At 42.8% G+C, this 68,735-nt stretch overlaps 6 protein-coding genes and 1 long non-coding RNA gene across 19 annotated transcripts in view; 4 read left to right on the top strand and 3 right to left on the bottom strand.

Moving 5' to 3' along the window:
- Nucleotides 1-1,838, top strand: part of wu:fi75a02 — a 19,321-nt gene extending 17,483 nt beyond the window's left edge. For 2 of the 4 annotated variants that reach the window (XM_040026740.1, XM_040026739.1), the window contains exons 8-11: nucleotides 514-605; nucleotides 688-759; nucleotides 886-1,016; nucleotides 1,139-1,838. In XM_040026740.1, the coding sequence (XP_039882674.1) occupies nucleotides 514-605; nucleotides 688-759; nucleotides 886-1,016; nucleotides 1,139-1,296 (453 nt within the window). In that variant the 3' untranslated portion in view covers nucleotides 1,297-1,838. Of the gene's footprint in view, nucleotides 1-513; nucleotides 606-687; nucleotides 760-863; nucleotides 1,017-1,138 lie in introns of those variants that run through there. The other 2 variants (XM_040026741.1, XM_040026742.1) reach the window with 2 other exon arrangements.
- Nucleotides 1,839-1,969: 131 nt separating this feature from the next.
- Nucleotides 1,970-16,549, top strand: pisd (phosphatidylserine decarboxylase). 5 transcript variants are annotated; one of them, XM_040026744.1, is made up of 10 exons: nucleotides 1,970-3,425; nucleotides 3,585-3,690; nucleotides 4,026-4,060; nucleotides 4,172-4,308; nucleotides 9,922-10,056; nucleotides 10,147-10,248; nucleotides 14,341-14,464; nucleotides 15,134-15,283; nucleotides 15,362-15,522; nucleotides 15,684-16,549. In XM_040026744.1, exons 1-10 carry the CDS (start codon nucleotides 3,359-3,361, stop codon nucleotides 15,921-15,923), a joined length of 1,257 nt encoding a protein of 418 aa, XP_039882678.1. In that variant the 5' UTR covers nucleotides 1,970-3,358; the 3' UTR covers nucleotides 15,924-16,549. The 5 variants fall into 5 exon arrangements, with proteins under 5 accessions (XP_039882678.1, XP_039882677.1, XP_039882680.1 ...); XM_040026743.1 differs by having other exon boundaries at nucleotides 1,970-3,476; XM_040026748.1 differs by lacking the exons at nucleotides 1,970-3,425; nucleotides 3,585-3,690 and adding exons at nucleotides 3,719-3,821; nucleotides 9,328-9,472.
- A 4,240-nt stretch (nucleotides 16,550-20,789) lies between these two features.
- si:ch211-202f5.2 (uncharacterized protein LOC795181 homolog) lies at nucleotides 20,790-22,502 on the bottom strand. 2 transcript variants are annotated; one of them, XM_040024915.1, is made up of 3 exons: nucleotides 22,172-22,502; nucleotides 21,713-21,926; nucleotides 20,790-20,941 (listed from the first exon to the last, which is right to left on the bottom strand). In XM_040024915.1, exons 1-3 carry the CDS (start codon nucleotides 22,442-22,444, stop codon nucleotides 20,937-20,939), a joined length of 492 nt encoding a protein of 163 aa, XP_039880849.1. In that variant the 5' UTR covers nucleotides 22,445-22,502; the 3' UTR covers nucleotides 20,790-20,936. The 2 variants fall into 2 exon arrangements, with proteins under 2 accessions (XP_039880849.1, XP_039880848.1); XM_040024914.1 differs by having other exon boundaries at nucleotides 20,790-21,926.
- Nucleotides 22,503-32,325: 9,823 nt separating this feature from the next.
- LOC120730371 lies at nucleotides 32,326-35,027 on the bottom strand. Its single transcript, XR_005695095.1, has 2 exons — nucleotides 34,902-35,027; nucleotides 32,326-34,048 (listed from the first exon to the last, which is right to left on the bottom strand). It is a non-coding gene; the product is annotated as an uncharacterized LOC120730371 (long non-coding RNA).
- A 3,978-nt stretch (nucleotides 35,028-39,005) lies between these two features.
- fer (fer (fps/fes related) tyrosine kinase) lies at nucleotides 39,006-48,816 on the top strand. 3 transcript variants are annotated; one of them, XM_040026734.1, is made up of 20 exons: nucleotides 39,006-39,307; nucleotides 40,092-40,220; nucleotides 40,939-41,070; nucleotides 41,174-41,347; nucleotides 41,612-41,711; nucleotides 41,786-41,969; nucleotides 42,076-42,213; nucleotides 42,288-42,407; nucleotides 42,665-42,787; nucleotides 42,881-43,082; nucleotides 43,259-43,357; nucleotides 44,555-44,758; nucleotides 44,886-45,008; nucleotides 45,098-45,154; nucleotides 45,235-45,353; nucleotides 46,791-46,885; nucleotides 46,960-47,083; nucleotides 47,248-47,402; nucleotides 47,536-47,658; nucleotides 47,740-48,816. In XM_040026734.1, the coding sequence occupies exons 2-20, from the start codon at nucleotides 40,152-40,154 to the stop codon at nucleotides 47,874-47,876; spliced, it is 2,478 nt and encodes an 825-aa protein (XP_039882668.1). In that variant the 5' UTR covers nucleotides 39,006-39,307; nucleotides 40,092-40,151; the 3' UTR covers nucleotides 47,877-48,816. The 3 variants fall into 3 exon arrangements, with proteins under 3 accessions (XP_039882668.1, XP_039882666.1, XP_039882667.1); XM_040026732.1 differs by having other exon boundaries at nucleotides 39,007-39,307; nucleotides 44,552-44,758; XM_040026733.1 differs by having other exon boundaries at nucleotides 39,007-39,336; nucleotides 44,552-44,758.
- On the bottom strand, nucleotides 48,520-51,945 carry cdc26 (cell division cycle 26 homolog). 2 transcript variants are annotated; one of them, XM_040026737.1, is made up of 3 exons: nucleotides 51,831-51,945; nucleotides 50,501-50,599; nucleotides 48,520-50,367 (listed from the first exon to the last, which is right to left on the bottom strand). In XM_040026737.1, exons 2-3 carry the CDS (start codon nucleotides 50,579-50,581, stop codon nucleotides 50,155-50,157), a joined length of 294 nt encoding a protein of 97 aa, XP_039882671.1. In that variant the 5' UTR covers nucleotides 50,582-50,599; nucleotides 51,831-51,945; the 3' UTR covers nucleotides 48,520-50,154. The 2 variants fall into 2 exon arrangements, with proteins under 2 accessions (XP_039882671.1, XP_039882672.1); XM_040026738.1 differs by lacking the exon at nucleotides 51,831-51,945 and adding an exon at nucleotides 51,511-51,626.
- Nucleotides 51,888-61,185, top strand: prpf4 (PRP4 pre-mRNA processing factor 4 homolog (yeast)). 2 transcript variants are annotated; one of them, XM_040026735.1, is made up of 15 exons: nucleotides 51,888-51,992; nucleotides 54,326-54,512; nucleotides 54,716-54,902; nucleotides 55,061-55,148; nucleotides 55,229-55,308; nucleotides 58,572-58,665; nucleotides 58,790-58,884; nucleotides 59,001-59,059; nucleotides 59,525-59,648; nucleotides 59,735-59,824; nucleotides 60,038-60,160; nucleotides 60,248-60,355; nucleotides 60,597-60,715; nucleotides 60,798-60,904; nucleotides 60,982-61,185. In XM_040026735.1, exons 2-15 carry the CDS (start codon nucleotides 54,341-54,343, stop codon nucleotides 61,066-61,068), a joined length of 1,533 nt encoding a protein of 510 aa, XP_039882669.1. In that variant the 5' UTR covers nucleotides 51,888-51,992; nucleotides 54,326-54,340; the 3' UTR covers nucleotides 61,069-61,185. The 2 variants fall into 2 exon arrangements, with proteins under 2 accessions (XP_039882669.1, XP_039882670.1); XM_040026736.1 differs by lacking the exon at nucleotides 51,888-51,992 and adding an exon at nucleotides 52,092-52,213.
- The last annotated feature ends 7,550 nt before the right edge of the window (nucleotides 61,186-68,735 follow it).

Here is a 68,735-nt window from a genome sequence, read left to right as displayed (position 1 = left end):
GCCGGTCTACGTAAAAAGTGTAGGGGGGCGTGTTTGCGGTCACATCCAGAGGGTGTGTGGGTGGGAGCGGGACACAGTCGCTCCACTTCCACCTCAAATCACTAGTTTGTAGACTCTGGCTCCAAAAATGCAAGATGGCAGCCTCCAGAAGTAGGATATTTTGGCTTCATTTTTGCACAATGGGAGGAAGTGCTGTCGTGTCATTTTCTACAGTCATTGGACCCACCTGAACACCTACACCAAAAGGTCAAAGGTTACTCTTTGAAGATGCTAAATTTAATATTTTGGACTAAGAGCACACATAGTTTGAGAGGGGTAAAGGATGCCATCTACGTCCACTATGAACGTCCATCACTGAACAGAGGTGGAGTCCTACAGTGAAGTCCTGGGATCCTATCCAAAGTGTTTCAAACCCCATGCACACCATAATGTTGAACCTTAATGTGACCTAGACCACTTCCAGGGTAAATATTAAATAACAGGGACTATCAGTAATTTTTTTTTTTTTTACAGCAGCATGGTAAACGGGTCTCACAGATCAGAATCCGGCGTGCGCCACCGCGCGAAATGCTGCTTACACCAATGGGACTACCAAAGGTCAAAAGGTCAGGAAAGAAACTAAAAACTTACATGTACAGTAAAAGTGCCAACATTATTTCAAATGTGGACCTACATTTGCTTTCTCAGAATAAAGAAGAAAGAGTTCAGTCTAGAGGAGATTTACACCAACAAGAACTACAGATCCCCTGCTAACAACAGGTAAGACTACAAATCCCTACTAATGAGAGGTGAAGGGTTTTTCTGTAAAGACTGTACATGCCCTTTATGTTAATATGCTTCCATATCCAAACTCCATCTCCCAGCATGGTTTGCTTGTTCCTGCAGAAGTCTGGAAACCATCTTTGAGGAGCCTCGGGAAAAGGACGGAGCACTGCTCCTAATTGGCCAGCAGAAGAGGCGCAGGCTCCTCCTCTTTCCTGATTTCACGCAGCCCAGAAAGAGGAAGAGACCACAAGGTACACTGGGAAATGTAGTTTGCATTAGGGAGGTTGTCCTAGGCACACTGAGAGTGGTTACTGATTATTGATTAGCTGTTTGTCATCAACTGTGAGATTGAAGAAAAATTCTTTGTGTTTAGGGGCGGGACTTCCTGCTGCTATGGTACCCAGGAAAAGAGCAGCTGCTCGGCGACATTGCCACAGCAATGGTGGTGAGGACATGGACTTGGACGTGATGCTGGTGGAGCGACTGAGCGCGCTTGAAGACTTCCTGACTCGGCAGGGTCTGGATGTATGAGCTCTGATATCACTTCTTATCAGCTAACAAAAGGCCAAAAAACTGAGCTGCTACTATGCCCACTGACTGAGTGTCACCATAGTAACGCCATCAGGTGATGTGGTGGGCAGGCTTTTTTGGATTTTTTTTTGTTTTGGGTTACGATGAAGATGTGAAACATAAACCTGCTTTGATCTTTTTATAGTGTGTAAGGCCACGCCCCTGCTGCTGACCATACCCTCTATAGGCTCACCTGAGAAAATATGACAAAACGTCCTTCGAGCCTTTTTAAGAGGGTGGGGCTTATTATAGACACTAAGCTGCTGATTGGATACCTGTGACTCGGACTGTAAAACCTAACTCCTTTTTTTTTTTTTTTTTTTTTTTTTTCTAAGTTTTCGTTTTTGCTAATATTAAAGATGTCCCCCTCTCCTCCCCCACCCCCAGTACTCTTATGGTACAGGGTAGAGTTATGTGCAGTACTATTTGTACTGCAGGCCTGCAGTGTGTATGTTGTGTGCTGAGTCTATTTTTGAATCAATAAAGTTTTTCTGGTCTCGGAACGTCTTTGGTTTGATTTTTCTGAATTCAGAGGTCATTGAGGAACACCACCTGTGTATGTGCTTGGTGACTTGCTAACATAATAATGATATTTGATTATCAGTAAAGTTCCCCTTTGTTCCTGTTTAAAGAGACTGATTACCTGGAGGACTCACTTTCTTGCCTGAGCTCGTTAGTGTGCACCTGGATCAGAGGACATTAATGTTTGCTCATACTGGATCAACACTCCTGAACAACGCTGGATCACAGAGGAGTGTCAGAGTTTGTGGTTCCTGATCAATCAACCGTGGCTGTGAAGGATCAGTTACTGCAATCATTAATTTTTGGACTGATCTGATTGGCTCCTTTAACGGAGAGATGGGAAATGACCTTATGCTGCAGATCGGTACTGCCATGCAGCTCAGAGGCAAACAGAAACTGAACTGATGAAACAGATGGGAGGTCAGACAGTTTGTTACCATGACAAAATAGGAAATCCTAAAATTTACACATTATCTGTAATCTGTCAGAGGTCTCTCCGGCATGTCTGGGGTGAGTGTGGGTACGTATCTACCTGTGTGCTCACATGGCACCACGCCCATGCTCTGGTCCCACCTCCATCACTCATGAAAACAACCTGCTTTACCGCCTCCATCTAAAACAGGCTCAACACCCTTTTCCTGCGGAGTACGTCGGCTTTCACTGAGCTGCAGGTCACCACCTGATGAATCCAGCAAAACTACCTCAGAGACCACAACATCATCAAACCTCCATCCTCCTCCACTCCAGGCTTCTGTCCATAAGAGTCATGATTGGAGTCGCTCGGCAGCTCTGAGTGCAGCTCAGAGACGGCGTAATCCTGAAGCGCCCCTGCAGGATCCCTAGGAACGCAGCTGTCCACAAACACACGGACTGAAGATTAATCTTTGTGTCATCAATCTGAGGCTTGACAGACGACTGATGTGATGGGCCGCAGCCAGAGAGGGAGAAGGTCTTCGCGGCTTCTGACCTGCTCTACGAAGTTCACATCCTGCTGGCCGATCCTGGTACCCAGGCCGTATGTTTGATACCACTGTTTCCTTCTTTGTATCTACTCAGATTTTCACAAAAAGTAATTAAAATTTACAGTTTTCATAAACTCTCAAGGTCTCACACCAAATAATAACCAGATAATCAATAATCCTCAGTCTGTTTACACTGATTATGTTGTTGGCTGGTTGCTATTTAAGATTTTCACTGATTTCACACCAATAATAAACTACACCATCACACCACGTGACTCACACCATGTCACTTCGATAAGACACCAGCAGGCTGAGGGTTAACGTGACTGATCCGCCGATTGTCTTCACATTAAAGCCCCTCAGAGGTTTCTGGCTTACTTCCTGTCTATGGATGAACCGCAGCAGTGTGAATCTGAATCCACTGTGGTGCTGCTAGAGTGAGCAGGCGTGGAGCTGTGGGCTCAGTTTGACCTTCTGTGGGCGGTCGGTCAGTACGAGCAGGTGGAGAGGGGGGCGTTTTGAAGGCAGAGCTGTAGTGGATGAAGAGCCCGCCGACATATCTGTCCCAGCTGTTCCAGGTGATCGGGAGACCCGTTTGCTCTTTAGGTGAAGTAGTGTGGTCCAGAGTGGGAGCATGTTTGGCTATCAGGATGTTACGTAATTGAACAATAATTATATCTTAAAATCAATAAATCGTCTATGATCGTTTAAGCTTTTTAATCAAGAATAAACCGAAATACTTGTGTTTCCTCACGTGGGACAAAGGGGGAGCGGGGCTTCGTTCCAGTAGTGCTCTTACGCACGACGTCATACGTCACGTCCGGAAACGCAAGATGGCGGCGGCCTTTCGGAGGGTATGGAGCAGCGGCAGGTATTTATCTGTTCTTCATCTCACCTGTTTATAAAGGAAGAGCCGAAGAAGCTTTTTGGACTACGATGACCTGGATGTCCGAGAACCTTCACACACATACATTCTTTTTAAGCTTTTCAGTGTCGCTTTCGGTAATGAGTCATTAACCATTTAGCATCTTTGTTTTCTGAAACTCAGAGAAACCAGAATTTTAAGTGTCTCGTTCATTTAAAGCCACTGAACGTGTCAGGTGTCCACTAGGGGCGATACCCTGTGCTCTCTGACGCTGAACGTCTCAGGTATTGATCACTGATGTGATCTGATTGATCAGTTTGAGTGTCCTTCCTGTTTTTCAGAGTTTTCTCTCAGAGCTGCAGACGCTTCAGCACAGGTGAGCCCCCCACCCCCACCCCAAAACTGGAGAAGACAGAGCTCTTCAGCTGTTGTTTGTTTGTGGATGATGTAATCTCTGTAGTCCAATCGGCTCTCGTTGTCTCTTCAGGACGTGGGCTTCTACCAGGCCCCCGGCCCCTGCCCTTCCTATTGGTGACTGGTGGTGGTTACCTTGGTTACAAGCAGTACCAGAAGTGGGGCCAGGGGGAGGATGGAGCCCCGCCCCCTGTGGCTACACCCACACAGGTAAAGTGAAAACTTTCTCTGATGTCTCCTCACTTGCCTTGTAACACTGAGCACGTGCAGTCGGACTAACAATGAACGCGGCGTCAGTGCCTTTCGTTTACCTGCGACGTGTTTGTAGCTCTCGTTTCTGTGATTGGTCGGTGGCAGCATGGGAAAAATTGTCTCTGCGAAGTAAAATCGAGACGTTCGGCTGTCAGGTGGAAGATGCTGATTCTCGTCATCAGAAACAAAACGCTTGAAATGTTTTGAGTTTCTCCCCAAATAAATCGACTCAATAAAATCTGTTCGCCTCATTTCAAAGAAAAAACTCAGAAACACTTCAGGACGACCTACTCGCGCAACGTTTAAACAACAACTCCACAGATATTTAAACATTTCTGTGACAGCGGCGACAGGAAGCATTGGGCTCATATTGATTGAGCTCCTCGATGATTGAAACACTTTTTTAAAAAAATTTAAATTCACAGAAAAATGAAAATCTTGAACAGGAAACAAACCAAATGTACAGGAAGCAGTTCCTCGGGCCTTCGGTTTGTTCCAAACTTTATTTACAGTCAGAGCGTCGGTTCATTGATTATGTTTACAGAAGAAAGAAGCCTTTTATTTTTACAGTAACTGAAGAAGATAAAATTAGTTTTTTGATTATTTACGTGATTTTAAACACAAACGTATAGATTCATGGGCCTGAGGGGGGCGCTGTGGGTCCATGGTTTGATTTCCTGCTCTCCTGGTCTGCATGGCAGAGTCCTCAGGTCAAAACTGAGCCCCAAATTTCCCCTACGGTGAATCAGAGTGAACCTGTAAATGGACTCATTCTTACACATTCTTATACTCTCTCTCTCAGTTTTTATTGCCACTAGTCATTTTAAAGCTCTTAAAAAAACCTTACGTTGTAACTACAGTGTCTGTGTGTGTGAGACTGTGTTTAGATTGTCTCTCTGTTTAAAATCATATCCGGAGGATTACAGCATAGTGGTGATCACATCATCAGCGGTGCTTGTGAAGGTTTTGATGCTCTGAGGCCTCTGGAAGTGTTTTGCAGCCGCTGGCGTTGGTGCCATGGGCTCGTGGGCTCTCACTGACGACAGGAGGACTTACAGTGGCTCAGTAAGAATTCATGCTTTTATTTTGAAAGAGATGCGGGGGGTTTGTGGAGCCGTGACAGAAATGATTAAACACTGAAATGTGTCAGTCAGAAGGCCAGCTGTGTCAGCAGCTGAGGATAGGTCAAAGGTTGCTGTGAGATGAAACGTGGTGTGATGGCGGTCAGCGTTACACAACAGTCAGTTATCAGTTATTACAGGGAATCAATCAGAGGACACAAACAGCCCATAAACCCTTCCTCCTCCTCCCACTCTGAGCTTAAACTGGACTGTCACCTGTTCGACTGACTCCTCCCCCTCTGAACCGCTGACATTATGCCCTCCGCCTCCTATTCATCACTGTAGTTACCGAGTTGAAATAATGAAATACTAGTTTTGATCTCACGTGTCAGTAACACCTCACCTGTGTGCTTGAAGGCTCAGGGTGATGATGTAATGATGATGCGATTCTGCTGAGTTTCTTTAAAAGTTACTCTGTGATGACAGAAGGCAGACGAGCTATTGATTATTGACAGTTGATCTATAAGTTTGTGCTTTAACTAACCATTGGCTGATAGAACAGGACACCTCACTTCCTGTTAAGATCAGCTAACCCACAGGTGTCGAACTTCAGGCCTCAAAGGTCTGTGTCCTGCAGGTTTTAGTTGTCCTTGATCCATCGCAGCTGATTTAAATGGCTAAATTACCTCCTTTCTTGAAGTTCTCCAGAGGCCTGGTAATGAACTAATCATTTGATTCAGGTGTGTTGACCCAGGGTGATATCTAAAACATGCAGGACACCGACCCTTGAGGCCTGTAGTTCGACACCCCTGAGCTAACCTGTCACGCCTGCCTCACCTGGAAGCTGCCACATTCACCTTTTAAAAAACAAAAAATAAAACAACAACCTCAACATATGGTGACATCACAGCAGGTCAGCTGGTTGGTTGGTTATCTGGGTGAAAGGTGATGTTATGTCACACAGCTCGGTCACTCAGGCTGGCCCCGCCCCTCTCCTCACGGTTGTCTTGCTCTGATTGGTTGGCCTGTGACTGGCACAAAAGTCTTTATTTGCAGGTTTAATGATCAGGCTTTTTTCACTTCTGCTTTAAAAAGAAAAACACAATAATTTTAATACTTTTTATCAGAGAATAAAAATAATTAAATAATACTGACAAAATACATTTTAATAATAATAATAATAATAATAATAATAATAATAATAATAATAATAATAATAATAATGGATTGCATCTATAAAGCACTTTTCTAGACCCTCAAAGCGCTTTACAATTCCATTATTCATTCACTCTCACATTCACACACTGGTGGAGGCAGCTACAGTTGTAGCCACAGCTGCCCTGGGGCAGACTGACAGAAGCGAGGCTGCCATATCGCGCCATTGGTAGGTGGTAGGTGAAGTGTCTTGCCCAAGGACACAAAGACCAAGACAGACAGAGCAGGGGATCGAACCGGTAACCTTCCGGTTACAAGATGAGCTTTATTTATAAACTCTTCATAAAGTGTTGAAATATAAATTTATTTCAGTTATTTTATTTGTTTTGGTGCAGATTTGTAATTTAAAAACAAAAAAAAAATAATTGAAATAATAGTTTTAATAGTTAAATAATAATTTCATTCTAAACACTCATTTAAAATAATAAAAACTGTCACAATTTGATCAATAATTTAACAATGGCTGTTTCTTTTTTTTTTTTAAATTGTAATCTTTAATTAATTTAAATTTTATCCTCAACGAAAGTATTTTAACCATTTTTCTGTTTTAATTCCTCAAACATGGAAAAATTACAGGGAGGAGAAATAAAACAAAACAAACTTTTAATTTTTGAGTGTTTATAATCTGCATGAGTGTTTTCCAAAATAAAAATGATTTTAACCCTGAGAATAAAAAATGAAGCTTTTATTTAAGGTTCAGTGTGAATGGATGATCAGTGATTAATGATTGACAGTTTCTTCCTCCTTCATGCTATTAATAAACAGAGGAGGAGCTGTTCAGCGTTATGCCCTCCTCTTCCTCCTCCTCCTCCTCCATGCGTTCCTCCGTCTCTCTCTCATTTCTCCGTCTGCTCTCCACGGACACTCCTCTTTCTCTCTCACCTCTTTAACTCTTCGTCATCCTGATGTGTCGTCGGCCGGTTCGCTCTCCTGCGACGGCGTCTTCGCCCAACGCTCGTTCATGGTGAGGTTTTTCTCTGGTCGCCGTGGCGACAGGCGGCGTGGTGAGAGTGCCCTGCTGCGGCAGGTGAGGCGGCAGAGGCGAACTCCCAAAGGAGAGAGCGAAAAAGATGGAGGAGGGCGAGGAGTGAGGAGGAGAACGACAGCACGATTCAGGTGGGAGAGGAAGGAGAGAAAAACTTTATTTACACAAACAGTGAGTACAGTTTCATTTAGAAGCACAACAGGAAGGGACAGAGGTGGGATGCCGCTCAAAGTTTAAAATTTAACGAATCAGATCCACAGATCAGGAAGTGCAGGTAATACTCGGGCCACCGTCTTCACAGGATCAGAAGTAATCCGACGGTTGATGTTATTCCAGGACTCGCGAAGCAGAGTTGATCTCTGAATTTTTATGGTTTTCATGTTCAAAATATGAGGCCCAAAGAGACGTTAGTGCAGGTGAGAGAGGCCATCATTGATCTGAAACACCAAAATATAGCAGTCACAGAGCAGAATCTTTTTATCAGTGTCCCAATCAATAAACTCGATCACTGTTAAAAAGAATGAATCACTGATCAGATCAGCAACAGACCTGAGAGAGCAGAGAGGGCACTGAAGGTGATGACAAAATTATTTCCATGTTCAGAAAAACAGCTTCACAACATCAGAAGTCTCTGTGAGGAGAAGATCTGTGATCAAGAGACGCCGTCATGGAGGGAAACGCAGCGCTTACTAACCTCACTCAGGAAGATCTGACTTTAAAACATCTGAAAAATGATCTTTAGACAGACAAACAAGATGAAGCTGAACCAGAATGATGGGAGAGAAAAGTCCAAGAGCTGATCTCAGGCCAGCGTTTCAGTAATTAAAACTGAAGGCAGAGAGAAGAAGCCAGCTGAAGGAGGAGACACAGCAGTCTGTGGGTTCTTCAGCAGTCAAACCGTTCTTACATTTAAATGTTGTTGACATGTCCAAATACTTTTGACCCTCTGAAAACAAAGGACTCTCAAGAGTCTCAGGCGTGAAAGGTGTGTGTGTGTGTGTGTGTGTGTGTGTGTGTGTGTGTGTGTGTTAAAGAGGATTTGTGTGTGTGTGTGTGTGTGTGTGTGTGTGTGTGTTGCAGCAGGATTAGCATCAGTGGTTATCTCTAACTGGGTTTGCAGGTTAGCACAGGATCAAATGGAAAGAGGCTAACACACTAAGCTAGGCTAAAGCTAAAATAGCTGACCTGCTAAGCAAGCAGTCACCGTAGAAACCCCCCTTCCTAAACGCTCTCACGCACATTCATTGCTTACTTTCTCTCACACACTCGCTCATTCACTAACTCTCTCACACATACATTCGCTCACTCGCTCTCACTCTCTCTCTCTCACACACACACACACACACACACACACACACACACACACACACACACACACACACTCTCTGTCAGACTCATGTATCCAGGTGAGCACCTTGAATCTTATTGGCTGAAGAATATAAACATAAATGGCATCACTCCAGCTGCTGAGAGTTTATTTTGGGGGAGTTAATGACATCATGACATCAGTCTCCATCCCTGTTAGCATTCTTTTAGTGTTCTTATCTTTTAGCGTCTGCTCCTCCTCCGCCTCTCCCCACGCACAAGCCCCGCCTTCTCCTCACCTGCCTACACCCGCCTGTTTACATGACTTGGACTCATCAGCTGTTCTGGTTTATTTTTTTCTTGTATTTGAAAAATATTCATGTTCACGTTAAATCTCGTTATTATAATCAGGCTTCAGGTCCCTCGTTTGGCTTTCTGTCGCCGTCTGAGCGCGCTCAAGGGTGGCGTGAGTCGCCCCGCCGCATGGCGCCACCGGCCAATCTCCTTCCTGTGCTATATCCTGTCTGTGAGCACTCTGCAGCCACTGGCCTGCCGGGTAAGAAGCCTCTGATTGGTTGAAGTGCAAGGCGGGCAGCAGCCATATTCGTACATCCTGCTTCACCTCCTTTCCTGTCTCCTCTGATCAATATCTGATCAATCGACCAGTTAATGCAGTGACGCAACATTTCTAGTCTGCATTTTGAAAATGAAAGCGTGAAACAATCAGAAGCAGAAACACAAACAGAACACCTTATTGATCACTGATAACAAACTTATTGATCTGTCCCATCGATTGGATTCAATTACCCTAAAAAACTGTTGGACATCTAAACTCCCTTTAGTCCCCTACCCCTATTTATCCATTCTCTTCTTACCCACGACTCCCCCAAAACTCCTCCTTTACTTTCTCTCTTTTTACTCCAGTCTATAGAATGACTCTTCATTTGTCATTTTATCCACTCATGTAAATAAATTCAAAGGTGTAGCTGCTGTTTCCTCCTACAGGTGGCATTGTACCGTTCCTTCCCTACTCGACTCCTCTCTCGGGCGTGGGGTCGTCTGAATGGGGTAGAGCTCCCCACCTGGCTTCGGAAACCCATCTACTCCCTGTATATCTGGACCTTTGGCGTGAACATGCAGGTCAGGACATGCTCAGTTTGTTTATTTGGCCATCTTGTTTTCTTTATTACTATTAAATAAAGTTTGTTTGTTCCTCTGTTTGTCCACCAGGAGGCAGCGGTGGAGGATTTACATCATTACAGAAATCTAGGAGAATTTTTCAGGCGACGCCTTAAACCTGCAGTCCGACCACTCTGCGCCTCCTCCTGCCTGGTAACCTGCTCCTCCTCCTGCTTAGACAGGGTCTAAACTGGGAGATAAACATGGTTAAACTGAGAGATAACGTTGCTGTGCCTCAGGAAAGTATCAAGAGAGCTTCAGTTGTTGCGCATGTTGTCATGTTACAGCCCTATTCTGAAATTCATTTTACATATATTACCCCAGAATGACGAAGTGAAAACAGTTGGCTTAAAATTATTGCAAATTTATTAAAAATAAAACAAAACAAAAATGTAACATATACATAAGTATTCACAGCCTTTTCCACGAGATGCAAAATTGAATTCAGGTGCTTCCTGTTTCCACTGATCATCGGTCACATGTTTCTACAGCTTGACTGGAGTCCACCTGTGGTAAATTCAGTAGAGCGGACATGATTTGGAAAGGCACACACCTGTCTATAAGGTACCATAGCTGAGTACTGTGAGTACATGTCAGAGCACAATCCAAGCCAGGAAGTCTAAGGAACTGTCTGTAGGATTGCATGGAGACACAGATCTACTGAAGGGTACAGGAAAGGTCTCCATGAGCACACAGGCCTCCATCATCTGTAATTGGAAGAAGTTTGACACCAACAGAGCTCTTCCTAGAACTGGGCGCCGAGCCAATCTGAGCGATCAGGGTAGAAGGGCCTCAGAGGTGACCGAGAGCATTGCTCTGTGGAAAGAGAAGAACATTCCAGAAGGACAACCATTTCTGCAGCACTCCACCAATCAGGCCTGTATGCTAGAGCAGGCAGACTGAAGCCACTCCTCAGTAAAAAGCACATGACAGCCTGCATGGTGTTTGCCAAAAGGCACTTGAAGGACTTTCAGACCATGGAACCAAAATTATCTGATCTGATGACACAAAGATGGAACTCGTTGGCCTGATTGTGAAGTGTCATGTCTGGAGGAAACCAGGCATCGCTCATCACCTGACCAGTACCATCCCTATAGAGAAGCAAGGTGGTGGCAGCATCATGCTGTGGAGATGTACTTTTGCAGCAGTAACTGGGAGACTAGTCAGGATAGAGGGCAAGATGAATGCAGCAATGCACAGAGTCAACCTCAATGATGACCTGCTCCAGAGTGCTCTGGACCTTGGACTCGGGGGGTGGGGGGCAAATCTTCATCTAACACCAACAGGACAACGACCTTCAACACACAGCTGAGATAGCAAAGGATAGGCTTCTGCAGGACCATGCTGTGAATGTCCTCAAGAGGCCCAGACAGAGACCAGCCTTGAACCCGATTAAACATCTCTGGAGAAATCTGAAGATTTCTATGCGCTGATGTTCCTCATCCAGCCTGATGGAGCTCGAGAGGTTCTTCAAAGAAGAATGGGAGAAACTGCCAGATATACAGTATCTGTATCGCTCCGATCCTGACCTAAATTACTGGATCGGTTATCGGGGTAGAAATAAAAAAAAATGTAATCTGATCCATTAAATATCACAGAAGCACCTCACAAAACTTGTAACATGGCGTAACCCAGGTAGTGACCTTAGCACATCGGAGCAGTATGCGTCATGTGATAGTGTGGCTCTGTTGTGTGCGAGACCTGTTGGCGGTCTGGAGTTCACACTGAAAGCATTCGGAGCCTCGCTACGTGCTGCCAAACCAGATGTTGTGCCAAGGTAGGTATCCCCGACAAAATTTGTTCCCCCTGTGTTGCGAGGATTCGCTGGGCACAGAGTGCAGATCTAGTTTACTCCACCTTCATTACAGACAATTAGACGTGGAAGTAGTGATGTTTTAGTTTTGTGAAAAAGTGAAAAATGAGTGTCGTTAGATTACCGTTTAGTATGAGGGTTATAATATATTTATTATTCTCACGTGGTATCAGACAGGATTATTTTAACTAATGAAGGACATTTTGCCTGATAATTATTTTTATCGTCCTATAACTTTACTGTATAAAGAGCTAAAACGTGCAAAGTATCAGGAGTCATTATAAGAAGTGTTTGTGAACTAAAAATCAAGAATCTTAAAGTCAGCAAAGAGGCAGAGAAAAGAAGACCAGACACCAGTGAGGGAGGATAAGAAGGACAGACGCAACAACATTGTCATCCCCTATGTAGCCGGTGTATCAGAGAAACTCAGGAGAGTTTTCTCCAAGCATGACATCCCAGTGTATTTCAGACCCAGCAACACGCTCGGACATAAACTGGTTCACCCGAAAGACAAAACGCCAAGACACAGACTTAACAATGTGGTGTATGCTGTACAGTGCAGCGAGGAATGCTCAGACCTCTACATTGGAGAGACCAAACAGCCACTTCACAAGCGCATGGCACAACACAGAAGAGCCACCTCCACAGGACAAGACTCAGCAGTCCATCTGCATCTTAAGGATAAAGGTCACTCTTTCGAGGATGCCAATGTTCACATTTTGGACAGAGAGGACAGATGGTTTGAAAGAGGAGTGAAAGAAGCCATCTATGTCCACTGTGAGCGACCATCTTTGAACAGAGGCGGGGGTTTACGACACCAACTCTCTGCCATCTATAATCCAGTTTTGAGAGCCCTTCCCAGACGCCGTAACGCCCACTCACATCCTGGGCCATCTGACCTCAGGAAATCACATGATAAGGTGGGGCCAGGTTTCACAATGAACACACCCGAAACTCTGGCTGATTTGGACCCACGCCCAGTTTCACACCTTGGCTCAGGCGATTAGAGGATCATCAGGGGGTCCTTTTGTCCCCCTGTGGGGGGTTACTCCCACTAGGTTTATATCTGGGACTCTCCACCATTTGACTCTTAGAACTGAAGAAGCTTCTCGGATGAGAGGTGAAACGTCTTCAAGCAACTTAAAGAAGTCCAGACACTTTTCTTTGCAAGCTCCTTTGACTACGATGACCTGGATGACTGAGAACCTTCACAGACAATGTGAGATACTGTTTGTGATTTGGAGAGCCCAGCGTGATGCAGGGGAAACTAATTCTGTCAGAGATACCTACCTTGGGACGACACATGGCTAAACAGTTTCGTGGTTCGGAGAAAAAAAAACAACTATGAAAAACACATTTTTTTTCATACTTGTTTTAAGTTTTTTTGTAGAATTTGCACAAATTTCAGTCTCAGGTTAAATGTCAGACAAACAGCTTACACTGACTTGATAAAAGATGAGTGTTGTGAGAGGCCGTGTTTGCATTTTTTTGCACTGCTTTCCACTCTGGATGTCTATTTATTGTTAAGCTTTAAGTATAAAAGGGTCCATTCTACAACCTGAAGTTGTTGAGTATAAACATTATTTTGTGCTGATATTGCACTTCTTTTTTTCAGAAACAAAGAGTTTTTGAAATCTGCATAAAATTGCATTTTAAATTACTATTTGAATGTTACTTTAAATACTTTGATTTAAAAAGATCAGTATTGCTAAACTGAAATATTTTTGGGTGCAGTGTATTTTTTGCAGACAAGTGTAATAGTGGTTTTTTTTGTTTTGTTTTTTTTTGTTTTTGTTTTTTTAAATTTTGGTATGAACTTATGCAAAATGCAGCAAGACATTTAAAAACAAAAAGTTTTATTTCTTATAAAATAGACTATCGGATTCGTATCGGTAGATATCCAAATTTGTGGTATTGGTATCAGACATAAAAAAGTAGTGTTGTGCCATCTCTATATTATTGTAGCGTCTAACTTACAATATGGAGCGCCTTTAGATGACCTTTGTTGTGATTTGGCGCTGTATAAATAAAAGTGAATTGAATTAATAAATAAATGCTGTTGATGCTTGATACTTGTTATATTTGTGTTTTTTACTTTTTAATAATAAAAATAATTTCAGCAAACATTTGCCTTTGTCAATGTGGGCTATTGTGTATAGAATTTTTAGGTGAAAAATTAATTTTGGAATAGAGCTGTAACATGACAACATGTGCAACTAGTGAAACTCTGTGAATCATTAAAGATCAATACATTTTGTGATGGAAGATAAAATCAATTCTATCGCCCAGTTTAACTGAAGCTAATCTGAAAGATACTGGGAGACGAAGTTAAACTTGGAGCTAGACCAGGGGTTAACCTGTGAGATAACATTAAACTAGGCAATTAAACTTGGGGGTTAACCTGGTTGTTTGGGGTCTCCGGCCTCTTCCAGACCTCTCCGGCTGATGGAAGGATCCTCCACTTTGGTCGCGTAAAGAACTCAGAGGTGGAGCAGGTGAAGGGGGTCACCTACAGTCTGGAACATTTCCTCGGACCACAGAAGAGGCGATGCAAAGGTAAGACCAGACTGCCTCCATGTAACGGTGACCATATGTACAACTCACGTAGTGTAGTTTTGTAACGCTAACGTCAGATATATTTTATGTCATGTAATATACCCAATAAAACACTGCATCAAAATATATTAATGTGCAAGGAATACATGGCAAATGAAAGTACTTATTTTCCCCTCCACAAAGTCTAATAAAATGAAAAGCGGGATCATGTGGGACCCTATAAAGGCTCAAAAACTAGTGGAAAAAATAAGGAATCATTAATAAATAATAATAAATAAAATAATGGAACTGGGAACTTCTTCGGCCCACCCGTCCACACAACTCTCCAGGTCCAGGCATCACTGAAAAAAAGGAAGAACACCCTGCCACAATGACCAGCTGACTTCAAAGTTTTTATGATTTCTCTTGGAAATGACATTTGTTCACCATGCAGGTGAAAATCCCCTGAGGTGTTGTAGGTTTGAAAACCTGCTGAGTTTTATATTAAGCAGGTTTGATAGAACTAAGATACAGCGACTCTCTGTGAACTTCACCTGAATGCACGTGTGTGACTCCTCGTCTCCTGACTTCAGTTTGACACTTTGCAGTCACACCTGTTGAATCCCTGTGGGCATCTTTGAGGTTTGTTTGTTGTTTACCTGTTTAACCCTGGCTTCTCTTTGTCCTCAGACTCCTCCTCGTCCTCCTCCTTCAGGGACGACCTCCTCTCGTCTCCCGACAGCGACCTTTTCCACGTTGTCATTTACCTGGCTCCAGGTGACTACCACTGCTTCCATTCGCCCACAGACTGGAGGGTGGAGCTTCGGCGTCACTTTCCAGGTGAGAGTGTGTTCACCTGTGCAGCCATGTGGTCTTTGCGCCCCCACCCTGACCCGCCTGTGTGTCCTTCCTCGTTAGGCTCGTTAATGTCGGTGAACCCAGGCGTTGCTCGTTGGATCAAAGAGCTCTTTTGCCTTAACGAGCGTGTGGTTCTCACCGGCCAATGGCAGCAAGGCTTCTTCTCATTAACGGCGGTCGGTGCCACGAACGTCGGTTCAATCAGAATTTACTTTGACCAGGTGACGTTACTTTGTGTTCCTGTGGATTTTCTGAACGTTTTGTTTTGATCAGTTGTTGTTGGTCTTTCTTATCTCGTTCACTCTGTATAGTGAAATATTGATTAACTGATTGACTGATCGATTGATGGTTGGTTTTAACACTTCCTGTTTTAATTGCTCAGGAGCTTCAGACCAACACACCTCGTTACAGTAAAGGCTCCTTTCATGATCACAGCTACATTGCTGACCAGACGGTGAAGTTTGCTGGTGAAGGGGGCGTGGCCTTACAGAAGGGAGAGTCGGTCGGGGAGTTTAACCTGGGCTCCACCATCGTTCTGCTTTTCGAGGCCCCCAAAGACTTCAGCTTCAACCTGCAGCCTGGCCAACGAATCAGAGTGGGAGAAGGCCTCGGCAGCCTCTAATTGGATGACTTACAGGCTCAGGGGGCAGGGCCGGATCAGAGACAGATTTTAAGAGAGGAGTTTTAGGAATTCTGGGTATTTTTCTCTGCGGAGGACTCGAAATGGATGCTTATCACAACAAGCACTCAGACTCCCAGAATGCCTTGTGCCCGTGAGCGGGAAATGCCAAACCCCTCCCTCTCTGTCCCTCTCACTCAGAGACTCGACCAGCAGCTGAACACATTTCTGTTTGAATGTTTCAAACTTTATTGCTCACAGGTTTTTGTTAGCATCAGCTAGCTCACATCTGATTGGAGGCCAGTGATTGGTTGAAGGGTTATTATTACTAATTTGTCTCATTAATCTTGTTTTTTTTTTTTGTTTTTTTTGTGGGATTTAAATGTGACACCTCCTCCATTTTCTCTGCTTTTGTAAAAGATCTAATTATGAATAAAGTTTTTTTTCTTTTTAAATAGACTGCACGCACATTCCTCTTTCTAACCTTCCAGTGGTCGCAGTGGCAGAGTTGTGTGAGAGTGTGGCAGCAATTGGATGGTGTCCCTTCAGTCAACGGAGAGCCTGCCGAGCTGTGGCGGCGAAGTCAAACTAAAAATTTATCTTTATTAAATAAAAATGTACAGAATTTATTTACTCAATTTTTATTTTCATCTGAAAGGTTAAAAAAAATGAAGGCAGCAGAAATGTTTTGGGAACGTTTGTCGCACCTTATCTTACAGCTCAGGTAAAACATGTTCACAGTTGGTCCTAATTCGTGATCAGTGGCAGAAGTCAGCAGCAACAGTGTGGTATTAATGGAAGGTGTGTCTGTAATATCAGAGTGATGTTGATGTTAAGAGACAGAAATAAAGAGAGATGATGAGTTTTAGGCTAACATATATTTGGGGGTGGGGGTAGATATGTTTAAAAAAAATCACAGTGCACTGGTCAATTTAGAAATATACAGCTTTTTTAAATACCAATTTTCATACCAGATTCCATTTATTTTCTTTTACTTTACTTTGTCATTGTCGAATTGGAAGATGAAGCTTTGCCCCAGTCCAAGGTGCAAAGAACTCTGGAGCAGGTTGTCATCAGGGATGACTCGCTGTATTTATCTTTCCCTCCATCCTGACTAGTCTTCTAGTTCCTGCTGCTGAAAAACATTTCCACAGCATGATGCTGGCACCACCGCTTGGTTTGTACTCATAGTGACACTATCAACCATGGGACAATAGTCAAGTCAAGTTGAGTTTTATTGTCAACCCAATAATATACACTCAAACATACAGTGGGATAAAATATCGTCCTCCTGGATCGAAGGTGCAAAGTGTAAAAAATCTGAAAAAATTTGAATATACATATACATACATATACAACTATACAGAAATAAGATAAACTAAGAGTACAACACTATTGTACTTAAGTAGAAAAGAACAGGAATAAATAAATACAATACACAGAGTCGAACAGTGCAATACCGAATAGTGCAACTATTGGAAGTGAGAGGAGAGTGTTATGCAAAGTGTTATGTAGTCCAAGAAGTGTGTGGAGAAGAGAGTCCAGTGTGGAGGAGCCGGAACGCTATTGGACAATCTTGCCGACCTGCTCCTGATAGTTCAGAGTCCACTTCCGGATGATGGGGTGATGCAGGTCAGCCATGATGCTGATAAGAATCATCAGCCAATAAGAATTAAGGAAGCAGTTACATTACTGTGCAATATTCTAAAACCAGACTGGGAAGGAGATGTAGTATTTTCATCCAGGTAACTCTTAAGCTGATTATATACCAGCCTTTCAAGAACCTCAGCTGAGACACAGAGTTTAAAAATTGGTCTGTAATTATTGACCATTGAAGAATCATTACTTTTCAGTAGTGGGAGTACGAAGGCGCAATTCCACATCTCCAGTAATGTATTCTGTTGTATGGAAAATTAAAAAAATAAAAATCTGGCTTAGCTATGATACTTGCAGCCAGGCCCAAGAAGAAAGGAGACAGACTGTCCGGACAGGTTGACTTTTTAGTGTTGAGGTTCTTCAAAGCCTTGCATGCTTCTTCTCCCATAAAAGGTTTAAAGGAAAAAGTATTAGTTATCAGGGCACTGCTAGAAAAGTTGTATGCAAGAATTTTCCCATCTGATACTGTGCTAAACAAAGAACAAGAAGCAACAAAGTGTTTGTTAAAACAATTGAACATTTCAGTTTTGTCTGACACAGGAGTGGAGTCAATAATGAAGTGAGGAGGTAGCTCAGAGGAATGAGAGCTGGCAGAGACTTTATAGTTTGCCAAAAATCTCCGGTCATTAGTGGTTAAGGTCAAAAAATAGTCACATTTGGCCATCCCGATGGAGGGAGTAAACCGATTACCCAACTGATGAGTCAGACTTTATCGTCCAGGCCAGGTTTCTCTGGTTCTCCTATCATGTGTCATGTGACCTGAAAGTCAGCTGACACAAGTTGCGTGTGGGTTTTGAAGCGCTTGGGAAGGGATCTCAAAACTGTGTTGTAGGTGGTTGACAGTTGTTGTTCAATGTCGGCTGTTCCCTCTGTTCAATATCGGCCATTCACATCAGCTTCTTTCACGCCTCATCAATTTCTTTTTCTTTCTTTCTTTCTTTCTTTCTTTCTTTCTTTCTTTCTTTCTTTCTTTCTTTAATGCTTTGCTCTATCATCCTGCATTTTTACTGATTTGGTTCACACCATGCTTGACAAAAACATGGATGGTGTATTAGTTGCTCCATTTAAACACAAGCAGGTGTCTGAGAAAAAAAACACTTTATTAATAAAAGATATGTTGGTGTACAGCTGTCGTGCACTTTCATCACTTTGTAGGAGATGTTCAATAGCACACTTTCCTGTACAATCAGACTCCCATCAGAATATACACTACTGTTCGAAAGTTTGGACACACCTTCTCATTCAATGCTTTTTCTTTATTTTACTACTTTCTACATTATAGATACAAACTGAAAAAATCTAATATCTGAAGATATATGGAATTATGTAGCAAAGAAAACATTGATAAATAACTCTAAATATGTTTTATATTTTAGATTCCTGAAAGTAGCCACCCCCTGCTTTGTTGACAGCACTGCAAACCCTTGGCCTTCTCTCAATGAGCTTCATGATGGAGTCACCTGAAATGGTTTTCATGACACAGGTGTCTTGTCAGGGTTCATCTGTGCCTTCTTGTCCCAACCCCATTACCCCGTTGTTGTGCAGAAGTGAGGTTGCTACACAGCTGACAGCCCTATTTAACAACTGTTAGAATTCATATTATAACAAGAACTAATCAGCAAAGTAAAGAGAAATGGCAGTCCATCATTACTTGAAGAACTGAAGGTCAGTCAGTCTGGAAAATTGCTAAATCTTTCAATGTGTCCCCAAGTGCAGTCGCAAAAACCATTAAGCTGTATAATGAAACTGGCTCACACGAGGACCGCCCCAGGGAAAGGAAGACCAAGAGTCACCCCTGCTGCTGAGGATAAATTCCTCTGAGTCACTGGCCTCAGAAATCACAAGTTAACAGCACCTCAGATAAGAGCCCAGATAAATCCAGATAAATGCCACACAGAGTTCCAGTAGCAGACTCATCTCTACATCAACTGTTCAGAGGAGACTGCAGGAACCACTACTAAGGAAAAGCAACAAGCAGAAGAGATTTGTTTGGGTCAAGAAACACAAAGAAAGGACATTAGACCAGTGGAAATCTGTGCTTTGATCTGATGAGTCCAAATTTGAGATCTTTGGTTCCATCCACTGTGTCTTTGTGCGACACAGCAAAGCTGAATGGATGCGCTCTACATGCACGGTTCCCACGATGAAGCATGGAGAAGGTGTGATGGTGCTTTGCTGGTGACAATGTTGGTGGATTTATTCAAAATTGAACGCACATTGAACCAGCGTGGCTACAGCAGAATCCTGCAGTGACATACCATCCAGTTTGCCTTTAGTTATACCATCATTTATTTTTCAACACGACGATGAACATAAACACACCTCAGGCACCTCTCACTGAATGCCTTCAGTTAGTATCTACAATGTAAATAGTTGTGAAAATAAAGAAAAAACATTAAATGAGAAGGTGTGTCCAAACTGCAAGTGTACATGAATGTGTAAAATAGATTAAGTAAAGTGTAGTTAATCCAGTCAGGTGTGTGTGTGTGTGTGTGTGTGTGTGTGTGTGTGTGTGTGTGTGTGTGTGTGTGTGTGTGTGTGTGTGTGTGTGTGTGCTTTCCTTTCTTGTTTAGGAATACAGTCTCTCAGACAGCTGCTCACTTTCACCTCACAAGTTTCTTTCTTAGGAGTTGATCAGCTGATAGGTTTGCAGCACCATTACAGCCCCACCCAGTGGAAGAACACAGCCATTACCACCAATCAGAAGACTTTAAATATGCCTGTGTAGGTCTCAGTCATCCAGGTCATCGTAGTCTAAGGAACTTGGAAACAAAGTAACTGGACAGGAAGGGAAGGCTCCTTAGAAGACCCTGTGAAACATCGTGGGTCAGCTATTAATTATCTGCAGCTGTATATCAGGCAATCCTTACAGATGCATACAATCAGAAATCTTCATTTCTTCATTTCTTCAGTGAGTTCTAAACTTTTTTTTAAACCTCAGAAACTCTAACCTTCTCTGGGAAGATCTTTTTTACCCCAATCACGGATTATTATCATTAGATGGCAGATGTTAATTTGCTGTTTTACTAAAACGTCTGAGGTTGTTTATAGCTTATCTAACTTTTTTGAAATATGCTGACATCAAATTCTAAAAAAACAACAGATATCTTTTCACATGTTTCATGTGTTCTCAGTAAAATAAAAGCATTCGATGATTGGCAGATCATTGCATTCTGCTTTTATTTACATTTTACAGAGCTCCCTTATTTTTAGTAACTACCAGGTCAAACAGCAGAGACAGGTCTATACTTTCATAGTCACTATCCATCCATCAATCCATCATCATCCATCATCCTCTCAGCCATTCTCTATCCATACTTTTACTGCTTGTCTAGTTTGGGGTCCTGGGTAAGCTGGAGTCTAAGCTATCAAGGGGTGAGGGAAGATCACAGGTTAGTGATTCATGCATTTCAATTCAATCCAGTTCAATTCAATGTAACTTTTTTTCAAGGTGCTTTATATTGTAAGGTAAAGACTCTACAATACTACAGAGAAAACAAAGAAAAGCCAACAATTATATGACCTGCTATAAGCGATCAGAAACTGTAACAGGTGATTTCCAGCCTTAAACATAAGGTTTAAGGAGCTCTTCATGCACCAACTTGCATCAGTAAACTTTTACATCCATAGGTACCCAGGATGTCCCTGAGGTCATCTAATCAGGGCCTACTGGCTGTGCATCATACAAGGCTGAGTCAGAGCTTTTGCAATAGTGGCCCCCAGACTCTGGAACGCTCTCCCCCCGAGGTTCAGATCTGTAGACTCAAAGTCACTTTTAAAACACAGCTAAAAAGTCATTTCTTAGGTTTGTGTTTCTGGTTAACTCTTTTTCATGTTCGGGTATTTTGTTGTGAAGCACTTGTTGCCTAGTTACCATGGTAATTAAATTATCTTTAGTTCTTGTTTACCTCTTCACTGGAAACGGTCAAAATATCCTGATTAAATTGCATTAAGGAGGAACTCAGGGACCAATAAAGAGTGAACTAAACTTTCATCATTGAGCCCTTCTAGCCCCACCCATTGTTGTTAGCCCCGCCCTGGGCAACAGAACCAGCAGCACAACCAATAGGAAAGTGGTGGACAGCAGTTGCCATAGTGATGGAAGCGGGGCTCAGCCAGCCCTCCGTGCGACCAACCATCATCCACAGCCTCCTTCCCCAGCCACAGCTTCCCGTCCTGGGCTGCGTCTGCTGCTGACAGGCCCTCTCTGCGACCGGAGCTCCAGGAGGAGGAGGAGGAGGAGGTGCAGGCCTTCACTCCCAGGAAGGTGGCCAGGTCCAGGTCCAGAGCTGCGGCGCCTCCTCTGGGTGAAGGTGTGTTCTGCCGGCACTGAGGACACGGGATCCACACCTGTGGAGCACAGGGGAGTGACTACAGACACACAACTTCTGTACCTGACCCCTCAACTTTAGGTCTGTCTGATTAACCCCTCATCTGCTCATCCCTGACCTCTCAAGTGTGTCAGACATCACCTGTGGACACAGCTCTAATTCAGTCTTTAACTGCTGCTGCTCACATTTGCATGCCTGTTACTCTTAATCCACGTCCTTCGCTTCTCACAGACTCAGATAAGTGTCTGTGATGTCATCAGTCACCTGTTCGTTGATGACTGTGTTCAGTCTCTTCAGACACGCCTGGCAGAAGGTGTGGCCACAGTGTAGTCGCCTAGGCAGCCGCTTTGCCAGGTCGTAGCTTCCGAAACACACAATGCACACCAGATCCTGCCTCCTCAGTGACATCATTGTCTCCAAGGCAACAGAGGCTGGAGGAGGGGGAAGAGGCTGACAGGTGACTTCTTCCTCCTCATCTTCTTCTTTTCTGTCATCAGACATTTTGATCTGATTGAACGAGAAGAAAAGGCCATCCATATTAAACCAATCACAGAATCCACCTGAGCCTCCAGTGTTGGGAAGGTTACTTTTGAAATGTATTCCACTACAGATTACAGAATACATGCCCCAAAATATATTTTGTAACATATTCCGTTACGTTACTCAATGAGTGTAAAGTATTCTGAATACTTTGGATTACTTAATATATTATCATGCTTTTTACAACTACATGAATGTACTATTGCTGTGTGATTTATTACTTTTACTGAAGGTTACTCGCCATACCAATACCAACTAGATTTTTAAATCTTAATATAAATGAGTAACAGTAGGTGGACATTAGGCAAGGCTGCACTTTTTGCAGCGATCTCATATAGAAAACTATTCCGCGCATATATAAAACAGGTCCGCGGCTCCGAATCGTAAAGGCATAAAACCGTAAAGAGATCTCTGGCTAATACGTTGGGTTCCGTGTTGGGCTCGTAGCCGAAAACTGGATTTACTTTGTTGTCAGGGTCAACTTTGTATATATATATATATATATATTATATATTTACATGCTTCCATCTCCTGTTTCTGGTCGGTGACATCTCTTACTTTTCGACTCTTTCTCCTTCCCTCGCGCTCACAGACTCATCACGGATATGGCAGTCCATTCTCCCTGCAGCACAGACTACACTGCCCATGAGGCTACTTTCTTTAGGGCAATGCCTGTAACACTCTGCCTATTGCCTTCATATTAAATCATTTTTGTAAATAATTTTTTAAAATATTTCTTCACGTCATTATGCGGGCCGCAAGTAGAGGTGACATGGGCCACAGGCATTAGAGCCTCGTAATGCGTGTTTTGTTTGGGTTTCCACCGGCGTGGACACCAAAAATATAGAGTTCATAGCCTTATGAAACAGGAAAATACCGCCGTGTAATCCATTCATTTCAACAAAGTAACTGTATTCTGAATACCATCGTTTAAAACGGTAACTGTAAGGGAGTACAGTTACTCGTATTTTGTATTTTAAATAGGTAGCGGCAGTACACGTATTCCGTTACTCCCCAACACTGTGAGCCTAAGAAACACCTGATTTACACCAAAACTTTAGTTTATTTAATGAAGTGTTTGATCTTTCACATACCCTGAATGTTTTCTGATAACTCACTGAAAGAAGCTAACAGTGCATTCTGGGTACTTTAAAGTTTGAATCACTGTTATGCCCTCTGACCTCTGGTTGTTCCAGGTGTGCAACAACTGAACCGTATTCTGCTTGTGTTTTGTTGTCTGAGATGTGTCCATTTGGTTCCTATATGATGATGAAGTGTTAATGTTTAGTTACAATTATCTGTCATGGCCCTAGGTATGGGACCCAGGGTTTATATGGTTTCTGAATATTCATTTATTTAGCATTGTTCATGGTGTAGTCTTTGTATTTCTAGTTTCTTGGCTATTTTCTGTAGTTTCTAGGATTTTGATTTTCTTCAGTACCTCTTCTGGGTTCCACGTGTCATGTCTAGTCCCCCATATCTCTATGTTCATGCATCTCCTGTGTCCAGACAGCGTTCCCGTTCTGTCTCCCTAGTCAGTTATGTTCTCATGTCTGTTTCTTCCCCAGTCATAGCATCAAGTCTGTGTCTTAGTGTGTGTCTCACATTTCCTGTTTTATTTTGACAGTTCCAAGTCCTGCATTCAGTTTTGCTTCCTCCCTGTCTGCTTATGTTAGCTCTCTCCCAGCTGTGTTCCCCATGTGGTTCTACTTCCCTCGCTACCCCTCTGTGTATTTAAGCCCTTTGTCTTCCTCTGCTTGTTGTTGTGTTGTCCCACTAGCTGTGTGTTTCTCGGCTCCCTAGTTTATTCCCAGTTGTTTATTTCTGAGTATTTGGTTATTAGTGCTTCTATGTTTAAATATCGTTATTTCAGCAATATAGCTGTCTCCCTTAGTTCACTCTTTTGTTTTGAGTCCTGCGTTTGGGTCCTGAACTTGCCTGCCATGCAGCACTCATGGTGACTTTATCTGTTCTGTTATCAGGTTTCTCTTAGTCTCCAGGGTCAGTGAACCAATAAAGATAAAGCAATATAGGAGAAATACGCTCTCTTTCTCGTCCCTGTCAGTACCCTTGCTGCAGCATTTTGGATCAACTGAAGGCTTGTCAGGGAGTTTTTAGGACATCCTGATAATAATGAATTACAGTAGTCCAGCCTAGAAGTAATAAATGCATGAACTACTTTTTCAGTGTCACTCTGAGACAGAATATGTCTATCTTTAGTGATATTGTGCAAATCGAAGAAAGCAGTCCCACATATTTGTTTAATATGTGCATTGAAGGACATATAGTGGGCAAAAACCATGATACAGTATGTCACAGGTTACTACTGGCAACAGTAATGCCATGCAGAATAAGTATCTGGTTAGATACTGTATTTCTATTCTATTTAGGACCGAGTACAGTAACCTCAGTTTTATCTGAATTTAGAAGCATAAAATTTGAAGATGATCCCATGGTGGTTGGGCTCATCTCTGATGGAGATGAGACAGTGTACAGGGTGGAGGCAGAGAATTTGTCCTGCTGGTGCTCACAAAATAACCTGAAGCTGAACGTCCTTAAAACCAATGAACTCATAATGGACTTCAGGAGGCACAGACAGGTCCACTCCCCTCTCAATATAAATGGTGAACTGGTGGGATCGGTCCCCCCGTTCAAGTTTCTGGGCACGCACATCTCCACTGTACTCTCCTGGACCCACAACACCATCACCCTTGTGGTAAAGGCCCAGCAGCGGCTGAACGTCCTCCATGTCCTGAGAAAGAATAACCTGGACCCGAAGCTGCTGCTGGTCTTCTACCACTCCTCAGTGGAGAGCATGCTCTCCTCATGCCTCGGTGTTTGGTACGCAGGGGCCACGACTGAGAACAGGAAGGCTGCACAAAGGGTAATTAACACCGCCCAAAAAAACAAAACAAAACAAAACACACACACACCCAAACAAAACCTCCTGTTCACAACTGTCAGTCAGAAAACTGACACTGTGCCTCTTTGTAACATCCTCAGGCTCCTTTTTCCAGTTATTGATTCTGCTCTGAATATTTCTCCATCTTCTTGTATTAATAGTTCTTCAGAAAGATTTTTGCAGTTTTTTTTAATCAATAAGATAAAATGGCTTTGATCTATGATGGCCCTGCCTTCACCTGCTCTTCTGTCTTTGATAAGTTTGAGCCCGTGTTTTGATCAGGTGGAGAAACTACGAAAATGGCCTGATGATCTTGTCTAAATGATGTTGTTTCAGCTCTTTAAAACACTGAAACTGCACATTTAAAAGTGGTGACTCAGCTGTTCTTTTGCTTTTGGATCTGACAGTTTGATACTGTTGACTACAGCATGTTGCTGTCACGAGTGGAGCATTGCGCCATTAAGGGCATTCTACTAGAGTGGTTCAGGTCCAGTGTTGGGAAGGTTACTTTTAAAATGTATTCCATTACAGAATACAGAATACATGCCCCAAAATGTATTCTGTAACGTATTCCGTTACATTACTCAATGACAGTAATGTATTCTGAATACTTTGGATTACTTACTATATTATCATGCTTTTTACAACAATGTGAATGTACTATTGCTGTGTGATTTATTACTATTACTGAAGGTCCGCGACTCCCAACTGTAGTAAAGGGACCTCTGGCTAATACGGCGGGGTCCCTGTTGGCTCGTAGCCGAAAAATAGCTTTACTTTGTTGTGTGGATCAACTTTTCTTGCGAGAGACAGAGAGAGGCGTTGAAAGACTGCTCCAACGGAACTTATTGTTTTCGGAGGAAAACACGAACACGGTGTACAGTCGAGTCTTAATAGCTTACTTACAACTGGGCTCGTCAGGCTCTCTTCTTGGCTGCAGTGGTTATTATTATATTTACATGCTTCCAGCTTCCGTTTTTCCTCGATGACAACTCGTACCTTTCCACTCCCCTTTTTCTCCCTCCTCGCGCTCACAGACACATAACGTGTATGGCAGTCCATTCTCCCTGCAGCACGGACTACACTACCCATGATGCTACATTCTTTAGAGCTATGCTTGTAGCATTCTGCCTGTTAGCTTAGCACAACAACAACAACGAAAAGGCGCTCTTTCACCTAGGAAACACAGTCGCAGAGAGAGAGAGAGAGCGCGTCGCCCTGTAACCATGGCAACCGTAACGCTGCCGCCTGGAACAAAAGAACGTAGCTGTCAAACAAAACCCAAACAGTCCTGACCCGTGACAAAAAGCAACAGGAAAGTACCGCAGTGTAATCCATTTATTTCAACAAAGTAACTGTATTCTGAATACCACCTTTTTAAACGGTAACTGTAACGGAATACAGTTACTCATATTTTGTATTTTAAATACGTAACGGCGGTACATGTATTCTGTTACTCCCCAACACTGATTACTTCTAGGCGGGACTACTGTAATTCTTTATTATCAGGATTTCCTAACAACTCCCTGAAAAGCCTTCAGTTAATCCAAAATGCTGCAGCAAGAGTACTGAGAGGGACTAGAGAGAGCGTATATTACTCCCATACTGGCTTCCCTTCATCTGTTAAATCTAGAATCAAATTTAAAATTCTGCTCTTCAAATAGAGGGTCTTAAATAATCAGACCCCATCTTATCTTAATGACCTTATAGTACCATATCACCCCAAATCAGCTTGCTTTAGACTGCTCAAGTTAAACTCTTTAAATTATATTCCCATCTGCACTGACTGTGTCACAGTCTGGCTGAGGCAGACTGTAAGGAGTGAAGAAGGTGGACCCAAGTGCAGACACGCAAAATAACAAAACATTATTAACTGAAAAACGAGCCGTTTATTAAAGGCTGGACTTAGTTTTGCCCTTTGCTTTGCATTTCTAAATCATAATCTAAACTGACTGAGCGAAACATAACAAAACCCTGGAACACGGACATAGACATACAGACCTGGCATGAATGCATAATCATGGAGACTAGGTAGAATAACAGAGGCTCAAACAAAAAAATGAATGAACACACACAGACTAAAAGCACACAGGAGCTGATCATGGGAAGTGGAAACACATGGGAAAACAGCTGACACAAATGAACATAACGATGTCACAGAGGAAGAGTAAAACTAAACACAATGAACATAGAAACACAAGACCTCTTCAAAGTAAAACAGGAAACATGAGACGCAGACGTGACAATACAATCTTGACAACCTGAAATCACAGACAAGAAATACATTAGACTAACCAGAAGACGTAAGTGTAACATAACTAGATTAAACTTGAGGCAACTAAATAATTAACCTCGAACTTAACATTATCTTCAAAATATAAGAGATCAAAACCAAATGAGAGCACTGGGTCACAGACCAGACCCTGACAGACTGCGTGAAAGTTAAACTTCAAGCGCTCACAATGACCACGTGTGATAACTGTATTTCATCACATCATGATTATCAAGACTGAGTGTATAACTCATACCTCCAGCAAAAGGTCAAAGTTGCAAACCACACCTGAGTACACCACACGCTCTCTGCATCATCATCACAGTTTTAATTCTAGACATCAGGGTACCAACGCTGGCTACTGCTCCTCTACAGATCTATCACACCGATGCTTTCAGCCACTCACAGAAACCAGGTTCAGTCTTAGACTGTGAATGTTGCTTTAAAACTAAAACTGAGCAGACCTGAAAAATACATTTGCATATCATCTGTACTTACTATAAGGGCTCAAAAATCAAAACCCTATTTTTGGGTTTATTTGCATTTCACCTCCTACGTTCTGATTGATTGGAACAGAAACCCACCTGGTTTTACCTTTTCCAGATTTTGTCCTTCACATCTTCTCCTTTTCCTCTTTTATTTTTTTGTCTTTATCTCTTTAATCCTCTTATTTTCTCTCTGGTGTTGTTCTTCAGTTCTTCTGTTGTCTCATTGGTTTTTATCTTCCTCGTGTTGTTTTATTTATTTTATTCCTGTTTCTTAAGCTTTCTCTTGTTGTTCTCTCTGCTCCTTTATTTGGTCTTTGTGTCAATTTTACTCCTGCCTCAGAGAGAGACTCGTCTTTATCAATAATTCATCCTGTTTGGTGTCGACTCGCAGCTCTCTCAGAGTCAAATAACACACCAATCTTAAAAGCATAAAACATGAAGACTGCACAGCTGTTTAAATCAGTATTCATTAGTTACACAGTGAAAATAAACACATAGAAAATATAACAGGTCAAATCTAAAAACTCATCAGTAAGTACTGACAGTGAAAATAAAAACTAGTTTCAGGAAAGAGACAAACTGAAACTTCTTACATGAAAAAACCCAACAATTTCACCTGTAACCTGATCAGCCAATAGAAAGTACAACTATTTTCTGGTTTCTGTGTCAACCTATCAGGTTACAGCTCAGTATAAACTAAGGTCGCCTGGCAACAGAGAGAGTGAGCAAGAGAGAGAGAGTTGGAGATGAGAGGAGGAGCCACATAAGAAGGATGAGCCTGAGGAGGAGGAGGCAGCTGGTGTACAGAGGAGTGTTTATGTTTCACCTGCAGTTTTTTGTTCTGATCCACTGTCTGCAAACCTTTAGGGCCACATGAATTTTTCTCTGAGTGAGAAAAACGCTGCACACACACACACAGAGATACTTGTAACTTCAGCCAGACAGAAAAAAACATACGACCAGAGTTCTTTTCAGAGCAACCTGTTTCCTGTGAGCAGGTTTGGAGTGCCCCCTGCAGGTCTTTCTGGATTTGACCATCTCATCAGTCACATTCTGATGTTACAGGAAACAATACCACTGTCTCAACTCAGCAGCTCATTCAGAGGTTCAGAGAGAAACTGGAACTGTGTGAGTGTGTGAGTAAATCTAGTGAAGGTGAGGAGCTCACCTGACTGATCACCGGACTCCTTCTTTCACTGTTTCCTCTTCTTTGTTCATCTCAGAGAGAAACTAAAGTGACTTTTCTATATATATCTGATGCTCAGACTGGACTTCCTGTTTTAGCATTAGCCCTGAGGTGACTCTGAGAGACCTCAGGATCATAGCCCAGCATTTCAGACCCTCACTTGCAGATCGATAGAAAAGATGCGATTCTAACAGGGGATTGTGGCTACAGGTTTAGAGTAGATTAAATCCACCTGGGTGTCACCTGAATGCTGCTTCAAATAAACAAGGCAGGAAACTCCTTACGGACTCTGATTAGGCCTAACTATTTCACGTCAGATTTAAATGAGTTTCATGAATGTTTTAAACTCTTAAATTTGGGGTTAAATTCAAACTTAAACTCAGACTGGGCCCTCATTGAACTTTGACTCCTTTGGTCCAACTGTCCTTTTTTGTGTGTTTTTCTAACACTTCTACTGTCTTTGGTGAACATATAAAGCTCTGTGAATAGCACGTTGTTTTTAATAGGAAAACACCGTACAGGAAAGTGTGACTGCAATACAGAAGAAGAAACAATAGAACATGTTTTAATGCATTGTCAGAAATATGATGCTGAAAGAAGACAATTGATCAAAAAGCTTGGTGATATGAAAAGTGAAACTGGACTTATTTACTTTTGCAAATATGTGATGTCTTGATAAACCGAGAAGATATTTGAAGTTTACATTGAAGCTAGATATTGAAGCTACATTCTCACCTGAAAATATGTTAAAAGTTTATTTTGTGACCCAGAAAGAGAAATATTTCAAACTCTTAAGCCGTGCTCCTCCGCCATTGCCACGTTTGAAAAGTATTTTGATGTTTGTATAAAAATATTATAAATAATAATTTAATTAATAAAGTATTGACAAGACTAATAAGAGTAATATTACAACTAAGTAGCTGCCATCATTGTTGGAAACTGGAATTGGTTGGGCTGTGCTATGAATTCTGGGATAGGTTGGGCCACGAAGGATACACCCGACCCATCCTTCAAATTCGGGGAAATGAAGGACGCATTTGTCAGCTGCATTTGGAGCAGCCTTTGAATTGGGACAGGCTTCGTCGTGTCGCTGTGACGTAACCGGCCTTCAAATGCGGCCTCCGATGGATGCAGCCCCTGAGTTGAGACACAGCCGTAGGCAACGTGACAGACTTAACTTGGAATACACTAAGGTAAGAAACACAAAGATGAGACTAAGGGAACAGGATGTAAACTAATAATCCTAAAGTCTTTTATGACTAAATTAAAAATCTCAAATAATATAGTAGGGAACAAAAAAGAAATTGAAAGACTTCTAAACACAAGGAAATCAATTGTAATTAAATTAGAATCAATAGAAACAAGCCCACTTCTTCAAATCAAAATAATAATGAATTAACAAGATTCAAAACATGAAACACTGGGTAAGAGACTCAGAACCATGAAAAAAAATACATTTTTGAGTTATGGTATTAATTAAACAAGAAAACTATTCAATACCTATGTCTGGCAGGTCTGAAAATATTGAGGCCTGGGTGTGGAAGTGAAACCTATCTCGGTTTTCCAAAAAATATGTTTAATTGCCATAAATGTATGATTTATCAAGAGGGGCAATCACTTTTTAGACTGTTCTTTCTCCTTTTTCCCCTTAATAGCTGAAATCATTATTTAAAAACTGTATTTTGTTTTTACTCAGGACAATCTGAAGGTGAAGCTTCAGTGAAAATAACTGTGGAGAGAATTCAGTGGATAACCTGCCTGCTCCTCTGCAAATGTCACTCTGAAAATTCTGCCTTACAATACTACCTGTTTATCCTCTTTGCCTGCAATAAAACCTAATATTTCATCCCAACGTCCTGTTTGAGTCCAGGTCAGAGTCAGGTTTAACAAATGTCTTCCATTACCTGAAAAGTAACAACAATTATCAATTTTCTTCCTCTTACCCAGGGCTGGGCTGCAGGGGCAGCAGAGGCCCTCCCTCTCCCCAGCCACATCCTCCAGCTTATCTGGGGGAACACTGGGGCATTCCCAGGCCAGTTGAGAGATATAATATCTCCAGCTTGTCCTAGGTCTGCCTTGGTCCAGGAATGTCTAGCTCCTTTCAGTGCGGAGGACTCGTGGCTCTACTCTGAGCCCCTTCCGGATGGCTGAGCTCTACACCTTACCACACTGAGGGTCCAAACCACATCATCTGCAAAAAGCAGAAATTAGACTCTGAGGCCACCAAAGTGGAAGCCTTTATCCACCTGGCAATGCCTAGAAATTCTGTCCACAAAACTATGAACAGAATCTGCGACAAAGGGCAGCTCTGAGTCCAACACCCACCGGAAATGAGTCCGACTTACTGCCTGTGATGCGGACTAAGCTCCTGCACTCCTGCAACAGTTGTACATGGATCGAATGGCCCATAGCATGAGGGCATTCGCCCATACTTTTGAAGCATCCCCCACAGGACACTCCAAGGGACACAGTCGAATGACCCGTTTCCCAACCTGAAGGCATGCTCTCATTCCCTTTCATAGAGAATTCGTTTATTACATCTTCTCCTTGAAATTCATGAAAGGGTCCAAAGGTGCAATTTTCAGCGACACTTTTGAAAAATATAAACTAAATGTTAATCCCTAGCACATTTCATCTCATTTTATTTGATAATTTATTTTTATTATTATGATTTTTTAATATATCTAATTTGATTATTGTCAGTATATACTGTTGTATCTTTCTTTCTGCTTTGTTTCATCTGCACTTGTCTGCTTGTAACACTGATTATGAATGATGTACTGTACTGTGCCATGTTTTTGTTATTCAATAAATGCATTACAAACCCCCCCAAAACTCACTGCACACATGCAGCATGATCCGTGCACATCTGCCAATTCATGCACCCATGCTTGATGATGTAAGTGAACGAAAAGAAAGCCAAGTATTTTTAGAGATTTGTACCAACAGGAAGCTCTGAAAGTGAAAAAGATGTTTGTAAGTCAAATGATTGCTATTTACTCAGGTTTAGATTCAGACATTTTAAAATAATTTACATCTTCAAATAATTTTTTTTATTTGTGTTTATGTTTTGTGTTGGTGCACACATTTGTGACACAAGCCATTGTACAGATTTATACATCTTAGTTTATGCTTGTGGATCAAATCAAAGGTCGCAGATCCAAATTGGGCAGGGTTCTGCCTCCTATCAGCTCCGATCACAATATATGATCAACTACATCATCAATAATTGTTTCATTGTTAACAGTAAAATAATTAAATGGTGACTTTATATTTTAACAATAATTAATGATGATTATCATAAAATCTGTAATGATTGATTCTAAAAATCAGAGAAATGTTTGGCTCGCTGTTACTGAGACTTTAATGTTGTGCGAGCAGCAACAGAGATGAAGTTTTAAATTTAAAATTTTATTCCACATGATGACCTGTGCTCTGATTGCTTCATTTGATTTGCATAGTCACTGTGATGAAAACAGAAAAAAACAAGAATAATGCCAATTATGTGTCAAATATAAAACAACAAATAACAACAAAAAAAAACACAAACACAAATGTTCATCATCATCATCATCAAGAAAAACAAACAGTATAATTTACAGCTGCTTTGTTACAACCTGATAAAAAATATTTTTAGATCAGTTCATTTGGAGTTCGTAATGATCAAGAACTTTTGTAATAATCAATAAAGTTTCAATCATTGAATTGAACATTTTAAAGATTTTTCAGCTGAATTCTGAATGTCTACAAAATTCAAACATCACTATATAACCATGTAGAACATCGGAGAACAATCCTCTGTCTGATATTAGATATAATCAGTTATAATCCAACATATTGATTATATCCAGTAACACTATAAAATCATACCTAATGTTGTTTACAGGAAAAACATCAAAACTATAGGTTTCTTGACAAAGGCACAGAAGTGAAACTGCGGTTCAGTGGTGGCCATTTTGTGTCTAAAAATCATCTCCCCAATATTTTTTATATGTATTGATATAAAACTGCCAGTAAAAAAATAAAAATACCATCAAGGGCAAAAAAAAACCCAGGACCCCATAAAGACCCCGAGTCCCAAAAGTCCCTGTGATCCCCGAAGTCCGCAGGGCACCACAAAGACGCCATGACCCCTCAAGTGCTTGTAACCACACAAGTCCCCATGGCCTCTGAAATCCCAGTTCTGGGTAGGGATGGTGGTGAGGGGTGGAGGTTTGAGCTTCACAAACATGTAAGTGAAGTATTTGAGACACAAAATGGCCGCAGCGAGAAAACATCCTCCAGTTCATGAAATTTCCTTCCCTCCTTCCTTCATTGTTTCCTCATTTCTTTCCATCCTTGTTTCCTCTAGAAGAGCAAATAAATAAATCTGAGCCAGTCACAATCCTTCTACTGTTATGACATCACGCTCTGCAGCGATGATGTCACTTCTTTCTCCTGCAACGGTAGCAGCAGGCACGGCAGCTCCCCCCTTCATCATCCCCCCCTCCATCCTCCTTCACCGTGTATGGTGGGGGGGCGGAGCTCGACACTTGGTACGGGTTCTCATTGCTGGTAATAACCATCGGATTGGCTATCACTGTGGAGTCACTGGAAGAGTGGAGCTTAGCCCGTGGAATAGTTACCTGACCGTAGGGGTTCTCCAGAGAGACGTTGATATTTGAGGACATGCTGACACGTCACAAGACGGTGAGGCTAAAATTATGTCCAATCAGGCAGCTGGCCAATCAGTTAATGCAGTGCAGGAAGAGACCTATGTGAAAGGAAACAGATCAATGAGTACACTTACTGCAGAACTGATGTTCCGATCAGAGTGACTGATCAGATCTGACCAATAAGAGGAGTGGTTGATTACTCAATGAATGATAAAAGTAACTGAGTACTTTCACTGATTGAGTACATTCACAGAGTAAAACAAAGTTAAGGATCTGAGTACTTTGTCCTCTGCTTTATACTTTTACTTGTGACCCTTGAAGTATGTGATAGTACTCAGTGATGCTGCAAAAGCCCCACGCCCAGACATCTGCCCATTAATTTGGTTGATTGATTGGAGTAACACTGAAGTTAGATTAATTCACTGAGGCCCAGATTTCCTGCTTTAAGTGAAGGCACCATTTGATGACACTCCTGGACCAACAGGTGAGGCATGTTACCTGGATGAATGTGGCTGTGAGGTGTACACACTCTGAGTCATCACATGAAGTCAGCAGTGAAGTACTCAAAACTTTAACTGAAGTAAAAAGTACCACAGGTTACAAGTTAAAGTACTGCAAATCTTAGTATTTAGACACATTCAGAGGTCTGATTCCTTATATGGTGGGGTAAAGAGCAGGTAAACACAGTACTGTAGTGTATTTTACTTTGATTTACTGTACTACAGTACACTGTAGTGTACGGCACAGAGTACTGCATTATACTGAGGTTTCAGTCACATTTTAAAGTCCTCTCGAGTGAATCAAAGTATTTATAAACTAGAGGTACTGCAGTAACCAAGTACAGAGTTACTTCTACTGCGTCTATAACATGACGTACTCCAGTGTTTAGCTGAAGTAGATGTATTGTAGTATTTGTACTACAGAGGATTTAAAGGGGTTTCAGGGACTCACCTGTATGTTTGTCGGTCGCCGCCGCCGTGTTCTTCTTCTTCTCTGAAATGGAAACAAATCTGACTCTGCTCTCTCTCATTCTGGCTCACTATGTGTGTGAAGCTCGCTTGACCGCCTCGCCCAAACCTGTTCTACCGGCCGACACGCCCTCTCTCTCCCTCTGTTCATTTTCTATGTAACTCGACCACTGTCACTGCAAACCCGACACCACCTCCATGCTGTGGTTTCGGTGCCCCCCCCGCCAACAAACGCAAAATATAAGTTGGTCTCTATTTGAATTTGACTTCATTTAATGTCATTTTTTGCTGTGCATGTGTTTTCTGTGTGTGTGTTTTCCTGTCTAGCTGTCTTTGTGAGGACCGAAATCTGCATTCTATTATACTTGGGAGAACCAACAGTCACTGTGAGGGCGCACAAACCGGTCCTCACAAATTTGACGGCGTTAGGGTCATTTTTAATGTTTAGGGTAAGGGGCCAGGGAAAGCATCATGTCAATGAAGGTCCTCACTAAGATAGCTGAACGGGCTTGTGTGTGTGTGTCTGTGTGTGAGATCGAGAGCGCGCGTGCCAGATGATCAATATGTGTGATCACATGCAGGAAGTCGTGCATTTAATTTCTGGTAAACTTTTAAAAACCAAACAGGAAACTGTGTTTAACAGAAGTCAGTAAACTCAGCAGACGTGTGCGCCTTGACCGGTTGAACAGAAACCACTTCATTCCTTCAGTTTCCTGCTGAAAGCCCCGCCCACACTCTGCTCCTAATGGCTGGATTTGACATTTTTCTCATTCCTCTTATGACGCCCTGTGTTTTCAGTGCTGACGAAGACTCTCAGCTCCTGCGAGACGTTTTAAATGTCCAAACTGTGACAATGTGTTTGATGCAGTTTAAAATCAAAGAATCAACAAATAATTCAATAAATCAGTGAATGTCTTCTGACCCTCCAAAACCTTATTAGGCATTCAAAGCTGATCATCAATATTACTGAGCCAAAAAATAAGCTGAGGTAATTCATCTTATTTTCATTTATTCCTGATACAGCAAGCAAATAGTGAACACCAGAACATTTACATTTACAGTAATGGATTACACAGCAGTGAGGAATAGATGTCATCACAGTAGATGTTTTTCTGAAAGAGCTGTAACTAAATTTAAGAATATAATCCACCCACTGTTATCTTCTTCAATGACCTATATCAACACAGAGCAGAGCAGCTACCTGAACGCTACACCAATAGAGGTCGATTATCTTGTTAATAATGTTACCTCTTCACAACGTATGACTCTGGATACTGTAGCTCCTGTGAAAAAGAGCCTCAAATCAGAAGTGCTTGACTCCCTGGTATAACTTTAAAATGCGCACCATGAAGCAGATAACCTGTAAGCTGGAGAGGGAAAGGCGTATCACTAATTTAGAAGATCATCATGTAGCCTGGAAAAATAGTGTGCTGCTTAATAAGAAAGCCATCAGTAAAGCTAGAACATCTTACTATTCATCACTGATTAAAGAAAATAAGAACAACACTAGGTTTCTCTTCAGCACTGTAGCCAGGCTGTTAAACTATTATTTAAAAAGCCATCACTTGATCTCCAACCTTCCTTTCATATCAAAAATCCTTGAAAGAGTAGTTGTCAAACAGCTAACAGATCATCTGCAGAGAAATGGCTTATTGGAAGAGTTTCGGTCAGGTTTCAGAGCTCATCACAGCACAGAAACAGCTTTAGTGAAGGGTTACAAATGATCTTTTCAGAGGGCATAGTATACATTTTCACTGCTATGCAGATGACACCTAACTTTATCTGTCCATGAAGCCAGATAAAACACACCAATTAGTTAAACTGCGGGAATGGCTTAAAGACATAAAGACCTGGATGGCCGCTAACTTTTTGCTTCTAAATTCCGGTAAACTGAGGCTGTACTCAGCCCTGAAAATCTTACAAATAGGTATTTTACCATATACTTACTCTTAATTGCATTATCTTGGCCTCCAGTGACACTGTGAGGAATTCAATTCAATTCAGTTCAATTTTATTTATACAGTGCTAAATCACAACAACAGTCGCCTCAAGGCACTTTAGGAATCTTGGAGTCTTCTTACATTTGCACTATATCTCTAAAATTAGATCCTCAGCATCACATCCTGTCTCATAGTGATGTTGAAAAACTCGTTTATGTATTTATGACTACTGTAATTTGTTATTATAACCTCCCTGAAAAGCTTTCAGTTGATCCAAAATACTGCAGCATGAGTACTGACAGGCAGAGACTGATTAGAAAGAGGGAGCATAGTTCTCCTATATTGGCTTATCCTGATTGGCTCCCTGTTAAATCCAGAATTTAAAATCCTGCTCCTCACATATAAGGTCTTAGCTTAATGACCTTATAGTACTTCAGTATCACCCCATGAAAGCTAGAGTATTAAGTAGAATGGGAGGCCGAGCCTTGAGCTTTCAAGGCCCCTCTTCTATGTAACCAGTGTCCAGTTTGGATTCAGGAGACAGACACTATCCCCATTTTTAAGATTAGGTTTAAAACTTTCCTTTTGATAAAGTATATAGTTAGGGCTGAATCAGGTGACCCTGAATCCTCCCTTAGTTATGCTGCAATAGGTGTAGGCTGCCGGGGGATACCCATGATGCACTGAGTGAGTTTCTTCTTCACTCACATATGTTTGTACACCTCTCTGCATTTAAATATTAATTATTATTCATCTCTGGCTCTCTTCTACAGCATGTCCTTCTCCTGTCTTTATCTGCTCACACCCAACCAGTCACGGCAGATGGCCGCCCCTCCCTGAGCCTGGTTCTGCTAAAGGTTTCTTCATGTTAAATGGGAACTACTGTCACCAAAGCGTTTGCTCACAGGAGGTTATATGATTTTTTTTTTTTTTTTGGGGGGGTGTCTCTGTTTTCTATGTATCATTGTAGGGTATTTACCTTATGATATAAAGTGCCTTGAGGCAACTGTTGTTGTAATTTGGTGCTATTTCAAAAAATGAATTGAACTGAACTAGTATTCCAGTGTAACTGTGAGACAGGGTGTGTTTCTAATTTTAGAGGTATTGCACAAATTGAGAAAAGCAGTCCTACATATGTTTTTAATCTGGCATTGAGAAGCAACTGGTTAAAAACAACATAAAAACAACTAGTTCGATACAATAGTTCTACGATTTTTAGGGCTTAATAATAATAACCCCAGTTTTACCCGAATTTAGAAGCAGAAAGTTAAAGGTTATCCAGGTCTTTATGTCTTTAAGACATTCCTGCAGTTTAACTAATCGGTGTGTTATCTGGCTTCATGGATATATAGAGTTGGGTGTCATCTGCATAGCAGTGAAAATGTATGTTATGCCTTCTAATGATACTCCCCAAGGGATTATAATGTAAACAGAATTGGTTCTAGCATTGGGCCCTATATAACTTTATAATTAACCTTAGTGTGTGAAGAGGACTCCCCATTTACATGAGGAATATAACAGAAAATAAAAACATGTACTCAATAAATTCACAGATACAAGCTGTCCCATGCCACAGTAGTCATATTTTCAGGTGTGTTCTTCATAGAGCTCTATTACCTGCGCTCTGGTAACACCTCTGATTGGAGGAGGAGGTGCTTTGATATGAGCATGCATGAGTCTGAAGCAGAAAGTTTAAGTGTTTTTCTGTGCGCTGGAAATTACCTTAATCTGAGCGCTTTGATAATGTCAGAGAGAAAAATGTTTGGTATTTTTCATAACAAGTATGTGGGGAGTGACGAAGGGCTAATACCTGCTACAGTGAGAGGTAACAGTACAGGTAAGGCTCCCTGCTGCTCTGGATATTTCTGATACTATCAAAACAAGCTGAATGGGTTTTATTGCAAGGTTTAGTTTGGCGGGTCACCAAGATGCTTACCTGGCTCAGATACAGGTGTGCACATTCTCAGGTTTATTTTTATAGTTTCTACCACAGCGATAAGAAATGATGCCCAGGTGTGTTTAATTCAGGTGTGTGAAAGCGGAGTGTTTGATCCAGATGTTCTGTGTCCTACGGCTCCTCTGTCCAACGTATATCCCATGCATGTTACACATTCACGTCTTCAGCCACACAATAAGACCCCCTCCTCCCCCCTTCCTTCCGTTTCCCACGGAAGCCCCTCCCTGTTAGCCGTTAGCTCGGTAGCCGGACAGCAGCTGGAGAAGCCGGGAAACGGAGCAGAGAATCCAGAAGAACCGGAGGACATGATACCGGCCAAGGACGACAGAGGACCGCGGTGACCGGACAGCGAGCCTCCTGCCGCATTAACCCACTTCCTGGTGCGTTAAAGCGGCAGAAAGCGTCCGAGGAGCGCAGGAAAAACTGGGAACCCCCTGCGAGTATCCCGGCGCTCCTCCGCCGCTCCATCGGAGCTTCGTACCCGGAGAAAAGGTTCGGAGAAGCGGACAGGGGGTCTCTGAGTGCGTTCGACTTCAGTTTTAAAGACTTCTGAACAAAGTTTAACAGCAGCTGTTAGTATGTTAATAAGTCAGTTTTCCTGCAATTCCAAAGGAAGCTGCCGTTATCTTTTTAGCACGCTAGCTTCATTTCCCTTTAATTTAGACGGGAGCAGCGGCTAGCGTTAGCATAGTTTGAAACTTAAAGTGCCACAAGCCGTTTTAACTTTTTAAAACAGTTTTTAAACATCTTAAAGTGCTTTAAAGCTATATTTAAACCGTTTCATGTGTTTTAAGGTTTTGTGACGTGATTAGATAGTTTGAAGGAAGTCTGAAAAGTTTTGAAGCGTCCTAGAAGGAAGTAGTGAAGATGTTGGAAATATGCTTGGAACGTGTTTTGGAAAGTCTTGGAAAGTTTTTGAGTTAGCTTTAGCAGATTGAAGCTAATGTTTATAGTTTAAATCACTTTAAAGCCAAGGAGGAAGTGAGTGTTTCACACCTGATGGTTTCATTTCTGTTGTCGGACAGTTTGAATTTTTCTGTGCTGGAGGTGAAATCACCCTGTTCTGGTTTCTGAGGATTTCAGCGGTTTTTAGAGGGTTGTTAGAGAGTTATAAAATGGGTTATGAGGTTTCAGGCTGTGGCTTTAGCAGAGTAAACATATCCTGCTCAATTTGTTCAGAGGTTTAGAAGTGACTGTGGGAGATGTCGAGGTTTGAAGAGTTTGTTTCAGATCATCTATTTGTTATGAACCTGCTGATATTTCTGTCTCTCCATAGACGGCCATGCTATCAGTGCCCGCTAATCCACGCTGTTAAACACAAAGACTGAGATCCAGGATGGGGTTCGGTCGGGATCTAAGGAATTCCCACGAGGGATTATTGAAGCTGCAGGACTGGGAGTTAAAGGTCTGATATAGCCTCAAATACTCAAGGAGCTCAACATGTTTCCACCTGCGGAGATCACTATCAGAGGGGTGCAGTTCACAGTCTGACCTGTGGTGGGCACTGTTTATACAGACTGTAATTAAACATGGATACAGTTCCTCTCATGTCCAGCAGGGGCAGCAGTGAGTCAGTCCCCACATACTTCCATTTAAAACTTTGCAGCAGAAATAAACATGTCTACAGACTAATACACAAAATGTGGGGTCTCTATAGATAATTTCCTGGTTTAATACACCCGTACGAGGGCAAATGTTTATATAATGTTTATATAACACTTTTTTTTAAAGTTTGTATAGTAAAGTTTGTTGGAGCCTTTAGGAGCATTTTTAATTATGTTAATTTATATGGCTGCTGTGAGGTTACTGTACTAACAGGGCTGAGAAGGGTGATCTTCAGTTTTGAGAGTGAAATTTGAAGATTTTGATTTAATATTACACAGCATTAAGTAAATCTGCCCTCTCGGACAAATATGGTCACTTCTTTAATCAAATAAATAACATAGCACCTTCCAAAATGCTAACGTTGAGACTCCAAAAATCAGTGTGTCACAGTGGCCAGGTCCATCTTTTATCTACATTCTGTGTCAAACACCTGTCTTTTGTGTGATGTCATTATTCTGCGCCGCCTCCTCTCCACTCGTCACTTCTTGTCTGGTTCACTCTTGCTGCCTGCCTTCTAGCTGCTGGAGACGGTGAAGCGCTTCATGACGCTGCGGGTGAAAAGTGATAAAGAGTATGCCTCTCTGCTGCTCAGCATGACGCAGCAGATGGAGAAACAAGAAACTGCCGACTATGTCAGCACCGTGAGTAAGGTGAGTGGCTCAGTTGTCGGTTTAATGGGAGGGGCAAAGCATGTGGACCAGTCTAAGTGTGTGTGTGTGTGTGTGTGTGTGTGTGTGTGTGTTTGTGTCCCAGTCGTGGTCGCAGGTGATTCGTCAGACGGAGGCGTTGGGTCGGATAATGAGAAGTCACGCCGACGATCTGAACTCAGGGCCACTGCACCGTCTAGCCACGCTGATCCGGGACAAGCAGCAGGTGAAGAAGAGCTACCAAAGTCTTCATCAGCAGCTGGAGAGCCACATCCACAAGGTGTGCAGGGGGAGGGGCAGCAGACTGAGTCAGAGCCTTAGCTAAAAGTTAGTTTCCTGTTGGTGCATAATATAAGCACGCCAGGGCTTTTACAAGCACGTTGGACTGAGTGAGCTCACCTGAGCACGTCTCTTAGGTTTCATCAGCTTTTAAATAATTTCAATTAGTTAAAAACTAATCATTATGATGTCATCCACCATTTAAATTTATAGGCATGTGGTTAAGATTTCATTCGTTACTTCTCGGTATGGTTATGGTTGCTAGGTAACCAGGACTGACCTGGATAAGCTGAAGGTGACGTATCGTCAGTTGAGCCGTGATGCCAGCAACGCCAAAGAGAAATACAGAGAGGCTGTAGCCAAAGGTGAGTCCCTGAAATCCTCTTTGTTACACTGTCCTTTTGACTCCTCCCTAACAGTCTCTCACTTCCAATTAAAGGCCGTGAGGTGGAGCGTGCCCGCGACCGTTATGACAAGGCTATGGGGAAGCTCCACAACCTTCACAACCAGTATGTGCTCGCGGTGTGCAGCGCCCGGACGCAGCAGGATGAACACCGCTGCCATGCCGCACCCGCCCTGCTGGACGCTCTGCAGAGGATGCAGGAAGACATGACACTTGCCCTGTGAGTCACATGACCACTGTCACACCATCTCATACCTATCTATTACTGCAGTAAAAATATTCTGGAAGAGTACTGTCAGCTACTTTTTGTGTGTGTATTGGTGCAGGAAAAGTATTCTTGAGGAGTACTGTGAGATCAGCAGTCTTCTCTCTGAGGAGATCGTGAAGGTCCATCAGGAGATTGCGGCAGCAGTTGAGCAGATCGATCCTCTTGCCGAGTATCAGCACTTCATCGACGCCTACAGGTCAGCTCACACCTGTTGGACAGGACACCTCTTTGTCCGGGTTGCACTGGTAACCACCTGCCTACCTCTCTTAGGTCTCCGGAGACGCCAGAGGCGACTGTGGAGTTTGACGCATCTCTTTCGGAGGAGATGGACAACCTGCCGGCCAATGAGATTTTGTGGAACACGCTGACAGCCGAAAGCTTGAGAGCCAAGTGCGTTTTTTCAAACTTTCATTTCAGTGTTTGCCGTAACCCACCAAACTAAAAGCTTGTAGTACCTGTTAGTATCTGATTTTGGTGAGCGCAGAGCTCTGTGATTTCTGCCTGGGGTCCTGAGCACCACTCTGCCTGCTTTGGCCTGTTTGGCTTTAGGGTCGGTGTGATGGGGGGTGGTGTACTTAGTGGAGTTACACCACTGTCTTTGTGTGTATGTGGGTGTGGCTACTAACCCTTGTTTTAATTGCCTTTAGGTTGTCGTCGGCAACAGAGGAGCTGCAGCTGACTCAGCAGAATCTGCAGGGCAAGGAGGCGTTGGCTGACGACCTGGACAACAAAATCCAGACGAGTCAGCAGAGCGCAGAGAAGAAGAGCGAGTGAGTGCGAGGAGGTGGAGTCAGAGCTTTCGCTTTCTCTCTCTGTCTCTCTCTCTCTCTCTGTCTCTGACTGTCTGTGTCTCTCGCCCTCAGCTGCGTCCTGCTGCTCAGTCAGAAACTCTCTCTCCTCGAGCTTCGGCACGCTGTCCAATCACTGCGCAGCTCAGAGGCAAGCCTTGCCTCCCAGAAGGCCTTGCTCGACGCCAAGATGGCAGATGCTGCTGCTTCCCCTCCCCCGCCACCACCACCCCCCGCACTGCCATACGAGGACGATACTCGCTCTGTCGGATCAACTGTAAATATTCAATTATTAGTTTTCATTTATCGATTAGAACTGACAGGAAGAGATTCCTTTTCACAAGCGTTTTTTCCACATTTAACATTTGAATGTAGCGCTCTGGATTAATTGTGTGTGTGTGTGTGTGTGTGTGTGTGTGTGTGTGTGTGTGTGTGTGTGTGTGTGTGTTTCAGGACAAAGTGAAGGACCGTGGATCTCGGTTCGACACTCTTCGTCACTCTCTGGCTGGGATGATTCGATCTCCCAAAGCAATGCTGGGCTCCTCTACCTCGGTAAGACTTTTCAACACTGAACCCGTTTATATCTCAACAGAATCACTGAACCCACTGTTGACACAAGTCATATAAAACCAGGTCTCTGGTCTGGGAGAGCTTCAGAAAACCTGAGACTGTGTATCCCCTTTTCCATTAGCACCTACTCGAGTCAGCTTGACTTGCCTCGACTTGTATTCCATTACAATGGAGTACCACCTAATGTGCACGAGGTTGTTATTAGCAATGTGACCGAGCATCCTGTGATGTATTTTGTATGAACATGAAAAGCCTGAAAACCATGGCAAGCTGTGGCGAGCCAACCCGAGTAGGTACTAATGGACAACAGGCTTATGTAGCTGCACTTGTCATGTTGCCTTTCCCAGACAGCAGAGGTGAAGGAAGCCTCCAGAGGACGGAGGAGTCTTGATTAGCCTGTGGGAGTCCAGATAGATCTGACAGGAAGCAGCTAATCAGAGAGTGACTCTGGCATTAGCCAAAGCTGTAACTGAGGTGTGGAAGGAGTTTGTCCAACTTGCTTACCTGTGCTTTGTGGACTCATTCAGCTACATCTCTTGGGCAGTCCTCTAGAGGGTGCTTTGGAAGTAAGAGCCTTCTATCTCGTAGTTGCGTGCATTCAGCCCCTGTACGGCCTCAATGAGGGCTTGGTGGTGGTGGTGCTGCACTTCACTGGGGCTGCCCTTTGTTACTGATGCTGTTCAAAACTTTTACGGATAGAGACAAGGTAACAAAGGGAGTGCTCGTGGATTTCAGGGACTTGGCGTTGGCACCGCCTCTTTGTATTTCTCATTGGCATTTTGTGGCATCACGGGTCAACTGATTCACGTCACCTTCAGCTTCTCCAGAGAATGAGAATGAGCAGCTCCATGTGTGAGGCCATGTTCTCACTCTAGGTATAGGAGGCTTAGGGTCCTTGGTGGAGGAGTTTCGGTATCTCAGGGAGAGCAGAGTGGAAGAGTGACTGATGGAGCGGTTGCTGTAGGGATGTGGATGCTGTGCTGATCCTTACTAAGGTGTTTAATCTCCAACTGGGAGAAGATCCAGGACACCTAAGAGATCGTTAGTCTCGTCTGGTTTGGAAACGCCTCGGTTTCCCCCAAATAGAGCTGGAGGAGGTGGGGGGGAGAGGGAGGTCTGAATCAGGTGGAAGGATCAGATTATATTGGAGATTTTTCTTCTTCTGCATCTCTGCAGCAGTTCTTTGATGTGATCCCCACATCGGAACGCCCTCTAGCAGAGCAAGAGTGGTACCACGGCGCCATCCCCCGCATTGAGGCTCAGGAGTTACTACGGCAACAGGGAGACTTCCTCGTTAGGGAGAGCCATGGCAAACCGGGCGAGTATGTCCTGTCTGTGTTTTCTGACGATCAGAGACGTCACTTCATCATCCAGTATGCTGATGTACGTGCGATTACACACACACACTTCATCATCCAACATATCGACATATATTCACACACAGTAACCCGGTGTGTGTGTGTGTGTCTCTCTCATATGTTAAGCTAATGTCTCTCACCCTCTCTGGTAGAATCAGTACCGTTTTGAGGGGACGGGCTTCACCACCATCCCTCAGCTCATTGAGCATCACTTCACCACCAAGCAAGTCATTACCAAGAAGTCTGGAGTCGTGCTGCAAAACCCCGTTGTAAAGGTAGCCCCTCCTACACCCACATACAGTTGTGCATTGAGGTTAGTTATCATGATGGTATTTGGTGCTCACTGGCTGTTTTTTCTCTGCAGGACAAGAAGTGGATCCTGAACCATGAGGATGTGGTGCTGGGGGACCTGCTGGGAAAGGTGAGGCATCTACCTGTCCTTATACTCATCTTTCACTCACCGCCTTCATTTCCCGTGGTTCGTTGCTGTCTTTATTACAGGGTAACTTTGGCGAGGTGTACAAAGGGACTCTGCAGCGAGACAAAACACCGGTCGCCGTGAAAACGTGTAAAGAGGATTTGCTTCCAGAGCTGAAGATCCGCTTTCTGTCTGAGGCCAGGTGAGCCCTTCATGCAAGCACCATCAACAACATCATCATCATCATCAACAAATCAGTCAGTAGCAAATCAATCAAACTGTTTTTACACCACATATCGGGAAACAGCCCAAATGTCTGTCTGTGTACTCCCTGTCAAACTTGGGTTGTTATGTCAGCATCTAATCGGGCGATGTCAGACGTCCTTTTCTCCCTTTCCTGCTGGAATGTCAGTATTCCCAGAGCAGTAATCCCTCCATAGTCTCCTCCCATCTCAACAGGTCCAGAGTTTTCCGCCTTCAGGTAGAAACCCTGAAGGTGGAAAACAGGAAACCCTCTTCTATACCCGCTGAGTCCGAGCTGAATGTTAAGGGCACGGTTTTGACTTTGGAAGCCAAACCTGAACCCTGAATCATTATCCACGGTGCCAGAAGAGAAGAAGAGAAAATTATAAAGCAAGTTCAGAAAGTTCAACCCATCTATCAGCCTCAGGAACAGAAAGATGTGAGTTTAAAAACCCGGAAAAAGGCTCATCACACCAAGGTCGACTTGCGCTCCTCCAGTCAGATCCTCCTGGATTTGGTATTTACAGTAACAGTCAGTAGGTGGAGCTCTCAGCTCTGATGTCCAAGAAGTGATGGTCATTAGGGTTGTCTCAAACTGTAGATGGGACAGTCAGAGAAAGGCCAAAACTACATCGCACCTCTTCTCCATAAGGGAGGCTGAGCAGGGTGATACCTGATCACAGCTTTGGTCCTTGTGTTAAAGAAAGGATCTGTCATGCAGTTCTGCCGCTCCACTGGTTCTGTCTCAGAACTCTACATGACATTAAAGACATGGATCAAAAAGGAGCTCCCCCTAGCATTCACCCCTCACTCTCTGTTTAAGTTTGCCAGGACTCTGCTGAGGCTTCACTGCCTTCTATAATCCTCCTCAGCGCTCAGCTCATCTTCAGCCAAGCGTATTACACGTGGCCTTAGATCAGCTGATACAATGCAATCAGTGACCTTTGGCCTTTGGGGAGTGAGGTGGATTGAGGTGCTTATGACCTTCCATACCTCCAACACTTTTTTTTTTAGAGCAGGCTGATGACCCCGTGACACCTACAGGTTTCTCTGGATTTCACCCAAAGACTCTGAGAGGATCGGGCACTTTGACCTGTTACCTGACCTTAGTCAGTGACCCCGAGTCTTACAGAGACAACCCGCCTAAGGAAAACTCTGAACCAGAGGCACTGTGAGTATCCCACACCTGCCCAGAGTCCCGCCTCCTCCAGGAGTTTGTTCCAGAAAGAGAAGCGTGGGATAGTTACCTCTAACCAAAGAAAGAGGTGATGATCACATTCAGAAATTAATTAAACAGAGTGAGAAATATAAAAAATGGCCTCTCTGGTTGGCTTAACACTTACTCTGCTCTCTGATTGGCTGAACGCTCACTCTGCTCCTCTCTGATTGGCTGCAGAATCCTGAAGCAGTATGACCACCCGAACATTGTGAAGCTGATTGGCGTTTGTACCCAGCGACAGCCGATCTACATTGTCATGGAGCTCGTTCCTGGTGGGTGAAGCTTAAATTGAGTGAACTTGTATTGTTATTGGTCAGTTTCTAACAGGTGTGTCTTGTGAGTCCAGGTGGAGACTTTCTGTCATTCCTGAGAAAGAAGAAGGATGAGCTGAAGACCAAACAGCTGCTTCGCTTTGCAGTTGATGCTGCGGCCGGGATGGCGTACCTGGAGAGCAAAAACTGCATCCATAGGTAACCACGGTTACGGCGGGGTTATAAAACCCGTCAAAACTTTGCAGAGACTTGTTCTTGCCATCAAACGCGGAGTAAGTTCAAAGTTTAAGTATTTTCTGAGTTTAAACATCGTGTATGCGCACGTGTGTGTGTGTGTGTCTGTGTCTGTGTGTGTATCTCAGGGACCTGGCAGCGAGGAACTGTCTTGTCGGGGATAACAGCGTGCTGAAGATCAGTGACTTTGGGATGAGTCGTCAGGAGGATGACGGCATTTATTCTTCTTCTGGACTCAAACAGATCCCCATAAAATGGACTGCACCTGAGGCGCTCAACTATGGTAACACACACACACCTGTACCTGAGATGCCTGTTGATTTTTAAAGAAGCTGTTGAGTCTCTGACAGAAGTTAATAAGAACAGAGCAGAGAGTGGCTGCTGACTGTGTGCTGCGCTGTGATTGGGCGCTGCAGGTCGTTACAGCTCAGAGAGCGATGTGTGGAGTTACGGTATCCTCCTGTGGGAGACCTTCAGTCTGGGTGTATGTCCTTACCCGGGGATGACCAATCAGCAGGCTCGAGAGCAGGTGGAGAAAGGTAAACACTCGGATAATCAATCAGCTGCATCACAAAATCAGTGATGTCATCAAGTGGTGACTATGTGTTCCTGGTTGCTAGGTTACAGGATGGCTTGCCCTCAACGTTGCCCTGATGATGTGTACAAAGTGATGCAGCGCTGCTGGCAGTACAGCCCCGAGGACCGGCCCAAGTTCTCCGAGCTGCAGCGGGACCTTGCCGCTATTAAGAAGAAGTGATGAGGTTGATGAGGCCAGTCTGAGGACACTCCCTTAAAGTGTGAGATCGCCAATCGCACACTCCGAGATCAGAACACGAAACACTGCATTACAGGAAGGACGCCAGCCTCGAGTCAAGAAACTGAATGAGTAATTGATCGATCTACACTAAATGATAAACGGAGAGTAAACAAACACTGAATCAATAACAACACTACAAACAAACAGAAGCTGCTAAAATGTTTGTGCAAGCTTTTTTTTTTTTTTTTTTTTTTTAAAACTCAAATATTTTTATTTTTTAGTTGAAACGATGTGAAGCCCCCTTCTGTTATAACGGCCACACATCCTTCCCTTTGACCATCAGCTCTGAACACTAAAACTGTTTTATTTAATTAATTTTTTTATTTCTGCCATTAATCTGAAGAAGCTTTTAGTTGGGAAAATCTTAAAATTGGAAAGATCTAAAAGACAGAAACCGCGTGCGGTAACTGAGCCCACATGTCATTGATATCAGTTTAAACTTAATTGAAGACACTAACTTGAACAAAACAAAAATGTGTTCCAACAAAAACTAAAAACACTAAAAAATAAAAATGTTTGTCCTTTTTTAGGGGGCGGGGTTTCTCTGCACATCACTGCTGATTGGTTAATAGCACATGATGCACAGTTTCATCACACAGACCACGTCCACAAGCTTTTTTTTTTTTTTCCAGAAAGTTTCTTTGACCAAACAGTTTGGATTTTTATCACCAGCACTTTGTATATTTTCGGGTTGCCATGTGTTCAGACTAAAAGAACTGTGAGTAGTGTTTGGTAAGCATCACTTCTTGGACATCAGAGCTGAGAGCTCCACCTACTGACTGTTACTGTAAATACAAGTTTTTCTGAGTTCCGACACTAATCGTCTTTTTAAAATATTATTGTTGTACCTTTATTATGAAAATAAACTGTATGAAAATAAGCCAGTGTTTGATGCCCATTCAAAATGCTGGAACAGCACAAATGCAGTCCAGAGGTGTAGTTCAGCATTTACAGCTACACCACTGAGTTGCTTTTCACCTATCAGCCAAAGAGGCCATGCCTCTATGCAGACTTTAAGCAGGTGAGTTAAGGAGTAAATTGGCTATAACGATCTGAGCCCTAGGTGATGCCTGATAGTCATAACTGTGGTGATGTGTTGCTCAAGAACAACATCTGCTGGATTTTTAAAGACATTGCAGGTAACCTGGATGAAGAAGGTGGAGAGGGTCTGAACTAGGTTTGTTCTGGACATCAAATCAGTGGTGAATGGTTCTTGTTTACATAACCAGGATAAAGCGCTAACTGAATGAGAGAAGTGTATTTATTTAAATCAAGTTGATTATAAGAAAAAGATGATGCAAATGCAGAATTTGAGGAAGTATAAGTGAAAAATGTGAAATGTGAGTGGAGAAAACACATTTATGTGCAAATAAAATAATGTTAATACATTTGAAAAAAGCAATTGGAACTTAACTGCTCAGTTCTCGTCTGAGTTAAAAGTGGAAACGGGACCTTATTTAGCATTTTGATATCAAAATTTTTACAGACTTGAAAAAAATTATGTTTAGTGGATTGAACACTACATCATAATTGAGCCAAAAATGTAAACTGTCAAACAGCACCAGAGATGGTCTCCTGTCACCATGAATACACATGAGTCTAAATTTTTTCTTCCCATAAACATAGTTTGGCATCTCACTGCCGTACAACACAGCACCTGTACTGGTCACGTGGAAATCTTATCAAATGGTGATAAAAATGTCTAAAGGACAAAAAACAGAATGCAGCGCTTCTTAAGAAGATGAGCTAAATGCAGCAGATTCTTCAGTTAATTAGGTGATTTAGTGCACAGAGCGGTAAAATAATAGTTTTAATTCCACTTGATAGTTTTATCAACTGGAATTAACACACACAACAGGCAGTCTCTGGACAATCACAGTCATGGATAAAAAGTAGACATTTTAAACATATAATGGTAAAATAAAATATGAAGAATGCAGACTGAACACAACACAGTTGTGTGTGTGAAGAAAAGCTTGGTATGAATGTGCAACAGCTGTCAGACGCTGTTGTGTCAATAAAGTTCAGCCTGACTGAAGCAGGAAAGCCGAGGAACTCCATCTCTGGTCCACTTACTGGAGACCATCTGACTGACCAGGTCACATGATGCTGGGGGGGGGGGGGTTCTGATTCACTCTGAGATTCTTTACGTTTGCTCATTTAAAATAAAACGATACTCCAAACTCCAAAGATTTTTCTGCTCAAACTTTATTCATCATTAAAACTGTAAACTTCCAAATAAGGTCGGCAGGGTCGCCGGTTTAGGGTGGGGCTTGTAGCCGATTCGCTCATTGATAAGCTCTGCCCTTGATGCAGCTGTGGAGGACGATGCTGAGGCAGAGGCTCCACCCCCAATTACATCAACACCAATTACAGATCCCCCACCCACTCCACCTCCCGACTCTGCCTCCTCTCGCTGACGTTTTCTGGCCTAAAGAAAAAGAAAACCTGATAATGTCCTGTTTGAAGTTTACTTCCTTTAAAGTGTCAGATGTTACTGATTGTTATTCATTCTCATTTACTATTATTGATTAATTGATTGATTGGTACAAAAGTGAGTAGACCTCAAGCTCCTTCTTGACGCTCTCAAACTCCTCAGTGTCGTCGATCTTAAGCTCCAGACGAGTCGGTTTCCTCCTCAACATTTTCACTTAGAGTCCACGCTGAAAGCAGACGATCAATACATGGATTGAGTGATCAGATTTGCTTTTTGACATGCTTACTGAATGGTGAAAATGGTGAAAATGATTCACCTCCAAGCTCAATGTTCTATAAACCTGCTGAATATGATTTACTGCACACATTTCCTGGACATTTTCAAAATAAAACATCTCACGGTTCTATTGAAGTCAGTGTAGCCAATCAGAACCCTTCCTGTTTCCAGATGCTTTCATGACCAAAAAAATTCCCACGTGTGGGACTAATAAAGGGTTATCTTAGCTTATCCTTACGGGCTTTGAGGTTGATGGTGGCACAAAAAGAAACAAGCTGTTGTGTTTTTACTGTGAATATCATGAGGCTGTAACATCTGGCTGTAATTTAAAAATAAAACTACAACTCCTGTTGTCATGATGATGCCTACATCGAGCAGGATGACTTCAAAAGTTTTCAGAGGAAGGAAAAAAGTCAAGTGATGAAGGTTAACACTTAAGAGTCCCAGAGAGCAGCCATTTGGCTTTTCTACCTTTAAAATGATCAATAGATCATTAGCTCAGACACAGGAGCTTTAATTAATTCTGAAATCTGAATTAATTAAAACAGCAATCAGCTTCAGTTATCGTTTCCATCAGATCAATAATTAGGATCGACCAGATCTAAAAAATGTTTCCTGATATTTGTGATCAGAATCACTGATCACACTGTTTGATCAGTGTTTGATCCTGATGGTGAACGTATTGATATCAAGCCACAGCAGGAGTCCAGGTAACTTATCACCACGACAACACTGACTCCCGAAGTCTCCTGATTACTGACGTCAGGGTAACCGAGAGATACCCGGGGTAAGGGCCTCAGGGCGGAGCTCAGGGCGTCCAGCTGCTTCTAAAGCAATAGAAACTAAATAAACTACACCTACCGCTCAGACAGGAACCAGCAGCATGATTAGCTCGCTTGCTTTTCTAAAGGATGCTCTGGAGGTTATACAGACACATTTAGTGGTCTCATCTGACTGGCTGCTGAAATATCTATAACAGTCTCACCTCTGACCCCTAACCTTGCCGCTCCTTAAGTCGCCACTCATGCGCACTGTGCGCACGCAGATGGGCTTCACAGAAGCTAAGCTAAGCTAAACTAAATTAAGCTAAGCTGCGCTAAAGTAAAGTCGCAGTGACGTTACAGTGACCGGTAACGGACAGTCCTTGCGGATACCCTCAGTGTGAACAGGTGTGCAGGTACCTGATAGAGGAGTTGTAATGCTCTTTCCCGCAGTTTCTCTCTCTGTTTATTTTCTGCAGCTGCTGCGTCCACCGGAAGTGTGCAACCTCTGACCCGGTGGCACTTCAGGGAAGAACTTCCGGGTCACGGTGCTCCGCGTCGGTGAGTCCTTCGTCTCCTCCGGTAAGTTTCTCTCATTCAACGGTTTAACGGCATTCTGAGCCGCTGTGTTCAACTGCACAGGTGAGAGAGACGTCAAAGCGTAGATCAGCCATACTCTGCTCTACCCCCTCATCCATTAGCGCGTGCTCCGGCACGTTACAGACACTCAGCCCTTGAAGAGGCTCTGGGTTCGCGCTGTCCACTGACTCCGGTGAGCGCGAAGCTTTACCTGAAACACACAGGTGAGAAACGGTGAGGAGTTACCGATTACTGATCGGTGCAGAGCTGCAGGAGGACGCTTAGAGGTCTGAACTACGAAGTTCTGTTTTCGTTATCATTGACCCTAACACGGAGACGGGGTCAAAGGTCACCTAGAGCGGCGCCTGTAAATATGTCCGCGGTCTTCAAACTAATCACCAATTTGAATTCAGCACAGCATGTTCTCAGCCTGATTCTGCGAAGGCCGTTGTTGTGCCAAAGGGAGCAGCCTGTGAAAAACCAGGGTGGAGTTTTAAAGCAGAACAAAGATTCAGATGTACTGATGGAGGTCAAAAGTCTGCTGGATTTACTGAAGACGCCTTAAACGTTGAAACGAGGCGCAACGGTGGTACACAGTGTATTACAACTGGATGAATATTCACAAGCTTAAACTTACTGAACAGCTCATAGAGTTCTTAATGTTTAGAGAGTTTATGTAAATTTGTTCTTAATGCAGTAACAACTCAACAGGAAGTAGTTTTCCAGCAGTGTGATGTTCAGAGTTCAGCTGTGAGTTTAACAGCTTCTGTTAAAAACTATGAATATATCAGCACCTTATGGATGAAATGGAAAAGTTATGATGAAAATTTTCATGCTCTGCTCCACTTTGGTTATTATATCATTGTTTTCATGGTCAGATAAGTCTGTCGCTATGAATTATGGGACTCCTCCATTTTCATAAAGGATGCTCCAGTGTCTCGTCTGTTCAGTAAAGAAGCGTTGAAGCTCCTTTCCTTAGTGTTTGGAACAGGTCTGAGTGTGGCCACCACGCAGATCCTTGTGGGTCACGTCTCTCAGTGAGGAACCTTAAAAATGGACTTTTAACATAACTTACTCCAGAAACATTGATGCAGTGTTTTTCTCTCAGTTGCAGACGCGTTGCTGTTTAAGAAGACTAAATTAAATCTAAAAACTGACTTGACCTGAGGCCATCAGGTACAGCACAGGTGTTTTAAGCCCCTTTTCCATTAGTACTCACCACAGTTTCCAGGGTTTTCCATCAGGTCATAGTACCTGGTACCAGGTACTTTATTTTAATACCTGCCGGGCTGGGGTTCCAAGCAGGTACTTAAATGTGACATCGTCAGACTGCATGGCACTAATTGGCTGGTCAGTGGCGTCACTCAATGAGTCATGAGAGCATCTTGTTCACGAAAATCAAAAATGTCATTTTTGAAACCAGGCAACGAAAGGAAATGGCTACAAAAAAATAATGTCCTGTTCCCTGAGTCTAACGAAAAGCCACAGACCGAGCAGCAGGTATATCGTCGCCTCCACGTCCACCTTTGTTGTAGCATTCGTGTTGGATATTAATTACTTCACAGGAAACTGAGCAGCGTTGCTATAACAACGATCACACAGATCAGGTGGTACTTGATTGTTATGGAAAACCAGTCGTACTAATGGAAAAGGGGCTTTGTGCTCAGATATTGATGCTTAGACAGGAATAAAACTGAGTATTTACTACTGACGACCAGGGAAACGCACCCTGCAACTCTCCCTGCAAAGCTCTGAGGGATCATCCAGGAATGGTGATTGGTCACCTGTTGATCTCTAACCTGGGGTAAATCCCATCAGTTACCACAGTGATTTACACGAGGAGGAAGTCTCTGACCTTAATAGTACAGAAACCCAGCATAACCTGAAGTTACCTGGATGAGAGGAAATCCATGCCTCAGGTGCAACACCTGTCTGTGACCCACACCTGTAGGCCAGTGAGGTGGAGCTCTGCGGTGAGATTAACGTGCCAGCAGGTGCGTTAAGGTCATTTCATCATTGTAACAGATGCCGATCAGCTGATCATTGTGAGCATGTCATTCTGTCTGACCAACAGCAGCGAGTGAAGCTGAGCAGGAAGTTGCAGCAGCTCTAACAGGAAGTTAAAAATAAAGGTGTTCAAGTATAGTATGAATCTGCTGCTGTGTCTGATTGACATTGCTGATTGATCACTTATTACTGATCAGGGTGATTGTTTGCGTTTCAGCCACTCTGCTGTTGCTCATTGGATCAATAAGGTTTTTCTTCTGAGCAGTTTTTCTTTTTGTCATTAAAAATGTCACCTTTATCTTCCTCATGTGTTTTTGTTGTTTCTCCAGAAAAAAGAAGTCAATATGTCCGATGAGGAGGATGTGGCTCCGGCCGTGAAGAAGAGCAGAGTTTTCTATGGAAGCCTGGAGGAGAAAGAGCGGGAGCGTCTGAGCGCCAATGTGGCGAGCAGCTCAGCAACAGGAAGTGATGCAGTCAGGGCGGGAATTGAGGCGGGAAACATCAACATCTCATCAGGTTAGCTGTTTGTTCACCGTTTCTCTGATAAAATGTCTCTTAAAAATTATTAGAAATTAGAAGAACCTCCACCCTCTGCTGATCACAGTGCCGACAGTCAAGGCTCTGATCAATCATGTGATCAATAATATCTGCTCAATCAGATCTGTGATTAATTGATAGCAGGAATTTGATTGACTCTGTTTTTCCTTGATGTCCTGCAGGGGAGACTCTGGAGATTGAGGAGCGGGTCAGTGAGCGGCAGCAGGAAGCGCTTGCTGAGTTTGAGCGACGGCGACGAGCCCGACAGATCACTGTGTCCACTGATGATGCTGAGGTGAAAGCCGGCCTCCGTGCACTGGGGGAGCCAATCACGTTATTTGGAGAGGGACCAGCTGACCGCCGCGAAAGGTGAGGCAAAGTAACTTCTGTAATCTTCTGTAGAACACTCTCAGCAGTCATCTTAGAAATATTTTGGGCCAATAATTTAATTAAAAAACCTGTCAAACTTTGTCAGTGTGACAGGGAGGAAGCAGACAGGAAGTAAAAGTGTGTGTGTGTGTCTTCAGGCTGCGCAGTGTGCTGTCCGTGGTCGGTCCGGACGCTCTGAAGAAATCCAGGAAGGACGAAGAGCGAGCGAAGAGGTCGCAGGATGAGGTCAGCTGACCTGGAGTGTGGGTGGGGCTTCAGAACACCTGGTTGCATGATCTAAACATTTTCTCTCTGACCAATCACAGTGCCAGCAGACATGGTACCACGAAGGCTCCGCTTCCCTAAAGGATGCTCGGCTCTGGTTGGCCAGATATTCTCTTCCCCGGTGAGTCATCATCAAAGCGTGAGAGGAGGAGGAGCAAAGACAACCACTGAGTGCACCGCTTCTACCAGACTCCTCTCTCAGTAACTAGGCAGGGCACCACACTGAGTCCTTATATCACAGAAGGACAAAAGAGCTAAAAATCCCTCCGTCTCAAACCCGCCTGGTGAAGACGTAAACATCAACCTTAACCTTCACCACTGAATGCTGTGTTTATGTTTCATGAACAGCCATATCACCATGACAACCAATAACCAATCAGTAATATTATATTTAGTCTTTCCACATGCACGGGTAAAAGAATAAATCTAAGCAGCAGAGTAACCGAGCTTGGGTTTCCGCTGTAAATCTGAAGTAAAACTGTCAAATAATTGCTGAACACGCTCGGAGTCAGAGAAATTTCCTGTCAGATGTCGTGTGCAGGTCGATTCAGTTCGTTCCATCCATTTTCTTCTGCTTATCCGGGATCCAGTCACGGGACAGGGGACCGAAGCCCAGACCTTCTCCGCGGCCACTATCGTATCTGGGGGAACATCGAGGTGTTTCCAGACCAGCTGAGAGATGTAATCTGTCCAGCTTGTCCTGGCTCTGCCCTCAAAGGGGCAGTTTTCTTTATATAGCGCCAAATCACAATAGGCACTTTTTACTGGACAGTAAAGACGCTACAAACTTTTTAATAGCTACTGTGACCACATCAGTGACAACTGGCTCTGTCACATGACATGCAGATGACCAGTTTTCCAGCGACGTTCAGTGGAGTCATTGCTGATATCTCCTCCATCGTAGCCTGATCATACTCGATAATGTGATTTTGGCTGTTTTCACCTTCTTCAGTCTCAGCTCACTGCAGGTTTCCCCAACCTTATAAACAGTAACTTTGCACAATGACTGAAACTACAACCACTGACGAACAATGTGAGGTCAGTTTCTTGATCATAAAAATGCAAATTGTCATGATCAGTGATCATTCATTAATGACCATGAGTACCATTCACAGAGAGTTACAGAATGGCTGCAATCACAGCATTGTAAGAAGCTGAAAGATGGCCCCCTCCTCGATTTAGAGATGGATTTCCCTTTTCACATAAATGGCCTCCTCGACTCCCCACCCAAACCAGTCCAGGATGTGTACATCCTTATCATTGAAGAGTGTCCACTGGCCTGTAGGTGTGAATAGACTGGGGAGTCCTGGCCTGATGAGTTAGGTCTCCTGTGTTGTGTTGTGCCATCTGCTTTGCCCGAGGTTGTTTGGTTTCCCCCAAGTATAAATCCTGGCAATCCTCCTGGCACTTAACAAGCGTACACTATATTACTCTGTTTGTGTTGAGGGACCCGATCCTTGGTCTGGACCAATTTTTGGCGCAGTGTGTTTTGGGGTTTAAAAGCCACAGAGATGCAGTCTTTTGAGAAAATGCATCTCAACTGATACTCCTGACAAGTACGGGATCACTAAGGGTTTTTACTTAGACAGCAGTTGTTGTTTTCCTCTTCTTGATCAGCTGGAGCTTTCTTTAGGTGCCTTCCCAGCTTTGACAAAAGTCCAGCTGGGTTAACCACATTTACTCAGGGCCTTCTTGATGTGATGTTCTTCTCTTCCCTGGCCGCTGTGTCTGTGGGGATGGTGTTCGCTCTGTGTTGTCCTGATGACACCCAGTTTGTGCTCCAGTGGATGATGAGAGTCAAACCTTAAATACAGATCCTTATGCGTTGGTTTACAGGACACATCAGCTCTTAAATGTCCCTCATTACTGATGGAAAACTCACAGTCTAAGAAGGCGAACCTGCCACTTTTCATATCCTCCCTGGTGAATTTGATGTATTAGTCCACAGAGTACCTGAACCAATGACTTGGTGGTGTTCCAGGATAGGATAACAGAGCCCTCTTTTCCACTTCTTCCATGTACAAGTTGTCCACAATGGGTGAAACTGGGGAAACCATGGCACACCCATGTTTCTGCCTGTAATACTGACCCTTGTATGTGAAATAGGTGGAATTAAGACACATCCAGTTCTGGATGTGGTGTTCAGAGCTGCTTACCAACAGGTTGAGGATCGAAGCCAGAAACTTTGAGATGTTATAGGTGACCAAGTTGATCATACAGACAATTGATCTTAAAGGTACACTCTGTTTATGTATCTTAGGTAAACCATACAGACTTGGTGTAGATTCCCCTGGGTATAGCCTGTGGTATGAGGTCCGGTCAATAGCATTGTCTTGGTCTAACAGCTTCAGACAATCTCTCACCCTCCTATTTTTGTCACTGAGCAGTGACAAAATGTTCTCATCATAGTCTTTATGGTTTAGCAAAACTGTGGACCCACCCTTGTCTGCTGGAAGGATGATAATGTTGTTGTCATTACTAAGTGATGTGACTGCTTTCCTCTCCTCCATGCTGATATGGGATGGAAACGTTCGTCCGCATTTGCAATGTTGTAGTTTTGAATGGCTGTTTCTGTGGCTGTGATCAGTTCCACTTGTGGGATTTCGTCTTGGTGTTCAGCCAAGTTCAGCCCTTTTGCAAAGATGTTCCATAATTTGCTGTGGTCTCTGACACGCAAAAAGTAAGTCAGACTTCCTTTGCTGCCTTGTCTTAGACTTTTCATGCTGTGCTAGACCATTCTCCAACTCTCTGTGAACGGTACTCTTGGTCTTTGATCAATGGTCTTTGATCAATGGTCATGACAATTTGCATATTCATGATCAAGAAACTGACCTCACAGCCCGTTGTTCATTCAGTGGGCTAGTTTCAGTCATTGTGCAAATGTACTGCTTATATGGTTGGGGAAACCTGCAGTGAGCTGAACTGAAGAAATCATTGGATGAGTGACTAAACGTTTCTCCCACTGCAAACACTACGTCCAGATGAACAGAATAATTTTTGGGGGATTTACTTACCTGGATAATTGAGCATGATTCAAGACAACTTCCTATTTACTAACTCATCCTCGGAGGTGGGCACACGGCTCTGGCTGTCAGACATAGCTGGGCACCCCTAGTTTTAAACACAGTGTTGCTATGGCAATAATATCCCTGTTGCGGGAATTCATACCGTATTATTGTGGACGATAACAGAGTCTTCACTTGTACAGAAACGCGTTTGACTCCTTAGACTTTCCATACATACAATCGCACACTGCCATCTTAAAGTATTTGAGACTTGGTAAACGAGCCGCCAGGATCTGTCAAGAAGAAATGATAAAAATATCATGTCAGTTGGTTTATTCTCATTGGCTGTAGCTCCTTATCTCTGTGATTGGTCCATCAGAGCAATGAGGCGCCTGGAGGCTGCACGCATTCAGAAGGAAGTTACCGAGGCAACCAAAACAATCCGACAACAAGAGCTGCACAAGAGCCTGAGGGTGAGTCAATTTTATTAACTGCAGATAGCAGCACACCAAAAACAACACTCTGAGTGTCACAGCGAATGTCCTCGTTCTCAGTGAGCATGAGCAGCACTAACCACCCCCTCTTCCGCTTCTTCAGAATCTGAACAACTTCTGCAGTCAGATTGGGGACGATCGACCAATTAGCTTCTGCCACTTCAGCCCCGACTCCAAAATGCTGGCTACGGCCTCCTGGTAACAAGCACCGCCCACTACTAGCATAAAATGCATACAGTTAGCATTAGCATGAATAAATGTTAGCTTATTTAACTGCTGTATTGAAGCTAATGCTAACGTGCTAACACTTCCAGGAGCGGTCTGTGTAAGCTGTGGTCCGTCCCTGACTGCAACCTGATTCGGACACTCAGAGGTGGGCAGTGCTTAATGTTTGTTTTTGTTGTTGGTTACATTGAAATCGCTTGTTGATTAGTTGTTAGTGAGATAAATTAGAGGTTTCAGATTTATTGCCACAGAAATGTCAAACATTATATGATGATTACAAGGGGGCTTGTAATTGATCAATAAAATAGTTGTGTGTATCTTGTGTAGTGTAGTCGATTGTTTTGTTTTGCATGTCAAAACAATGAGGCAATTGTGTTGATTGTGTTAATACAGTATGTCAAATGAAAAAATAACAGTTAAACATGTGAGGTTGTGCTGAAAAGAATGATACCAAACAAGAGAAGGTAAACAGTTTTTAAATGTGAAATTAAAAAGTAGTCAAAAATGCTGGACCCCAGAGGGTTTAAATGATAACTGATCAATACTTTGATCACTTGTGAATCATTTGTCTGAGGCTCCGCCCTTTTCTGTCCTGCTCTTTGATTGGCTGAAGGTCACAACACCAATGTGGGCGCCGTCGTCTTCCGCCCCCAGGCCGGAGTTTCTCTTAACCAATCAGATGTCAGCTTGGCCTCGTGTGCTGCTGACGGCACGGTGAAGCTGTGGAACCTGGAAAGGTGAGGGCAAGGGGCAGGTAACTGGGGGTGGGGTCTGATTCATATCCTATCAGTAATTAATGGCTTTGTGTCTCTGGTTGCTGTAGCGATGAGCCAGTGGCAGACATTGAAGGCCACAGCGAGCGAGTTTCTCGGGTGTCGTGGCATCCGTCAGGACGGTTCCTGGGTACAACCTGGTAAAGTAGAAATTACTCTGAATATTCATTCTTACTGTAATGAGTCAAAATACCTGTGTAACGTGTAGAGACAGAGCATGCTCAAACACTAAGCACCACCTACTTTCTCTCCTTAAAAAAAATTTCCATTTTACTTCGAAAATTTTACTCTGAGTTTAACACAGAAATATTTTTTTCTGTGTGTGACGTACTTCCTGTCCTTGTGGAGTGCAGCTACGATTACTCGTGGCGTCTCTGGGATCTGGAGGTTCAGGAGGAAATCCTCCATCAGGAAGGTCACAGCAAAGGTGTCCACGACCTGACCTTTCACCCTGACGGTTCTCTGGCTGCTACAGGGTAAACAAACGCTACAACATCCTCTAGCACGTCTCAGCACGTCTCTGTAACTAACAAATCAGCTCTCTCTGTCTGTGGTCCAATCAGTGGCCTGGATGCATTTGGCAGGGTGTGGGACCTCCGGACGGGACGTTGCGTGGTGTTCCTTGAGGGTCACCTGAAGGAGATCTACAGCCTGCACTTTTCCCCCAACGGGTCAGCCAATCACAAAACATCACACAAAACACACAGCCAATCAGAGACTACCACATTAAAACTCACCTGACGAATCCCAGCTCCAGCATGGAGAGAATGTGACAGAACCAAAAAATTATCTATAATCAATAATCTGGATTCTGCAGGAAGTGAAGAGATCGTTTTTGTTGTAAACATGTTAAAATGATAAATTTCACGGTTTGATCAGAATTAACAGCTTCAATAATGTTTCTCCACTCAGGTATCACCTGGCAACAGGAAGTGGAGACAACACCTGTAAGGTCTGGGAGCTGAGAAACAGGAAGTGCCTTTACACAGTCCCCGCCCACCAGAACCTGCTGTCTGCCGTCCGCTTTCAACGTAAAAAACGTTATTGTTCAACAAAACTAAATATTACTGACCTTGCTTCCTGTTAATGTGACCGTACTTCCTGTGTTTGCAGCTACAGACGGGCACTTCCTGTTGACGGGTGCATACGACAACACAGCGAAGGTCTGGAGTCATCCGGGTTGGATGCCGCTGAAGACACTTGCCGGGCATGAGGGGAAGGTATGAGCGCTGTGCTCTGATTGGTCCATTCGGGCGCTCCTAATTGCTGGCGATCTCTGACCTGTTTGTGTTTTCAGGTGATGGGCGTCGACGTATCACCTGATGGGAAACTCATCGCCACCTGTTCCTACGATCGGACCTTCAAACTGTGGCTGTCTGAGTGATGTCATTAGTGTCATCATGAGTTATGTCATCCAGACACTCATCTACTGTTTTTGTTTTTCAGTAAAATATTTTGTTTTCACTTTTTGGAATAAAAAGAAAAAAATTAATTTTCAAAAGTTTGAAGCTGATTCATTTTCATGAGCCTCGAGCGCTTTTATATTTCACCTTTAAAGTTGGTTTGTCCTGTTTGGTGTTTTATTTCACCTGTGTCTGATTTTACTTATTTGTTTTACATTTTGACATACTTTTTTAGGACCTAAAGTCACTCAAAAAATATAAAATCTTAGTAAGTAGAAAAGTTTTGCTGTAAAACTTATAAACATTTTAACAAATCATTTTAATAACTTGAAATCCAAATTTTAAAAAAGAAAAAAGATAAACTTGTTTTGCAAATTCTACAAAATTACACAAAACTATTGACATTAAAATGCCGGCACTGCCTCAGGCTTCACAAAACCATCAGGGGTCACAAGAAGATGCCACAAATTATTTGTGCTGTGCCAGAAAAATAGTTTCTGTTACCTACAAAGACATTTAAACAAGACAGTTTACATTTCAGTGTGGGCGTGGCTTCAGGTTCAGGTGGAGCAGTGAGACAGTGATTAAGGAAGCAGACAGGTGAGGCGATTGGCACACCTGTGTTACGTTTGCTAATTAAACCTTTTTGTGCCGTCAGTGCGTGGCTGTGGATGCAGATACACAGCCATGGGGAGCTGCTGTTGGTGGTTACTGTGAGGAAACTGGCCTACTGTAGACAATGTGATTATTCTTCATTCACTGTATGAACAGTTTTGTGAAGCCACAGTAATGCCTTTATGTGTCGTGTGCACCACAGGTAGTGCAGATAGCTGCTACATTAATGGACAGAAGTAAGGCACCAGATAAACGCTTTGTGGAAGTCACACCATTAGCAGGCCTTTCCCAATAGGTGTCTGAGGACCCACCTGAGACCCCAGTGTATACCACGAGTCATACGTTACATCACATGGTGCGTTCACATTCAAAAGCACAGATTTTCCACATACACACAAATTGCAGCATGATCAAATACACACTAAGCTATAATATCTAAAGAAGGACCATCTCAAGTGTAAGATGTATATACACAAAAATACATCATCATACACATGTTATAATGCCCCGTGATTGTTTCACACATACACTCTTTATGTAGTATGAGCAAATGCACAATATCTACTTCATGGGCCAGTAGACCTCCTACTCAAGGAGGAAGATAATGCACATGATTATCATATATTTTAAGATTGTGATTATTGAAACTTTAAAAATTATTTAAGGTATCCTTACTTTGGCCCACTTGGAGAGGAGGGGGAGACTCCCACCCTGTAACAATAGACAGGGAGATCTTAATCTGCAGGCCAGCGGGAATCACACAGCCTATCTTAAATCGTTAGTTGTATTTTTTTCTTATTTGTATTTTTTCCAAAATAAATTATGTTACTCAAAAAAAATTAAAAACACTTTCCAAAAAACAGGAAAGGAAAAAAATCCAATATTATCATCAACAAAAGAAGGCGTGCCAGCAAAAACAAAAAAACAAAGCAACGTTTCGACCTTCAAAGAGTCTTCAGGTACACAAAAAGCTGGTAGCTGGATTGCTAACAGTAGCTGGAGTAAGGCAGAGACGTGCACTTAGAAGGATGCCTTTGGATAGGTTTACGGATTAGGTGAAGGAATTTAAAGAGTAAAAACCCAGTGCTTGGGCATTATGTTATCATTCATCTTATTTATTTTGTGGCTTATCTGGCTTTAGCTTAGCTTAGCTTAGCTTCTCCATCAGCTTCAGGGTTAATTATCACCCATTGTGGCCAACTTCAGGTATGTCGATGACACCTGGGTTGCAAATCACATCTCAGGACGTACCACAATTCACTGATCACATTAACTCAGTGGACCAACACATCGGATTCACCAGGGAGAATATGAAAAGTGGCAGGTTAGCCTTCTTAACCTGTGAGATTTCCATCAGTAATGAGGGACATTTAAGAGCTGTTGTAAGATAAGATAAGATAACCTTTATTAGTCCCACACGTGGGAAATTTGTTTTGTCACAGCAGGAAGTGGACAGTGCAAAAGTTATGAAGCAAAAATTAGAATACAATAAGAATAAATACAGTACACAACTGTACAGAATGGAATAAAATTAAATAAAATACTATATATGGTAGAATAAAATAGAATAAAAAATACAATAGGATAAAAATAGAATACAAATGCTGTATACAACTGAGTAAAAATGCAACGATGCCAGAAAAGAGTAATGTACTTAGTGTTATTGCACATGTGTGGATGTGTGTGTTTGATCAGTTAAAGTCTTTGTTGTGGAGTCTGACAGCAGTGGGGAGGAAAGACCTGCGAAATCTCTCCGTCCCACACCGTGGGTGCCGCAGTCAGCCACTAAAGGAGCTGCTCAGTGCTGTCAGAGTCTCCTGCATGGGGTGGGAGATGTTGTCCAACAGTGATGACAGCTTAGCCACCAGCTGTCACTCACCACCTCCACTGGGTCCAGAGAGCATCCTAGAACAGAGCTGGCCCTTCTGATCAGCCTGTTCAGTCTCTTTCTGTCCCCAGCAGAGATGCTGCCGCCCCAGCAGACCACACCATAGAAGATGGCTGAGGCCACCACAGAGTCATAGAAGGTCTTCAGGAGTGGGCCCTTCACCCCAAAAGACCTGAGTCCCCGCAGCAGGTACAGCCTGCTCTGCCCTTTCCTGTAGAGGGCTTCTGAGTTATGAGTCCAGTCCAGTTTGTTGTTCAGATGAACACCAAGGTACCTGTAGCTGTCCACAGCCTCAATGTCCATACCTCAGATGTTCAGTGGTTGCAGTGGAGGATGTTTGTGCCTGCGGATGTCTACCACCAGCTCCTTGGTTTTACTAGTGTTGATCTGGAGGTAGTTCAGCTGGCAAGCTGTGTACCGTAAATCAACGCATAAGGATCTGTATTTAAGGTTTGACTCTCATCATCCACTGGAGCACAAACTGGGTGTCATCAGGAAGCTACAACACAGCGCGAACACCATCCCCACAGACACAGCGACCAGGGAAGCAGAAGAACATCACATCAAGAACATCAACAACCACTGATCAATGGTCACGACAATTTGCAGGTTTGCATATTAATGATCAAGAAACCTGCAGTCAGTTGAGACTGAATAATTCCTTCAGAGGATGAAACATTTTTCCCACTGAAAATGCTGCGTGCAGATGAAGAGAATCAACTTTTTGGCACAGTGAGAGAGGTATTATCCACAAATGGTGAAAACATGTAACCATGGTGAACCTGACTGATGAGACAAAAGATGAACATGTTGAGTTGTGTGTCCCATTACATTTGCCGTAAAAGTGACACCACATGCACAAATTTACAAAATTTCCTGCATAATTCTTGCTTGCTTTGTTGAAATTGTTAAACTATTCACTCTATAATGGTGTTTTTTTGGCTTTAAAATATATATCACTTTGAGTTAGATTTTACATATATGCAAGGCTTCAGATTTTTTTTTTTTTTTTAAAGAAAGGACAATGTCACATTTGAAGAACAAAAAAATCAGTCTTCAAAGTTTGATCATTGCGCTATCTTTCATGTAATGGTCATCACATTGAAACAAGTCATTATACTTGCTTTGGATATTTGATCACAGAGCTAATTGAATTTGAGCTCTACAAAACCCAGCAGATTACTAGCATCACTCTGTCACCTCCTGCTATTAATAATATGTGCAAATTACACTTAATCACTAGTCATTTAGGTCATCTTCAAATGGAGCTGTGTGCCTACCATATAAACACATTACATTCTGGAAAGGCAATTATGTATTATTTGTGAAAAGAAGGTACAATGATTACTGCTCTAGCCTTTCTCTTTTTGCTTCTTAGACTTTTTGCTGTCTAATACACTGTGTTCTTACTATAAACCAGAATGTTTTCCAAGACATTTTCTCAGAAGACAAATTATATTCTTCTGAGTTACTAACTTAGTTTATAGACACTTAGCAAACATTTAAATGTCCTGGTGAAACATCAGTCTGGGAAATATTTTTTTAATTAATCTATAAGAAGTGTTCTAGGTGTTCTTCTATATCTCTGTAGTGTTTCCTAGTGTATTTAAATTATGATTCTTAAGAGGTATTACACCTTTAATCCTGCCTTCCCTGCTAATTAGTCACGAGCGGCACGAGTCATTACTAGTTATTTTGCTCTGTAAAACAACCTACAAAATGCATTTTGTGGATTATAAGCCCTTTTTAGACATGGGAAAATATTGTGTTTGCTAATTCTAAAGTGATAACATTATATCAGTCAGACATAGGGTACTTTTGGATTATTGTGAAACATTATTTAGTAAATACAAAATTTGACAGCTTGTCAACTGATGCCTTTATGATTCTGAAGACCGATAAACACATTTTTTAATCTGTACATTTTAAAGTGACTTAGTGTGTTTATTCACATGTCCTGAATAAACCGTTGCTGTGAAGAAAGCTGCTTAACATTGTGTCTCCTCAGGACAGAACGGTTGAGGGGGCGAAGTGTTGTGGAAGCAAGCGGATAATAACCACAGAGACAATGAGCAGGGTGTTGGGAGACTGTGTGGTGCTTGAGTGTTAGGGAGTGCACTTCCCAATCCACATCCTCTAAATCTGCTTCCACTGATCTTTTATTTGTCACAAGGCAAATGGTGGTAAAGGACTATTCTGGATTTGCTAAAAACGAGTTGTCAAAGGGGAACAAAGTCTGGCACCCAAAATTGTGTGTAGATATCATTGAACAGATTTAAAGTAGTGGATAAGAAATCAAGCGATAGGTTGAGGTCCCTACTCTCCCACACCCATTTTCCCATCCATGCAGCTCTAAACTCTCTCTACAGTGACATCTATCAAAAGAGCATTGCACCAATATTTTTTTAAATACATGGAGCTGTCTCCACCATCCAGTGTAGCCTATCTGTAATGTTATAAAAATCTTGTGTGGGTATGAGACATCAGTGTCCTAAATGAGCTTGTAGAGAGCCACTATAATTATTAAAGTTATGTTTCTGCACCTCCACTAAGGAGTATTAGTAGTTTAAATGACATTCATTTGGTACAAAGGAGTCCAAAGTGTGCCAGGAAAATAACTCCCACACCATTACCTGCACCCAGTGTGGTCTTCTCTGCTGTAGCCCATCTGCTTTAAAGCTCAGTGTGTTGTGAGTTTAGAGATACTCTTTCACATATGTTGGTTGTAAGGTGATTGTGACAGGTTGTGGTTGGTGGCTCAGCTGCAGGCAAGGGCTGGGAGTGGTGGGTTCAGAGTATGATGTCAGAGGAGGCTGACCCACACAGCTGTTCTCATTATCTAAACATGCCTCCCCTGTATGCGTAGGATGCCGGGACCTGGCAACAGAGATGTGTACTGCACTGGAGCGAGACAACTAGAACTGCACAAGCAGGAAAATGTTCTGTAACAATGTAAATAAAATGTTCATGTGCCTAAAATGCTGTATGCCTTGGGTCGTTTATACCACAGATATACTACTGTTTTCCTTTCAGATCAAAGCAGTCAGGCTATTCTGCTATGACCTCTGGCATCAACAAGCGATTTTTTCACCCAGAGAACGGTCACTCATTGGATATTTTCTTTTTCAGATTATTCTCTGTAAACCTTAGAGATGGGCTCCCTTGTGTAGGAAAATCCCAGCAGATCAGCTGTTTCTAAAATACTCTGACCACCCCATCCAGCACCAACAAGCCATCCTAGGTTCAAAGTCATTTAAATCCCCTCTTCAACAATATTATACTGGCTTTGAACTGCAGGATGTTAGAGTTTAGGGCAAGTGGCCCAATGGCAATTTTTTCCTTGTAGGTTGCTCTGGGGTTTTCCCCTTTGGCCGTTGTCGACTTTGGTCGTTCTTCCACCAAAGAGGATACATATTTAGGGTCTGGTATGGTGAAGGAGCACATTACATTGCCCCAACATTGTCTCCAATTGGGTAATTCTGCGTTACCTTTAGTCCATTAACCTTTTTGAAAAAACAAGGTGTGGTAACTAATGTTCTTTTCATGTCCAGCCCTGGCCTTGTTCCTGTGGCAAATAGTGATGTGTCGGTCGCGAACGAAATGGCTCTTAGAGCCGGCTCTTTGACGTGAACGACGCGAGCCGGCTCCTTATCGCGAGCCGTGTTTTTTTTTTTTCCTTCTCTCACCCTCTCTCTCTCGCACTTTTTTCCACTTCACTCAGTACGTGAGCCTTGTGCTTTACGCTGGGCAGAGGGGGGAGGGGCGGTAGTTACACTCAGTAGCACAGGAACAGAGCCGGAGGGAGAGAGAGAGAAAGAGCCAGGGACAACAACGTCACATTAGAAAGGTATAGTAATCATCCACAACTATTTTCAGTTGCAGATGATAAAGGATTCAGAAAGTTTATTCATGCAGGTCCATATGACAGAGAATGTGCATGTTCTTTTTGTTTTCACATTATAATTTATATTTAATTGTGTTGTGGTTTGCAGCGTTTTGTGTAGTTTCACTTTATATTTGTTTAAAAGGAAAAAGCTGAAAATTTAAATAGTTAAAAGTTGAACTGTGACTAGTTGGTTTTTGTATTATGTGATTTATTTATTGCATTTTATGTGGCGTGAATAAATAAAAGTATATTTACGCTGGCCCCTAGAGACAAAGCACGTACAAACTCCAAATTGTGTAAAAACTCCAAAGCATGTACAAACAGGCCGGTTGGAAGCCGTAATTAGATTACCGTTACTTTCCCGTAGGAACGCTGCGTTACTGCGTTACTAAAACCGTGATTTTTTTTGCGAGAATGTCTCATGATAGTGACGTAAGCGAGTGCGACGTTCGTGACAACAGCTGTGTGCAGATCAACAATGGATAATATATTGATTGTGGGAGAGAGTATGAGCGTGCAGCGTTTAAAGCGTGGAAGTACTGACCTTACTTTGAGTTTGATTCCATAAAAAGTGACAAAAACATTAGCGTCCGTTGTGCGTGGGAAGAAAACTTCTTTTTACAGCGAAAAAAACCCCCCTAAACAAGCACTGAGTGCGCAACGATGTAATGGGAAACTCACAGAGAAACTCGCGGATTCTTCAACTGACCGCAGCACACCTGCACCAGGGTAAACCTCCGCCTACCCTGTTCCTGCTTTACAGGTGAAAATAGAGCAACAGGACCGCTGAGTCTTTGACTTTATTTATTTTCTGCTGTGTTTTACTTGCATCTATTTGAAAGAGTGAGTGTAAACACAAATACATATTTTATTTTATGTGCTGGAATGTGCAGAAAATAGGTTTAAATGTTAAACAAATTTATTCAAATCAGAGAATGGTGCATATAATTAAAATTTTGCTTGATGCATAAAGTTAAAAGATTAAAACTAATAAAACAAGTTTTAAAAAGAGTCTTTTCCATTTGATTACATTTTGTATGATGGATTATGCAGAAAAAGTAGAATTGGGCTGAAAGATCTATCGCTTTATCACCTCTTCAGGTTGAAAATCGTGTTTTTCAAAAGTAACTAAGTAACTAAGTAACTAAGTAATTAATTGAAATGAAATGAAATGAAAATAAGTAATCAGTAAAGTAACGGGATTAATTTTTGGGGGAAGTAATCAGTAATTAGTTACTGATTACTTTTTTCAAGTAACT

This window comes from Simochromis diagramma, unplaced genomic scaffold (assembly GCF_900408965.1).
Source record: "Simochromis diagramma unplaced genomic scaffold, fSimDia1.1 OVJJ01000293.1, whole genome shotgun sequence".
In the NCBI taxonomy this organism is placed as follows: Eukaryota; Metazoa; Chordata; class Actinopteri; order Cichliformes; family Cichlidae; genus Simochromis; species Simochromis diagramma.
This window is presented reverse-complemented; position numbering and strand designations above follow the sequence as displayed.

Bases quoted from the DNA above. Each gene is read 5' to 3' on its own strand.
- si:ch211-202f5.2 (XM_040024914.1), bottom strand. From the start codon at position 22,444: ATGGATGGCCTTTTCTTCTCGTTCAATCAGATCAAAATGTCTGATGAC. The intron at 21,927-22,171 runs GTGACTGATGAC...TGTGCTCCACAG, and splicing joins ACACAGTCATCAACGAACAG to GTGTGGATCCCGTGTCCTCA.
- prpf4 (XM_040026735.1), top strand. From the start codon at position 54,341: ATGTCCGATGAGGAGGATGTGGCTCCGGCCGTGAAGAAGAGCAGAGTT. The intron at 55,149-55,228 runs GTCAGCTGACCT...GACCAATCACAG, and splicing joins CGAAGAGGTCGCAGGATGAG to TGCCAGCAGACATGGTACCA. The intron at 59,649-59,734 runs GTGAGGGCAAGG...TGGTTGCTGTAG, and splicing joins AAGCTGTGGAACCTGGAAAG to CGATGAGCCAGTGGCAGACA.
- cdc26 (XM_040026737.1), bottom strand. From the start codon at position 50,581: ATGTTGAGGAGGAAACCGACTCGTCTGGAGCTTAAGATCGACGACACT. The intron at 50,368-50,500 runs GTCTACTCACTT...CTTTTTCTTTAG, and splicing joins GCGTCAAGAAGGAGCTTGAG to GCCAGAAAACGTCAGCGAGA.
- fer (XM_040026732.1), top strand. From the start codon at position 40,152: ATGGGGTTCGGTCGGGATCTAAGGAATTCCCACGAGGGATTATTGAAG. The intron at 44,759-44,885 runs GTACGTGCGATT...CCTCTCTGGTAG, and splicing joins TCATCATCCAGTATGCTGAT to AATCAGTACCGTTTTGAGGG. The intron at 47,659-47,739 runs GTAAACACTCGG...CCTGGTTGCTAG, and splicing joins TCGAGAGCAGGTGGAGAAAG to GTTACAGGATGGCTTGCCCT.
- pisd (XM_040026743.1), top strand. From the start codon at position 3,359: ATGAAGAGCCCGCCGACATATCTGTCCCAGCTGTTCCAGGTGATCGGG. The intron at 3,691-4,025 runs GTATTTATCTGT...CCTGTTTTTCAG, and splicing joins AGGGTATGGAGCAGCGGCAG to AGTTTTCTCTCAGAGCTGCA. The intron at 15,523-15,683 runs GTGACGTTACTT...TTAATTGCTCAG, and splicing joins TCAGAATTTACTTTGACCAG to GAGCTTCAGACCAACACACC.